The following is a 72,089-nucleotide window of genomic DNA, read 5'->3' on the forward strand; positions in this document are numbered from 1 at the left end:
TTGCTGAGAAGATGATGGAAAAGGCTTGCTATTGCTCAGCCTATTGCGTCCACCATTGTTAAAGCCTTGTTGAGGCTTTTGTTGATCCTTCCATGAGAAATTTGGATGATTTCTCCATGATGAATTATAGGTGTTTCCATAAGGTTCACCCATGTAATTGACCTCTGCCATTGCAGGATTCTCAGGATCATAAGCTTCTTCAGAAGCTGTCTCTTTAGTACTGTTGGATGCATTTTGCCATCCATTCAGACTTTGAGAGATCATGTTGACTTGCTGAGTCAACACTTTGTTCTGAGCCAATATGGCATTCAGAGCATCAATTTCAAGAACTCCCTTCCTCTGAGGCGTCCCATTATTCACGGAATTCCTCTCAGAAGTGTACATGAATTGGTTATTTGCAACCATGTCAATGAGTTCTTGAGCCTCTTCAGGTGTTTTCTTTAGGTGAATAGATCCACCTGCAGAATGATCCAATGACATTTTCAAAAATTCAGATAGACCATAATAGAATATATCTAATATGGTCCATTCTGAAAACATGTCAGATGGACACCTTTTGGTCAGCTGCTTGTATCTTTCCCAAGCTTCATAGAGAAATTCACCATCTTTTTGCTTGAAGGTCTGAACATCCACTTTAAGCTTGCTCAGCTTTTGAGGAGGAAAGAATTTATCCAAGAAGGCTATGACTAGCTTATCTCAGGAGTCCAGGCTATCCTTAGGTTGTGAATCCAACCATATTCTAGCTCCGTCTCTTACAGCAAAAGGGAAAAGCATGAGCCTGTAGACTTCAGGATCTACTCCATTCGTCTTAACAGTCTCACAAATCTGCAAGAACTCAGTTAAAAACTGGTAAGGATCTTCAGATGGAAGTCCATAAAACTTGCAGTTCTGTTGCATTAAAGCAACTAGTTGAGGTTTAAGCTCAAAATTATTGGCTCCAATGGCAGGAATGGAGATGCTTCTTCCATCAAATTTGGACGTTGGCTTTGTGAAGTCACCAAGCATTCTCCTTGCATTATTGTTGTTGGGTGCGGCTGCCATCTCCTTCTCTTGTTCTAATGTTTCTGAAAGGTTACCTTTAGATTGTTGTAATCTAGCTTCTCTTAGTTTCCTTTTCAGGGTCCTTTCAGGTTCAGGATCAATTTCAACAAGAGTACCTTTTTCCTTGCTCCTGCTCATATGAAAGAGAAGAAAACAAGAAAAGAAGAGGAATCCTCTATGTCACAGTATAGAGATTCATTTATGTTAGTAGAAAAAGAAAGGGGAGAAGAATGAAGAATAGTGGGTTCGGATATTTAGGTGAAGAGAAGTGTTAGTAAATAAATAATTAAATAGAATAAGAGAGAAGAGATAGAAAATTCGAAAATAATTTTTAAAAAGGGTTAGAAATTTTCAAAAATTAGAGATAAGAAATAAGATTAAATTTAAATTAAAACTAATTAATTAATTAAAAAGAATTTTGAAAAAGGGTGAGATATTTTCGAAAATTGAAGAGGGAAAAGTAGTTAGGTGGTTTTGAAAAAGATAAGAAACAAACAAAAAGTCAAATAGTTAGTTGAAAAAGATATTAAAATCAAATTTGAAAAGATAAGAAGATAAGAAGTTAGATAAGATATTTTAAAATCAAATTTTGAAAAAGATAAAATTTTTGAAAAAGATAAGATAAAAGATAAGAAGATATGTTTGAAAAAGATTTAATTTTTAAAATTACTTAACTAACAAGAAACTAAAAGATATGATTTTAGAACTTAAAGATTGAACCTTTCTTAACAAGAAAGTAACAAACTTTAAATTTTTGAATCAATCACATTAATTGTTAGTGAATTTTCGAAAATATGATATAAAGATAAGAAAAAGATTTTGAAAATATTTTGAAAAAGATTTTTGAAATTTTCAAAAAATAGAAAAAAATGAAAAGGATATAATTTTTGAAAAAGATTTTGAAAAGATAAGATTTGTAAAATTGAAAATTTGACTTGACTTGTAAGAAACAACTAATTTTGAAAATTTTTGACTAAGTCAACTCAAATTTTCGAAAATTATGAGAACAATAAGGAAAAGATATTTTTTTATTTTTGAATTTTTAATTATGAGAGAGAAAAACACAAACATGACCCAAAACTTAAAAATTTTGGATCAAAACACATGATGCATGCAAGAACACTATGAATGTCAAGATGAACACCAAGAACACTTTGAAGATCATGATGAACATCAAGAACATATTTTTTGAAAAATTTTTGATGCAAAGAAAACATGCAAGATACCAGACTTAGAAATCTTTAATGCATGGACTCTAACAAACGAAAAATGCACATGAAAAACAACAAACAACACAAAGCAAGAAATCATCAAGATCAAACAAGAGAATTTACCAAGAACATCTTGAAGATCATGAAGAACACTATGAATGCATGAAATTTTCGAAAAATACAAGAAAAATTTTTTAAAGCATGCAATTGACACCAAACTTAAAAGTTGACTCAAGACTCAAACAAGAAGCACAAAATATTTTTGATTTTTATAATTTTATGATTTTTTGGATTTTTATTAATTTTTTTCAAAAATAAAGTTTGGAAAAATGAAAAAGAAAAGAAAAATTTTGAAAAATATTTTTGAAAAGAAAATTACCTAATCTGAGTAACAAGATGAACCATCAGTTGTCCATACTCGAACAATCCCCGGCAACGGCGCCAAAAATTTGGTGGACGAAATTGTGACCCTTAAAGTTGGTCTCTTTGTATTTGTATGAAATCAAAAATACCCCAAAGAGATCATGGTGTGATGAATTGGGATCTTAATAATCCCTGGTGTGATCATAACTCCGTTCAACTTAACCAGCAAGTGTACTGGGTCATCCAAGTAATACCTTACGTGAGTAAGGGTCGATCCCACAGAGATTGTTGGTATGAAGCAAGCTATGGTCACCTTGTAAATCTTAGTTAGACAGATTAAATGGTTTATGATGAGTTTGAAAATTAATAATAAACAGAAAATAAAATATGATAGAAATACTTATGTAAATCAATAGTGGGAATTTCGGATAGGCGTATGGAGATGCTGTGCTCCTCTTGAATCTCTACTTTCTTATTACATTCATCCAATCCTTCTTACTCCTTTCCATGGCAAGCTATATGTAGGGCATCACCGTCTTCAATGGCTACTTTTCATCCTCTCGGGAAAATGGTCCTATGCGCTGTCACTGCATGGCTAATCATCTGTCGGTTCTCAATCAGGTTGGAATAGAATCCCTTGATTCTTTTGCGTCTGTCACTAACGCCCAGCCTTCAGGAGTTTGAAGCTCGTCACAGTCATTCAATACCAGAATCCTACTCAGAATACCACAGACAAGGTTAGACTTTCCGAATTCCCGGGATCCTACTCGGAATACCACAGACAAGGTTAGACTTTTCGGATCCCCATGAATGCCGCCATCTATCTAGCTTATACCACGAAGATTCTGTTGGGGAATCTAAGAGATATGTGCCCGGCCTAAAGTATAACGGAAGTGGTTGTCAGTCACACGCGTTCATAGGTGAGAATGATGATGAGTGTTCATAGATCATCACATTCATCAATTTGAAGTGCAACGTATATCTTGGAATAAGAATAAAAGAGAATTGAATAGAAAGTAATGGTAATTGTATTGAAACTTGAGGTACAGCAGAGCTCCACACCCTTAATCTATGGTGTGCAGAAACTCCACCGTTGAAAATACATAAGTGAAAGGTTCAGGCATGGCCGAATGGCCAGCCCCCTCAAAGGTGATCAATAGCCTCTTAAGATGAAGAATAAAACAAAACTGAGACCAAAGATGAAATGTGGTCAAAAGAGACGTCTAATACAATAGTTAAATGTCCTATATATACTAGACTAGCTACTAGGGTTTACATGAGTAAGTAATTGATGCATAAATCCACTTCCGGGGCCCACTTGGTGTATGCTTGGGCTGAGCTTGATCTATCCACGAGCTGAGGCTTTTCTTGGAGTTGAACGCCGAGTTATAGCATGTTTCTGGCGTTCAACTCCGGGTTATGACGTGTTTCTGGCGTTTAACTCCAGACAGCAGCATGTACTTAGCGTTGAGCGCCACTTTACGTCATCAATTTCCGAATAAAGTATGGACTATTATATATTGCTGGAAAGTTCTGGATGTCTACTTTCCAACGCCGTTGAGAGCGCGCCATTTGGAGTTTTGTAGCTCCAGAAAATCCATTTCGAGTGCAGTCCTTTTGTCAGCCTTTTTCAGAGTTTTTGCTCAAGTCCCTCAATTTCAGCCAGAAATTACCTGAAATCACAGAAAAACACACAAACTCATAGTAAAGTCCAGAAATGTGAATTTAACATAAAAACTAATGAAAACATCCCTAAAAATAGCTTGAACTTACTAAAAACTACCTAAAAACAATGCCAAAAAGCGTATAAATTATCCGCTCATCAATAACCCAACTTATTTATTAAAGTAATCAACTTCATCAATTTGTGAGTAGGACAAAGCCACCAACTTTACCGTGAACAGAATGAACCACCATCTCCATAACATTTAAAACATATTATTTTACAAGTTTTTTAGGAGAGTATACCAATTTAAATCCATTAATTTTATTCCCAATAAAGTCAAAGTAAAAAATATAGTTTTCAGAGTTCATACTGAAGTTACAGAAGATTACAAGTTTGCCGAAAATGCGTAATAGTTCAAAAATAGCATTTTTGAAAAATCAGCACAATCGTGTGTATGCGGGCTGACAAACCCCGTTTTGACGGTTTATCTTGTATTGATTTTAGGGGATTTTATAACCTTTTACCCATATTTATCCATTGAAATAGCATGGTTTTATAACTTCTCCTTTAATTGTGCTTAAGAGTGAAAACATGCTTTTTAGGTCATAAAGTAGCTAAATCTAATTCTCCTTGATTCCATTAGATGCCTTGATATGTTTGTTAAGTGATTTAAGGTTTAGGAGGCAAAGATTGGATCAAGGGAATGAAGAAAGAAGCATGAAAAGTTGGAGAACTCATGAAGAAATGAAAGAACCGGAAAGCTGTCAAGCCGACCTCTTCGCACTTAAACGACCATAACTTGAGCTACAGAGGTCCAAATGATGCGGTTCCAGTTGGGTTAGAAAGCTAACATCCGGGGCTTCGAAACGATATAAGATTTGTCATAGTTGTATCGCGCATAGGGGCGCGCACGCGCACGGTACGCGGACGCGCCGATGGTGGCACATGACCCACTTAATGCAACACGTGGCCAGCGATTTTAGAAGCCTTGTGGGCCCAATCCAACTCATTTCTGATGCTATTTAACCCAAGGAGTGAAGAGGGAAACACATGTTAATTACCATTAGTTTAGTTTAGTAGTTAGAAGTAGTTTCTAGAGAGAGAAGCTCTCACTTCTCTCTAGAATTAGGATTAGGATTAGGTTTAGTTCTTAGATTTAGATTTAGATTCATCTTCTTCTACTTCTATCTTCTCAATTCCTTGTTGTTACATTCATTCTTCTTCCATTCTTTTGGTGTAATCTCTTTTATGTTGTTCTTATATTTTGTTGTAGATCTAGTATTGTTCCTTCTACTTTCTTCCAATTCAATAAAAGGTAATTCATAATAAATGTGTTTCTTTTGATTGTTGTTGTTAATTTCTTTCAATAATTGTTGTTAGATTCTCTTCTTGTTGTCAATTTGTTTTGCTTTTCTTTTGTGCCTTCCAAGTGTTTGATGAAATGCTTGGTTGGATTTTAGTGTAGGTTTTGTTCCTCTTGGCCTAGGTAGAGTAATTAGTGACTCTTGAGTTATCTAATTCTTTTGTTGGTTGATAATTAGAAGTTGCTAATTGATTTGAATGCCTCTAAAGCTAGTCTTTCCTTTAGAAGTTGATTAGGACTTGAGGAACCAAATTGATTCATCCACTTGACTTTCCTCCATGGTTAGAGGTTAACTAAGTGGGAGCAATACACAATTCTCATCACAATTGAGATGGATAACTAGGATAGGATTTCTAGTTCTCATATCTTGCCAAGAGCTTTGTTAGTTGTTAGTTTATTTCCTTTGCCATTTATAATTCTTGTCTATAATCTCAAAAACCCCAAATTAACTCACAACCAATAACAAGACACTTTATTGTAAATCCTAGGGAGAACGACCCGAGGTTTAAATACTTCGGTTTATAGATTTTAGGGGTTTGTACTTGTGACAAACAAATTTTTGTATGAGAGGATTATTGTTGGTTTAGAGACTATACTTCGACGAGATTTCATTTGTAAAATTCTAAACCGTCAAAAATCCAATCGTCACGGGCTTCATGCGTACACACGGAACCTGTCTCGGTCCCTTGAGGGTGCGTGAACGGTGCGTACGCAGGCATCGTATGTGCGCACAAAAGTGCAACGATGCGTACCCAAAATAGGTGCGTATGCAGGGAACCTGGTTTGGCCACTAACTCTAAAAAATCTGCATAATTCAGTTTAACCACCAATTTTTAGACAGCTATCACTTTTTTATTATAAAAATCATTTTTCTTCTATTTTTTGACGTCCTCTAAAGTGGACCAAAATTACCAATTTACATAAATTTTCTGCAACACCCAAAACAACTCTTCTCAAAACCCTTTTCTTTTGCAACCAATACCCAATTCTCACGTTAACCATCATACAACTTTCATCCACTTAAAATCACACAATTTGGCACTTCCAAAATCTCAATCTCACTCACTCTTAATCTTATTACTCATGAAATTTTTTCAAACAAACATCAATATCCACCCCAAATTTCATTATATATACTCCTCATAAAAACTCAAATTATCATAATCATACCACAACTCATCAAATAATCATTCAACATTCAAATAATCATCCAATTTTACACATTCTTGCTAAACCATTAACATCAACAAGATCAATCCAACAATGTCTTAAGATTAACTAGTCTAAGTTTTCACATAACATTATATACTGATTATCCGAAACTAAAATCCGTACCTTAGTTAACAGTAGTTCCAACCTCTTGAACCTTCCTCTCCAACTAATCCAAGCCTCACTTAATCCAAGTTTTAATCAACACCAATCAAGATAAGCACTCAAACAACTCTATTCAATCTAATAATATCCAAATTTCACATGACTCATATTAGGTTTTCACACAAATTAGAGAAAGTGAAGGGGAAGAGTTCTCTCTCTACATGATCATGGGTCAAAATTTCGCTGAAAATTGAGTTTTAAGTTTTTTTAAAGTATCAAAATCACCAATTTCAATACCCACATACCCCCAAAATACAAAGCAAGAAATAGAGAAATGGGATTAAATTCTCGTAATTACTCACTGCAAAAATAATATAGAAATATAGATGGAGATCAGAGAAATGCGTGACCGCAAACGAGTCATCAATTAAAGCTTCAGTTCATGAGAAAAATAGATTAAAAGGTGATAATGAATAGTATTTAGGGTTTTCTCACTCCTCTTCTCTAAGTCTCGAGCCCTCTCTCAATTTGTGAAAATTGAATGAAATGATGGAGTCAAGTACTTTTGGGCCACTAAGGGAAGGACATTTTTTTTCGTCTATTGGTCCTACTTGAGACCAAAATTTTAAAAATATGTGTTCTGGTTTGTATTCTAAATATTTTTAGAGAAAATTTCGAATTGCCAATCAGGAACCTTTCCTTATGAACCCGCCGAAAACGACTGTGGAGGAGGCTGACCAGCTACAGATGAGTAAGAAAAAGCTTCGAAATGATGGGGGCACTTATATCGGAGAGACTTCCAGGATTCCCAGAGAAGAGGATTGGATGTATGATAAGACTACTTTTGTGGGAGCCAATGGAAGAAGGAGAACATATGCAGACCTGGTAATCCATGGCAGCACAGAGAACAATGAGGACTCTGAAGACTCGGATGAGAAAATGACCAACGAAGGGAAGTCTTCCGATGAAGAAGAATCGGGGATGATGGAAGAAATGTTGGAGTGGAGCCAAGCACAGAGAGAGGCTTACAGGAAGGCACGAAAGGAGGAGAGAGCAATCCCTTCCATCACTGTGAACCGTTTACAGAATGGCATTTTCAACATCCAGGTAAATAAAGCTGAGAAGAAAAGACTAGAAAGACCATGGAAACACACCTTGATTATCAAGCTGCTGGGAAGGAGTATTTCTTACGGGGTACTTAAGAGAAGGCTCGACACAATGTGGGCGAAATCTGGAGGGCTAGACTTGATTGATCTAGGAAACGATTTCTTTGTGGTCAGGCTATTCAATGAAGATGACTACTGGTATGTTCTGGAAGGAGGACCATGGATGCTTTTTGATCATTACCTTACTATTCGCCGATGGACGCCAGACTTTAATCCCTTCGGTGTGTCGATTAATAAGATAGCGGCATGGGTCCGTCTTTCTGACTTGCCCATTGAGTACTATAATAAGAGATTTCTGGGGACAGTCGGAGATCAGATAGGAAAAACCCTCAAGGTTGATATGAACACGGCCAATCAATCACGAGGAAAATTCGCAAGACTGTGTGTGGAAATTGATCTGAATAAGCCTCTAGATGCCAAGTATTTAGTGAATGGCCAAAACTATTTCATTAAATACGAGGGCTTACATATGGTTTGCTTCAAGTGTGGTAAATTTGGTCATGTTAATGAAGGTTGTATGCAAGCAGGGCCATCGACTTCAGCCCAAACGGTGAAGGAGAATGCACAGGTAGGAGCTCAGGCAGGACAGGAGGAATCAGGGAGGAAGGAGGTTGATAAGGGCAAAAATGTCATTAATGAGAATTCTAATTTTGGTGCATGGATGATAGTACAAAAGCAAAAAATGACAAGAAAATATGCTGTCAAAGAGAGTGGAGATAGTGGCCATAAGGATCGTGGGGAGAAGAATAATATGGAAAAGATGGCGAATACGACAAGATACGAGGTTCTGGCACAAGGCACAGATTATGAGCAGGCTAGAGGCGACAATGAGAAAGGTCCTCATCAGCAAGTGTCCTCATGCAACGTGATCCCAAACGGCGCACCAAAAGAATTTCTTAATAGGAGTCAAATGAGGAAAACTAAAGCGTCCACGGCAGGCACAGTTGTGGAGCCAATTCCTTTGGCCCAAGGTAATCCAACCCAGACACCTAAGAGAAAACCTAGTAACCACCAGGAGGGTAGCAACTCTGAGCCTGGTCCAGTCTCCCGGGCCAATCAACCAAAAGAAACCTTGGCCCACTTTTCCCCCATGCCTTCCTCAAACATACCCAACCCTTTTCAAACCCAACCCACTCTCTCAAATGAAACAGTGATAGAGGAGACCCCTATGGACCCAAACCTTAACCCAAAACCTCCGGACCCAACTGTTCCATGCTTCTCTGGATCATACTTAGATGAGGTTATGGTAGAAAGCACTTTGACTGTGATGGAATGGGGTAATAGAAATGCTTCTCCTGTAGGGGAGGATATGAACTTGGCCTAAACGAGCCTATATGTTCTCAAAGTACACCTTTGAACACTGAAGCCTTAAGCTTCCTTCTTTTCTTGCTATAGTGATGATTATTTTCTCGTGGAATGCTAGAGGGGCTGCCAGCCCAAATTTCACTAGAGTTTTGAAAGAGTATGTGTCTCAATACAAGCCGGACTTAATTGCAATACAGGAGACGAGGTGCAGTGGTACAGTTGCACAAAATGCTATTAAAAAAACATGTTTTAACTTCAATCTGGTGATTGATGCTCAGGGGTTTTCAGGAGGAATATGGCTCATGTGGAATAATCCCAATCTTTTAATTCAAGAGATAAGTAGAAATGAACAAGCTTTGCACATCTCAGTTTCATACAATCTGAAGAAATGGTTCCTTACTATCATCTATGCTAATCCAAATGAAGAAGGAAAAGGGAGTTGAGAAATTATATTGCTAATCTGGTCCCTACAATGAACTACCCTTGGATGCTCTGCAGGGACTTCAACGATATCAGTGACATAAGTGAAAAGAAAGGACGAGCACCTCCCAACTTAGCTCAGATAAGGCGTTTTAGGGATTGGATGGACTCATGCGGGTTAATGGATTTGGGTTTCCAAGGTACGCGCTTTACCTGGAGAGGTCCGATTTGGCAAGGCAAAGAAAGAGTCTTCAAGCGTTTGGATAGGGCCATATCCAATCTTGATTGGAGGATCTGTTTTTATGAGGCTTGTGTAGAGACTCTACCACGGATAAAATCCGATCACCATCCCATTTTGATTAAGTGTACAGGTAACAGTCATGTTCTGAAAAATAAGCCATTTTGGTTCGAATACATGTGGATGCAGCATAAAGAGTTTCAACCCTTTCTCAAGAATAACTGGAACAGAGATTTGGCCCTTGATGAATCTATAAAGGTGTTTGTGGAGAAAGTAAAGCAGTGGAACCACAACATTTTTGAAAATATCTTCAATCAGAAGAGGATTTTACTTAGCAGGTTGAAGGGGATTCAGAATTCCCCTAGATATGGGAGAAGCGAGTTCTTGGACAATCTAGAGGATGATCTTAACAAAGAGTTAGAGGTAATCTTGGATAGAGAACAAATGTTCTGGATACAAAAATCCAAAGAGACTTGGATGGTTGAAGGAGATCGTAATACAAAATATTATCACAACAAAGCCATTATTCGCCGAAGAAGAAATAAGATTTTCAAGCTAAGAGACTCTGGTGGTAGCTGGATAGATAACCTGGACAATCTCAAAGGTCATGTCTGTGCCTATTTCAAGCATCTGTTCTAGGAAACCAATCCCAATAGAGATTGTAATCTTCATACGCAGACTATCTATCCGGAGATGGAACCAGGTGACATGCTCAAAATGAAAAGAGTTGTAGAGGCAGATGAAATTGAACAAGCCATATTTGCCATGGGGTCTCTCAAGGCCCCTGGTGAAGATGGATTACCAGCGGGTTTTTATAAAGCTAATTGGGAGCTGGTAGGTAGCAGTTTGAAGAATTTTGTCATGAATTGCTGGTCCAACCCTATTAATATTAAGCAGGCCAATAACACTTTCCTTGCTTTGATCCCCAAGAATGATCAACCAGAATTCGTTACTCAGTTCAGGCCTATTTCCTTATGTAACGTTTCTTACAAAATGATTACTAAGGTAATTGCTAATAGGCTAAAATCTGTCCTTGATAAAAGAATTTCTCCCACTCAATCGAGTTTTATTCCAGGTAGAAGAATACAAGATAATATAGTGATTGCCCAAGAAATTATTCACAGTATGAGAAGATCCAATGCGAGAAAAGGGTCCATGGCTATAAAGATAGACCTAGAGAAGGCTTATGACCACCTTAGTTGGAATTTTGTTGAAAAATGCCTTATGGAATTCGGACTGCCTCCAGAAATGATTCACATTATTATGCAATGTATTCGGACAACTAGTTTCCAGGTTTTATGGAATGGGGAGCCTTCAGAGAAGTTTGCACCGTCCTATGGTATTAGGCAAGGGGACCCTTTGTCTCCCTATATTTTTGTTATTTGCATGGACAGATTAGCACATTTGATTGAGGATAAGGTTGTCGAGGGCGAATGGAGGCCTTTCAGGATTGGTAAGCATGGTCTGCCCATCTCACATTTGATGTTTGCAGATGACCTGATGCTCTTTGGAGAAGCTTCTTGCACCCAAATAGTGAATGGCCAAAAAAACGCAAGTTTTCTTCTCCAAGAAGGTTAACCCAGCTAGGAGACAGGAAATTGTTGATCTTGCTGGTTTCAAAGAGACGAGGGAAGTCGGTAGATATTTAGGGGCATACATCTTGGAAGGAAGAGGCACCAAACGAAGCTACAATCATATTATTGACAAGGTGAAGGGTCGTTTGCAGGGATGGAAAAGAGATAGCTTATCGATGGCAGGGAGAGTGGTTCTAGCGCAATCATCCATCACACCTATAGCCTTCTTTTCAATGCAACATAGCAAGATCCCAAAGTCTATCTGCAATCAGGTAGAGAAAGAATAGCGACGCTTTATTTGGGGTGACGATCAAAATAGGAGAAAGGCACACCTCATAAATTGGAATACTTTGTGTTTTCCCAAGGAGGTTGGTGGGTTAGGTTTGAGGAAATTAGATGTTATGAATACGGCTTTTCTAGCAAAGTTGTGTTGGGGAATGATAACAGAGTCCTCTTCATTGTGGACCAAAGTGTTATGGCATAAATACAATTCAGGAGATCAAACGCTCAACCCTTATGCCAAAGCAAATTGTTCGAGACTATGGAAAGCTCTTCAACAGATTTGGCCATTTATAGGTGAAAGTACCGTTCACAGAGTTGGAGATGGCAAACACACCAGATTTTGGAAGGAGGACTGGCTTAACATAAATGGATGTCTGATTGAGCATGCAAATACAAATGGCCCAAATTTTGAAGAAGAGGCGTGGGTTTCAAATTTAGTTACTCAGGATGGCAATTGGAATATGGAGGAGCTCAGAAAGTACTTGCCTGAAGAGTCCATCCTTCGAATCAATGCGATCCCTGCTCCAAAGGAAACTGACCCTCATGACAATATTGCTTGGAGACATTCGGAGGATGGCAAATTTTTGGTCAAGTCGGCTTATAAAGCTCTGGCTAATCTACCAACTTGTCAGAACAGTATGTGAAATCAGATTTGGCGCTGGAAAGGACCTCAAAGGATAAAAAATTTTATGTGGATAGCTGCTCATGGGAAACTGCCAACGAACTCAAGGAGGCAAAAGTGGCTTGGAAATTCCCCTAATTGCCATAATTGCGACAATCAGATCGAAGATATAATTCATGTTCTCAGAGACTGTATTGAAGCCAAGAAGGTGTGGAAGAGATTGGTCAAACCAGATGCCCTGCCTTTATTCTTCAATATCCAGGGGAAGGAATGGATTCAGCAGAATTTAAACTTCGATTGGGGTAGCTCGATTCAGGTGGAGTGGGTTAACATACACTTTCATGGTGGCTTGTTTCAAACTATGGAGTTGGAGGAACATGGAAATCTTCTAGGACCATTATAGAAGACCTCCAATGACACACTTGATTATTCAAGAAGATGCTTTGAAAATTCAAGAAATTTTTAGGCGAAATGGACCCAATCCTAAGCAGTATACTCTCATGAATATTAAGTGGGACAGACCCCCTGATGGTTGGGTAAAATTGAATACGGATGGAGTGGCAAAAAATAACCCAGGCAAGGCAGGATGTGGTGGAGTGATTAGAAATAGTGACGGCCATTGGATAATAGGATTTTCTAAAAATATTGGCTTCTGCACAGTTTTCATAGCTGAGCTCTAGGGAGTGTGTATTGGTTTGGAGACAGCAAGGACGCTGGATTTTTCAAGAGTATGGGTGGAATGCGATTCAAAAGCGGTGGTGGAGAGCATTTTGAGTCACAAGGAGAAGACGAGTTCGGGTTCAGCGCTATATCATAGAATAAGAATTCTTATCGATGGAGACTGGGAAATTAGATTCACACATATCTATCGAGAAGCGAACAGATGTGCAGATTGGCTTGCTACCCATAACCTGAAACAGAACCTGGAGATTAGATACTGGAACTCACCTCCACCCTTGCTTAGTTCCATAGTTGTTGATGATATTTTTGGGGCTTCTATGCCTCGTAATGTAACCGTTTAGTTTTTCCTTTGTCCTAGGTCTTTGGCTCCTCAATCTACCAAAAACAAAATATATATTTTTATGGTCATTTTTATATTTTTATTTTCTCATACGTAGTATTGAATAAACTTAAGCATATACAATTAGCTATAATGCCCGTACATGTTTTTTTTTTATATAATTAATTATATTTTTGTGCTCTAAATAATTTTGAACTCAAATTTTATCTGTAAATTTTTAAATTGTGAAATTTAAATTTTTAATCTAAACCAGACAATTTAAATCTCCTAACTCGATTTTAATTAAACAATTAATTTATTAATATTTTCCGGATCTTTCATTCCATAATTAAATTTTAACCCGATCCTATTAGTTATACATTAGTGAAATTTTAACTCAAATAAATACATCGCATTGGACAACTATAATTTTTAACCTTACATTTGTTGATAAATTTTAACCTAACTATTAACTATTTTATACAACGTCAATAAAATTTTTTAGTACAACTAATAGTATTATACATGATTTAGTTTTTGTTGAGTATTAATCTAAAAATATTATTTATTATTAGCATATTTTTAACTTAATTATTTTATTTTTTTCTTAGTTATACTAGGAATTAATAAAAATAAAAATAAATTTAAAAATAACATAACAAAAAAAATTATCGTAATACATAAATTGAGGTAATAATTCAAATTTTTTTAAAATTAATATAATTAAATATTAATATTAGAACTAAATTTTTAAAATAATATTTAAACTATTTTAGATCTTAGACACATATATATTAGAGTTATTCTCGTAACAATAATAATTGACATAATGTCATCAACTTGAATATTTAGAATTTGTACAAATTTAGAACATCCTCTTGTTAAATAAGCTAGTAATAAAAAATCACATATTATAAAATTATTTTTTATTACAAAAAGTTTAAAAAGTAGACAATTTAAATACAGTACCAATATTTGAAATTGCATCTTTAAGTCTAACACAATTCTTTAAAAATTGAATCTAAATTATGGAAACTCAATCTCATTATATGCTCTACTTTAAAGATTTTTTGGTAAATATAGAAAGCATTGGAGGGGGAGGGGGATGATTGCTCAATAAAAAATCGAGCTCCTCCTGAAAAAACTAATTTTACCCACTTTCTATTAGGTTGGTAATAATATATGAGTAAATTCAAGCATTGTTTAGTAAAATAGAGTTCAATATCCTTTTGTTAAACTCTTACATCCATATAATTAGAACTTGAATCAATAAATATAACTCGAAGTAGTATTTGATAGATGTGGTGCATTGTAATCAATTGCGGCAATTTATTATTTTTTATTAGTATAAATACCAAGGTTCTGAAAATCGAACCGCTCTAGTTACTGGTTTACTGGTTTAGAGGTTCAACCGGTTCAACTGTGGTTGAACCGAAAAAATTATTTTATAATAAAATAATAAATAAAATATAAATAAACACATGAAAATATAATTATAGTCTAATCTAAACTTTAAAATATCATTCAAATTAAAAGTACTACATAAACCAGAATGTTATAATCTCATTCAACTACAAATTCAAAAATAAAAAATAAAACAACCAATCAAATATAACATAGCAGCATCAAAATGATCCAAATTTGTCATCAATCATCAACCCTACCAAGTGGAATAAGGCTTTTTGTTGTATATCTTTCTTATTTTAGCTTAAGTATTTGATTAGGATTTGCTGAAACATATATTTTCTAGGTCCTCTCATTCACCCAAAAGAAGAAATTTTACCCTTAAATGTATCATCAACTCATCATCATGTTAGCAACCGTGGTTTCTAAAGAATGTACACCTGTGAATAACTAACAACCCATCTACAATAGAGCAGGATCATCATCACCGCCTTCTAAGATGTCCATGTTTAATCTTCATTTACATAATTAAACAACTATTTATATACCAAAAAATGTAATGAGAGAATCTTTCAAAGGTACCTCTCCTATAACTTTTTTTGGAACTTCCCCCTCTGAAGCTAGAGCTCGGTCAACACATAAATGGGAATGAGCCACATTTCCAACATAAGTGAAATCATACATGTTATTGCCATCACCAATAATGAACTGTTCAAGAGAGAATTAAAATTAAAGAATTAAAAGACTTTAAGAAATTTTCTGGTAATAAGTTACATGTGCATATTGCTCTGTCCAAATTCCTCTTTGTTTTTGGAAGCACAAAGATTTTCTATTATTTGTAACAAGCCAATTTCTTTCAATTCATGGATAATTTGAATCATCAAACTATGTCCCACTCAAGATTAATTGTCCAGATTAATTAGCTACTGAAGGAGAGTACAAAAATTTATTAGGACACTCACTACAAATGCAGTGCAAAGCATAGCCTTCAGCAGAAACTCACATTAAGAGTCAGGAAGTATGACTGAGTATGCCATAGCATCAGCTACAAGGCTCTACAAAGCAGTAAAGTCAAGCTAATTGCTAACTCTTCTCATTCTGCTCAGCCCAAAGGGGATAGGATATAAGAGCAGAGAACAGATCGAATAAACATTAAGCCTGCCTAAATCACGCAAAAACTACAAAAATGTATTCTGTAGCCCATACTCAAATTGCTACATGAACACAAAGAAGAATCAAACAGAAATTGCAGATCAAGCACGAATTCAAAATTCAATAAAAAATAACTCTAAATCCAGAAAATCAAGTACGCTTAGAGACAATTAAAAAGAAAGTAGAATTATAAATCAAGTACGCTTAGAAATTATGATAATACTAAAAAAATAGATTTAACAACCCAACTAAAGAATCAAGAACAACCCAACCAAAGAACAAATTAAAATCAACCATAGGGAGGACAATGGAAGAATAAAACTAAATCAGAATCAAACTAACAATAAAAATAAAAAAGTTCAGAATAAAAACAAATCAGAATCAAAATCAAACAGAGGCTCCATTACAGATTCAAATGCAAGGAAGGATGACGGCGCTGGAAACGGAGAGCTGGCGACGGAGGCAGGAACAGAGATGGCGCCGGCGACGGTGGAACAGATCTTCGCAACGGAGGCAAGAGGCGAGCCTGGCGACTATTCTTCCACTACTGAGTGTTTGAGACGTTAGCTGAGTGAGGGACCGAGTGAGCTTCGAAGCTCCAACCGGCGACTGCGTCAGGAGGTCTGGCGGCTGAACAAAAGGGAGGGACTGAGCTCGCCAGCGTTGAGAGGAACGGCTAGCTCGAAGGTGATGGGAGGGACAAGAGAGGGTGTAATGCTGCGCCGTTGGAGAGTTGGAGTTAGGGTTGGCAACTGGTAAGGGTCGGGGCTTACTTACTGAATGCTAAACGTCTAAACGGTGCGTTTTGAGCATTTTTGTACAAAGTAAAAAAACCGGCCGGATCTCGGTTCGGTTCGACTGACTGGTTACCGGCCGGTTTAGCAGTTCAATAACGGTTTTCATTTTTTTCGGTTTTAGTATATAACCGAATCGTAATTCTCACCGGTTCGCCGTTCGACCGGTTCGACCGGCCGGTTCGAACCGGTTTTCAGAACATTGATAAATACTAAGCAATAAGTTAAATAGAGTTCACTGTCTCTTCGTTAAACTCTTAATTAGAACCCAAATCGATAAATACAATTCGAGGCGGTATTTGATAGATGCGGTGCATTGTAATTTGTAAACGATTGCGGTAAAGAACAATTGCGATGTAACGTTAAACAAAAAGAATAAGTCGGAGTAAGAACAATCATCAAATTATCAAAAGAATAATAGAATGGCAACATAAAAAAAATCCATAAAAAATGTAACTTGTACCTTAAAAGGATCAATTTTGATAAAAATGAATAATACATTCTTATTTATGAAGTAGTCAAGAATGAATAACAAATTAAAAAATTAAACAAAATATTTTACCTCTTAAATCTAAACTCATGAACCACAAAAAAATACTATATATACCTTTTAGTAGTACGAAATTAATCATTGATATTAATATCAATTTGATACTAATAGGATATACACATGTATAATAGAGAATATTAACAAAGCTATTAATGTTAATATCACATTTATGGCTAATTATGTTTGATTGACAATTAGAATGATTAATAATTAATATAATTAGAATGATTAAAAATATTAATAATTGGCAATTAGTATAATTGTGTATTAAATATTGATTTTTATATAATTATATATGAGATAATTTTTTAAAATAAGTTGAGAAAAAAAAGTATACATCTTAGTAGTAGAATACGCTATGTCAATATTTTTGACGCTATAATGCTATCTGTAATAATATAATGATAATAGTAGATAAAATTGTTTCTGCTAACAAGGTTATGATCGAAGAAATAACTAATATTAACCTAATATTAAAAATGGTAGATTTATCAAAATTTTAAATTTTAAAATTAAATAAGATAAATATAATATATATGATGAAAGAGGGAGAGTTTATTAAAACATTTTTAAAAATATTTTATTTGTTGTTGTCGAATAATTTCCTTAAAACATTAATTAGAAATATGTATTATTAATTGACTAATATTGATAATTGAAATGCATGTCTCCTCTGGGCTCTTGGAGCAATCGTGATGCTTTACGAATTTTGCGGAAGAAAAAGATGTGTATATGGAAATGGAAGTGCAAGTTACGTATTTGGGGCACAAATTGGGCACCTCATTAATAACCCTTATTTTGATATTCTTAATAATTTATCAATAATATATATGGTCCACAATTTTTATGGGCACATCTCTTCCCAACCACTATTAATAATAGAAAGGAGCAGATATATAAGTGTTATAGGAAAATTTTTAAGAGTTACAAGAAAATTAATATTTCAGTAATTTTAGTTGTTATTCTTAAAATATATATAAAAATTAAGGATTAAAAGTATTGGAATATAAATATTCTTAGAATATTTGAAAATCTTTTAATTTTATATATACTCGGCTAAAACAGTTATATTTTTTCCCCTTGCTTTTATGTTTTTGGATTTATTAAAAAAAACTGATATATATTAATTAAAATACATTAATTTTGTAATTTCATTAAAAAGTAAAAAAACAAAGCTAATTAAAAAAAAAGAGTATGTTGCATATACAAAAACTTCCAACTCTTAACTATAAATTGCGTTCGAAATAATCAAATAATGCTTTCTTTCTCATTGTATTCTCTTTATATATATACTTAGCTTTTAAAAATATCTTTGGACAAACTTTTAATTATAATCTATTACGTCCATTCAATTTTTTTTATTTTTTATTTTTTTTTTATCAAAGATAGAAGACTCAAATCTACGACCTCTTAATTGAATATGAAGAGATTATGCCATTTGAGTTATAATTAATTGGGTATTACGTCCATTCAATTACTATGACAAATTATGGAAATAAAAATGACTGGACATAAGGATAGATTAAATTTCTACGCATATATAGTACTGCTCATCTACGTGCATTGTATATTAATAACCAATCAACTCTCTGTTATAACACTTTTCTTGTTGAGAAGGACAGGACAATAATAGATGGGATAACAAAAAAGGAGATAAAAAAACTGTTTTTTAATCCTAAAATGTATTGTGAAAGGACAATAAAAGGTATTAGGTTCTATAATTAAGTACTTATATTTTATAAAAAAATTAATTAAGTTATTGTTGCTAAAAAATTAAACAAAATAGAATATTTCTAGGCATATACTTGTAGGGGCTAAATTGAAAAAATAATTGTAAATAATAAGAACTTAACTGCAAATTAAATAATTATATTGTTATATATCAAAGTTAATTTATTTCTTTTATTCTCTTTTTAGATTAAAGAAATTAAAGCTCTAACTGTTTGTTCTTTGTGAATATAAAAATGTATAGTAGAATTCAATAATTATTTTAAATAAATAAAATTTTTGGAAACCAATATTTTATAATTATTTTATATGAATTTAAATATAAAATAATGATTAAGAGTTCTAAATTCTAATTCATTCTCTTAACTATTCTTATTATTTTTGAAAATATAAAAAGTATAATAAAAAATTAAAACGTAACCCTTTTTATTTTGAATTATCTAGGATTTTCATTTATTTTTTCAAATATATCAATGAAGTAAATAAAAATAAAAATATTTAAAAGATAATAAAAAATCAATATAAAACAGTCTAGAATTTTCTTATTTTGTATTTTTTAATTATTGCTTACTTTATTTTGTATTATTCTTTAACTATTATTAAAATAATTAAATAATATTACATGTAACAGGTGTGTAATTATAGATATTTTATATATAAAGTTATGGATGTTAATTTAAATAAATAGTTTTTGAATTATTATCTCTCTAGTATGATGGATAAAAATAATGTTTTCAATATAAAAATTTTTACAAGATTAAAATATTATCTTTTATTTAGTATAATTTCATTCAATAATACAAAAAAGATAGATGAATAACAAATATTTTTATGGTACAATCATAATTTTTTTTAGTTTGTTAGAATATAATTAAGGTCGGTTAAATTAATAAGTATCAATTATAATTATTTATTAGTATATCTGTATATTTATTATAGGATATTACGTCTTTATTATTTCGTTTCTCTTAGCATTTATATATAGCCTTGTATATTATATTATTGTGGCACTCACAAAAATAAGATACAACACTTTCTTCAGATTACTCTCATATTTCTAACATAGTATCAGAGCTTAGGTTATTTTTTTTCTGATGAAAAATAGTTCATAGCCTTTCACGTTTTCTTTTTTCGACGGACTCTTTGTCGCTGTTTTCGATCACATTTCCGACGTTTTCTTCTATCAGTGACTATACCATCCTCTTCGTCTCTTCGTTCTGAGTCCAACGAGTCAAACTACGTCGCTGAAAATGCTCTGACGCGCCGTCGCAAGTTCTTTGCTGCCATCATCTTTTCTTCCTTCCAGAATGCTCCAAAACCATTGATCTGCGTCCAAGATGAACGCTTCAGAACCGTCCACTCGCGGACCCGCGGCTTTCTTCGACCCGTGTTCAGCAGGATCGTCGAACGGGACAGATCATCGGGACTGGTCGTAAGGTCAGAATTTTGTTTGAACTTGAAAATCTTCATATTCCTTCTAGGTTAAATCTCCGTGCTATTTCTTCTCTATCTACATTTCACTTGTGGCATTGCTGTCTTACCCACAGTTCCTTAGAAACATTGCATCCTCTTATCTCTAAAGGTGTTTTAGGTCAAGTTAATCATGAGTCTCTTGATTGCATTTCTTACCAAATTGCAAATTAACTAGCATTATCTTTTCATCATAATCCATCTCTTGCTTGCTCTCCTTTTGATCTTATTCACTCTGATGTTTAGGACTCTGCTCCCATTACTTCTATGGGAGGGGTCCGATACTTTGTAGTATTTATTGATGATTATTCACATTTTACTTAGGTTTATTTGATGACTAATCATCATGAGATGCCTCAACTTTATATTAACTTTGCCACTATGATTAAAACTCAGTTTTCCAAGGTCATTAAAGTCTTCCAACGCGATAATGCTACGGAATATCATGACTCCAAACTTTTAAATTTTCTTGTTGAATAGGGTACTTTGTCTGAGTTTTCTTGTCCTAGTATCTCTCAACAAAATGAAAGAGTTGAACGCAAACACCATCATATTCTTGATTCTGTTCGTGCTATGCTTCTTCCTTCTTCGTGTCCTAAGCGTACTTGGGGTGAAGCTATTCTCACTGTTGTCCAAACTATTTATAGACTTCCTTCTTCTGTCCTTGGTAACACTACTCTTTTTGAGCGTCTTTATCATACCTCTCCAGATTATAGCTCTCTTCGTGTTTTTAGTTGTGTCTGTTTTGTCCTTCTTCATCTTCATAAGCATAATAAACTTGAACCTCAGACTCGCATGCGTTGTTTTCTTCAATTCCTTTACTTAGTCACCATTTTCACTAACTTCAATGTTGATCTTTTTTCTAGTGATGATAGTACAGGTTCTATCTCATGTCCACCTCTCAAGCCTCCTACTCTTCCATCTTCTCCATCTCCCAGTGATTCCAGCCCGGACGATGCTCTTGCTCTTGCTATCATGCCTCCTCCCTCCACCCGTTCTTCTAGGGTAAGAAATCCACCTCCTCTTCTTCTTGATTATCATTATTTTTCTACTATTCTTCATCACTATAAACCTAAGCCTTTCTGTGAAGCCTCCATAAATAAAAATTGACAGAAAGCAATGCAAGAAGAAATACAAACACTTGAAAAAGCACACATTTGGGACTTAGTTGATCCTTCTTTTGATTAAGAAGTTGTGAACAGTAGATGGGTATACAAGATTAAGACTTGCTCTGATGGTTCTATTGACTATTATAAGGCACGATTGGTTGCTCAAGAATGTACACAAGAGTAGTATGGTATTGATTATGAAGAGAGTTTTGCTCATGTTGCTTGTCTTACATTTGTTCGCGCTCTCTTTGCCATTGCTACTGTCAAATTTGTTCGTGAAGAATACATTTCTTAATGGGGATTTAAAAAAGAAAGTCTATATGAACTACCACAGGATATCCTTGTCCTCCTATCAAAGTCAGTCTCCTTCATAAGGCATTTTATGGTCTTAAGCAAGCTCCTCATGAATGGTTTGAAAAGTTTAACACCACTATATGCAATCTTGGTTTCACTTGCAACTCTCATGAGAATGTTCTCTTTATTCGTAAAAGTGAACGTGGGGTTGTCCTTCTGCTTTTGTATATCGATGATATGATCATTACTTGAGATGATGTTGATGGTATCTCTGATCTTAAAGCATCCTTTCACCATATTTTTTAGATGAAACGTCTTAGTTCTCTCAATTATTTTTTTGCCCTTGAAGTCATATCCTCAAATGATGGCATCTATCTCTCTCAAGCTAAGTATGCTTCTGATATTCTTGTTTGAGCCGAAATTACAGATAGTCGCACTGAGTTTACTCCTCTTGATCCTAATGTTCAGTTTACAACTATGGATGACACTGTTTTGGATAATCCTACTCTTTATCAACAGTTAGTCGGAGGTCTCGTCTATTTGACTGTCACACGACCAGACATCGCCTATCCAGTTCATGTTCTTAGCCAATTCTTATCAGTTTCTCGTACTACTCACTATGCTGCAGTTCTTCACATTCTTTGCTACATCCAAGGCACTCTGTTTCATGGTCTTCATTTTTTCATCCATTTATCCTTAACTCTTCATGCGTACTCAGATGCTGATTGAGCTGGTGATCACATTGATCGTCATTCTACTACTAGTTATTATTTGTTTCTTGGTGACTCTCTCATTTTCTGGTGAGCCAATAAGCAAACGTTTACTGCTCGATCAAGCACTGAAGCTGAATACCGTGCTCTCAATAATACCACTACCGATGTTGTCTCGATTTGTTGGCTTCTTGAAGACTTGGGTTCCCCTCAGTCGTTTCCAACTGATGTTTATTGTGACAACCGCAATGCTATTCAAATTGCTTATTATGATATTTTTCAAGAACGCACAAACACATTGATATTTAATGTCATTTTGTCCGGAAACGTCTCCTTATTGATGTTGTTCGTCTCGTAGATGTTGGAATTTTGGATCAGATTGATGATATTTTCACAAAGACTCATCATCCTATTCATTTTCGGACTCTAGTATCCAAATTCAATATGGTATCTTTAGCCTCCACTTGAGTTTGAGGGAGAATGTTAGAGTATAATTAAAGTCAGCTAAATCAATTAGCATCACTTATAATTATTTAGCATATCTGTATATTCATTATAAGATATTACATCTTTATTATTTTGATTCTCTTAGCATTTATATATAGCTTTGTATATTGTATTATTGTGACACTCACAAAAATAAGTTACAATAGTTTCTTCAAATTACTCTCCTGTTTTTAACATAGATGTAATTAATTTCTTATTATTTATAATTTTTTCAATTAAGTTCCTACAAAAATATATTTAGGAATATTCATTTTCTTTTGTTAGAAACAAGAGATTAAACTGGACAAATGATTTGTGTATTATTGAGTGTATTCAAGTTGTCTATTCAAGTTGTTTGAAATGATACAATATAAAAGGGTATTTATAGGGGCTAAGAGAATCGTAATAATAAAGACGTAATATTCTATAATAAATATTCAGATATACTAAATAATTTTAATTGATCCTAATTGATCTTAATTATACTCTAACATCCCCCCTCAAACTCAAGTGACAACTTGAGTTTGAAACATATTTAAAACAATGAAATAAAGAGAAAAACTGCATAAATTGATAAAATGGGTGTCGACGGAACTGACGGAAGGAAGCGCAGACGGAACTGCCGCTTGTCTGAAAGAAGCGCAGACGGGACTGCCGTCTGAAGGAAGCGCAGACGGAACTGCCACAAGAAAATATAGACGAAACGCAGACGAAACTGCCATTAGAAAACGCCGACAGAACTGCCATGAGAGAACGCAGACAGAACTGCCGAAAGAGAGCGAAAACTATATAATTTCTTCATGAGAATAGGTAAGCAGCGGATGAAAATGGTGTTTGATCATCAACTCGAAAAAAAATACAAGACAGAGAAAATAGGCTAGTCAGTGAGGTAAAAAAGCATCAAAGGAGTGACAAAAGAGAAAGAAGAATGACATAGGAAAAAAAAAAGCAAAAACTACGACAATTTCATCACAAGGAAAATAACCTATCCTGTTCAAGAAGGATACCATGGCTCTGATACCATTTTAAAAAGAGAGAGGAAACAATAAAAAAAAATATTTGTGAATATTCAAGTTGTGTAAAATATTTAACATATTTGAATATTTAATAAATATTCAGATATATTAAATAATTCTAATTGATCCTAATTGATCTTAATTATATTCTAACACTTTTAATGTTTTTGTAAAAATAATGAATTAATTAATTTCAGAATTTTATAAAATATCACACTTTAATTATAAATTTGTAAAGTATAAAAATTTAGTTATAAATTTAATAAAATTATAGAACAATAAGATTAATTAAGCTTTTAAAATATTAAAAGATAAAAGAGTTATTAATTAATTAATGGGTATAATTGCTAAAATCAAAATGGCCCTTAAAGAACGAGAAGTATAGCTGTAAACAACTAACAAACCCTAAACATAACAAAGTGGTAGCTATGTGCATGAATAAAGGCTCCAAGAGCCACAAAATCAAAAAGGGCTGCTGATATCTGAGTCAGTCTAAATTAAAGAACTGTCACTTCCTATTTCATTCCGACTAATAAATTGTTTAGTTGTTTTCACTTTATTTATTACTCGGGGATTATTATTATTCCCTTCTTCCATCATTCCAGGTCATCTTTCTAAAAATTGCTTGAGAAGAACATCAAAACTTGGTCCTGGATGAAAGACCTATTTTTTTTTTTCAAAAATAGTGAAATTTGAATTTGCTATTTTTAAGTGAGTACATTTGAGTTATAATTTATTAGTGAAATATCTATTTTTTTAAGAAAAAAAAGAGTATATTTTAACACTTGTCAAAATACGAATATCACAAACAAAAAAAAGTAAAATAAGCATATCAATAATATTTAGAAAATAATAAAAATTTTGCTTAACTAATTTAAAATTATTTTATTTAATATTTATTAATTATTACTAAAATTTAAATATAATAAATATATAATTACAAATATTATATATATAAAATTATAAATATATTATATTATATAAAATAATTTTAGATATTATCTCCATGTTATTATCATAAACATAATACTTAATACCTACATTTCCTTATTCACCACTTGTAATTCAAAAAGGACAGCTAAATATATCAGCCGCCATATTAACTTTCGCTTTCACTCCTAATAGAGGTGTCATTATTAGACTTTAATTATTATCTGTGCTGATAAAAACACATTATAAATTTATTAGTAAAAAAAATTAGTTAAAAATTATTATAATCTTTCAAAAATAAAAATAAAAATAAAAAGAAGTATTATTAATATAATTATATTAGATATATATATTAATATAAAATATATATTAAAAATAAATTAAATTATATATGTATCTTATTGAATATAATAACTGATTTAATAATTAATTTTTATGTATATATTATATTTTTGTATTATATATTATGTGTAGGTTAAAATTAAATATCAAATTAATCACTATATATCTATGTATAAATATATATTTTATATTTTATACTAATAATTAAGTTTAATAGATAGTTGATCTATAAATATATAACCGTCTGTAGCAACCCATATAAATAGTTCGTTGTACAAAGTATACATTACTATACAATGATAGAAAGTATATATATGGGTGAGAGTAGTGAGAAACAACAATCACATGTAGTGCTATGAATATGTGTTTCAAGATCTTGTGATAATAATAAGAAGCAATAATAAAATGGAAGAAATGAAATGTTCCATATCCAAAATTCTGAAAGAATTCCATGCAGGCTACTTCAGGATTGGCCTCTCCCTTTGCAGCCAAGCCTTGTTATGGAAGACCCTTATCAACCCAATCCAAGATGCACACGCTCTTAGACGCATATTTACCTATATACCCTTCACAGCCTTCACTCTTCTCTGGTCACTCGCCTTTCTCACACTCCTCACGCTCTCTCTTCTCTACGTCCTCCGATGTCTTTTCCACTTCCACATGGTTAAGGACGAGTTCCTAGACCATGTCGGAGTTAACTACCTCTTTGCTCCATGGATCTCATGGCTCCTTTTGCTCCAATCATCACCCTTCATTTCCTCCAAAACTATCTACTACCATGCACTCTGGTGGATTTTCTCCGTTCCGATTTTCGCCCTCGATGTCAAGATTTATGGACAGTGGTTTACTAAGGGGAAGAGATTCCTGTCGACTGTGGCGAACCCTGCGAGCCAACTGTCGGTGATAGGGAACTTGGTTGGCTCGCAGGCCGCGGCCAACATGGGATGGAAAGAGAGCGCAATTTGCATGTTCTCTCTTGGCATTGCACATTATTTGGTGCTATTTGTTACTCTTTACCAGAGATTGTCCGGGAACAATAGCCTCCCGGCGATGTTGCGGCCGGTTTTCTTCTTGTTCTTCGCCGCTCCGAGCATGGCTAGCGTGGCATGGAACTCTATTTGTGGCGGCTTTGGTAGCGCCTGCAAGATGTTGTTCTTCCTCTCCCTGTTTCTCTTCTTGTCTTTGGTAAATCATTTTTCTATTCAAACTTGTTATTTATTTAAAATATAAAAAATTAAAAAATAACATTAAATTAATTATATTCTGTGTCAACATTTTTTTACTGCGGTTAGATTTTGTTATAGTTATTAATAAGACGTATATTACAGTGGTAATGATGTTTTAAAAGTGTTTCTAAAATTAAAATAATATTTTTTTATTATTAATAGACTGTTATTTTTAATAATTAAAGAATATGATTTATTTTGCTAATGTTAGGAAGACAAAAGATAATCAGTTTTTTTTTTGGTGACTAAAAGATAATCAGTTTAAATTGTTAAAATTTATTTTATTTAATATTTATTTATTATAAAATGTATTAAATAAAATTAAAAGTAGTAAGTTTTAGTAATTTTTTACTAATATCTTTTTGTTATTAAACATTTCTGATTTTATTTATTCATTATTAGATGTTGTTGAATGTGATATTGAAGATACATACCTATTTTATTTGTGATATTGTTTTTAAATTATATATTGGTTTTTCAGAGATGATTTTTCCTTTTTTTTTTACTAGTCTTATTTTTTTCTGAACCAGCAGTCTCTTCCTTAGAGATAGAAAGACTGTTTCTTCTCCGATATCAACTTGGAGCAAGAGAATTGAAAAAAAAAAAAGAAAATAAAAATTTGAAGGCTTTTTATTGAAGTCCTAAGGAAAGCGACCATGAACAATTAAACATGTACTTTCAAAAAGAAAAAAGAAAAAAAAAATCAAAATAGAAAATGACGGTGCAAAGTTTCAAATTGTACACGTTCTGTGAACTTCTCATTCTGTGATTTGGTTTGCTGATCTTTTTGGAAGTATCCATGTTGAAGATCCACTTGAAAACTGGTCCCTGCGTAATTATATAAGTTGATTATAACCTGTATATTGTTGCCAAATTTTGGATAACTTGGACTATCCTTGTAATCTAGTTCTCACTCTGAAAAACACATGATATTAGGAATTTGCATTTTGTCCTATCCAAAACTTTTACCTACTTTTAATTATTTCCTTTGTGAAACTTTATTATTTTTTAGCTTTACTAACAAAGACTTTTATGCACTTAACCAAATTTTAGGAATAATAAGTTAGAGTTTAATTTTGATACATTAACATTAACAGTACAAAACTTTTTATTTCATCGTTTAATAATATTTGTTGCTTTTATGATCATTTATGCGATTAATGTAAAAAATAATTATTTTTGCCGACATAGTATTACATGTAAAACTACTTTAGTCTGAACATACATCAAAATTAAATTCTAATAAGTTTTCATGTTTTAAATTCAAAGAAACATTTCATTTGATATATGATTGAGTAAGTTTCTTTTGTAATTTTGTACAAACAGGTTTCAAGGCCTCTGCTATTCAAAAAATCGATGAAAAAATTCAGTGTGGCATGGTGGGCTTATTCATTCCCCCTCACAGCTCTGGCACTGGCTTCAGCAGAGTATGCACAACAAGTTAAAGGGGTTATGCCTCATGCTATTATGTTAGTCTTATCAACACTCTCAGCTTTGGTGTTACTATTCTTAGTACTTGTTTCTATCTTCTTCAACACTGCTGCAAAGTCCTCACCCTCAACAACTCAACATGATCATTCATCTGAAAGTTCTAATAATGTTGTAACCGTCAATAATCATGTTTAGTCTTACCAAGAGGAGATTTTTGTTAGTAAATAAATGTATATATACCGCCAAATATTTCATATATGTTAGTAAATAAAGAAGATGCTGTTTTATATGTGATTGTTATTGATTTGCACAAAACGCTGCATAATTTTATCTTTTTTTTTCTTAATTAGTAAATTACTAAAGTGGAGTATCCAACACCAAGATGGAATACTTAAGAGTTTATACTTTATAGTTGTTATTGTACTTTTTTTTTTTACATAAGTAAAAAAAAAAAATAGGAAACGCTGCTTTGTGTAGTATAATAAAACTGCTTGGTGTTTATTAATGATGAAAATGGTTTGATAAAAATATAAAATAAACAATTTAATATTTTGAAATAATTATATAAATTTTAATGATTATTAATTTTTAATAGACAAAATTACTCTAAATCCTAAATTATAATTCAGAATTATTTCTTTTTATAAGAAAAGACTTGTACTTCATAATATTTTTTTAATAGCTATTTCAATAAATATATATTTACGTGAAAATGATATTATGAACGGTTAGATAATTTAATCAATCATAATCAATCAAATATATTAAATCATCTAATGATTTGTAATATCATCCTCGTAAAAAGTGTATTAATCGAAAAAACTTTTTAACTTATGCTAGCATTGTGGTTTTGCTGAGCTGTAGAAAAAGTATAGCCAAAGTAGGAACCAAATAGAACAAAGGAGATTTTTAATTTGTTGTATGCATTTTGTGAGGAGGGTTGCCAATAACAAGCTGTGACCAACTCATTAGGCAAGTGAGGCCAATAACATGTTGATTTTAGATGGAAAAATTAGAAAATGATATGCAGACTATTTTGAATAAATATTGTTTGCTAAGAGCTAAATACTTGTACTTGAACTAGACTCTTGTGGAGTAGTCAATTAACATATATTTGATTTCAACGCCGCCAACCATCATTTTCAGTATAACATTGGTAGATTAAGCTCAGGCATATTTTGGTTGGAATGAGTTTTTTTTTTCTCTCCCTTTTGAGTATATACCCAATCATTTTAAATTTACGTTAAAATTAGTCACTAAAATTAATTAATAATATAAAAATAAAATATATATTAAAAATAAATTAAATTATACATATTTATATAAAAATACATAATAACTAATTTTTTATGTATACTTGATATTTTATATATATATATATATATATATTATCACGCTTGTCTTTATTATTATTATTATTATTATTTGGTCTACACGCTTCTCTTTATTTTTGTATCAATACAATCTAACATATTTTATGTTGTTATTTTTGGTAAACAATATATTTACGTTTTATTGTATCAATAAACACAAATACACAATCTCAATAAGACCGCTATAAATTTGGTCAATAATTATCACTTTTGATGACCCTGGGCCTATTGCTTTTCTTTTCTTTAGTCCCAAGAATGGCTTGCATAAAAGCCCACTTGGCCCATGATCTTATTTTGCAAGCCATAACTAAAAAGGAGGGATAGACCAAAAAAAAAAAAAAAACTAAAAGGAGGGATATATTATAAAGGAAAGTAAAATATAATAAAAGGCAACGGCCTCTCCCATATCCCATATAATACAGGATTTAATTTTGATATGCAATTACATCCGATCTTTTAGAAGATCATTCACGTAATTAATATAAAAGATAGTTATTATTACTAATGTCATAATTAAATATACGTATAAAACTATTTTATACTGATAATACATTAAAATTAAATTCTATAATATAATAAAACAAAATTAATGTAATACACCTAAGGATATATGTATTTGGTAATTAAAGAAGGGTCATCCACTAAAAGTTAAAGTTCAGATTATTTGTTTCTTTCAACTGGAAGAACTCATTTATTTTATTAGGTAATTTGAGGCGAATGTTATCAAGTGGACTCAATGAGACTTGATATTAAATTCGAAAGCTCTAATTCATCGTAAGCCCATATTATATGGTGTACCAAAATGTTTAATTGTTTGCTTTAAAACCATTCCATCCTTTTTTTTTGTTTCTCACGGTATCTCTCAACCTGGCAGGTCAATGACTAATTCGTCGCGATACTAAGCTCCATTTAAGGGTTTGCCGCTGAAAAACCATTCCATCCTTATTATTGGAAAGTTGGACCTGACGTCCTCTACCCAACAGAAAAAAATAAATAGAGACGATAGCAAAAAGATAATTACTTCAGACAGTTAGCTTTTGTTTCTTTTTTTGGGCATTGGTCCCAATGGTTCTTCTAAAAAAAAAATAGAGACAATAGCAGATAAGGATGGCAACACTACCCAAATTGGTGGGTATCCATCCCATCCCTATGTCCTCTTGTGTCGGGCAAATTTTTAATGGGATGAGTTTTTGAGCACGGCGGAGCGGGATCGAGTTTAACCTAAATTTTTTCCTCTGCGTCGAGGAGAGGCGCTGCCAACTGGCCTAGCGATGCTCCTGGCTGGCCTGGCGGGGAAGCAGAGGAACGAAGTCTTGCTCTGGTACAGTGCACCAGTGAAGGAGCTGGGAGAATGGTGGGACGAAAAACGCTGGCTGCCTTTGATGACGAACCGGAAGTGGAGAGTTTGGTTAATGAAGTAAGCGGCCGGTCTGTACATGGATATCAACACATGATAGGTCGGAAAAAGGTGAGCGATTCGGAAGAGATAGAAGAGGAAGATGAAGGTGTGGGTCAAGGCAATGTGAATGAACGGGATAATGAGGATGCTGGTTCTGAGACGGAAATTGATAACGCACCACCAGATTCTGATCAGAGGGGTTTGCAGGCAGGTCAGTTAGTAGAGAATAAGAAAACATTGAAATTAGCAGTGGAGTCAGGTGCAGTTTCTTATGATAATGATGAAGATATTATGGCGATTCTACAAAGTTAGAATGAAGCAATCACAACAAAAAGAAAGATGGCAAAACAAAAGGAGAAAGTTAGGAGGAGCAAGCCCAAACAACATCACAATGTGTGTAGAAATTATTTTAAATAATTTATAGTTGTTGGAATATAGAGGCCTAGGAGGGCATGGTAAGTGGAGTATGGTGAAAGAGTTTAAGAAAAAATATAGATTGAATATGCTAGGTTTGATTGAAACCAAGAGGGAGGCTGTGTCTAGGTTTGATGTAGCACGCTTGTGGGGTTGTGATACAGTGGATTGGAATTTTGTGGAATCTGTCGGTGCATCGGGTGGTTTATTGTTAATGTGGGATAATTTTTTATTTAAAAGATTGAATTGCTATAAAGGGGATGGCTGGCTGTGCGTTGAAGGTTTTCTGACAAAAAATAATTTCAAATGTACTTTCTGCTTGGTGTATGGTGCACATGTTCAGAGTGAGAAACTGGTGATGTGGGAGGAGTTAAGCTACACGGTGGGTCTATGTCAGGTTCCGTTTTACTTCATGGGAGACTTTAACGAGATACTACATTTGGAAGAAAGGAAAGGCGCTACTAGTCTACCAGCATCTACGGAGGATTTTAAGGAATGGGTACATGATTTACAGCTAGTCGATTTACCGTTAACCGACCGGAAGTTCACATGGTTTCGAGGTAGATCTTGTAGCCGCATTGATAGGATCCTGGTCAGTTTGGAGTGGCTTGAGGGTTTCCCAGATACTCATTTGAAACGAGGACCGCGAGGCCTATCAGATCATTGCCCATTGATTTTAGAAGATTCTAGAATCTGTGCGGGTCCAAAACCTTTTCGCAGTTTGGATTCCTAGTTTACACATGAAGAGTTTTTGAAGTTGGTAAAGGATGAGTGGAGAAAATTGGGAGAGGACATGTTTACAAACAAGTTGAAGGCGTTGACAGTATCGCTCAGGAGATGGCATAGGGATAATTTTGAGGACATGAATAACAGGATAAAGATGTTTGAGGAAGAGATTAAGAAGATTGATGATAAGGTTAGTGCTGGTAGTTATAACGGAACAATGGAGGCTAGACGTATGGCTCTGGTGACTTGCTGTGCGAAGTGGTATGTCAGAAAAAAGATGCATTAGAAGCAGATGTCCCGATCCAAGCATGCTAGATATATGGATAAGAACACTAGATACTTCCATAATCTAGCATCGGTAAGAAGGAGGAACAACAGAATCGATTCTCTAGTGTTGGATGGAAGATTGGTACGGAATCAGGACAGAATAAAGACTGCGATTATGGGTTTTTATAAAGAGCTGTCTAGGCAGGAGCATGCCCCTTTGATTGGGATCTGTGATGGGCTGGTTAAGTAGATTACTGAAGAAGAGGCAGCAGTGCTAGAGGAAATGCCATCGACGGAGGAAGTACGAGAGGCAGTGTGGGATTGTGAGTCTAGTAAAGCTCCAGGTAGTGATGGCTATAATATGAACTTCATAAAGAAATGTTGGGATGAGCTTGGTCAGGAGTTTACTGCAGCTGTGTTGGACTTTTTTCAGAATGCAAAGATACCAGCAGATGCTAATGTTACTTGGGTGGCGTTAGCTCCAAAATTTGTAGGGGCCAAGGAAATCAAAGACTTAAGACCGATTAGTATGGTTGGCTGTCTCTATAAGGTGATATCCAAATTGCTGGTAAGAAGAATGCGATCAGTGATGCCACATCTAGTGGGGAAGACTCAGTCTGGATTTGTAAAGGGTCGCAAAATACATGATGGTGCCCTCATTGCTTGTGAGACGGTCCACTGGCTTAAGCTGCGGAAGAAGGAAGCGGCAATTGTTAAATTGGATTTTTAGAAAGCCTATGACAGAGTGAGATGGAGCTTTGTGGATATAGTGCTACAGAAGATGGGCTTTGGTCTTAGATGGAGGACCTGGGTGAAGGAATGTGTGACTACAGCATCTATGTCAGTGTTGATCAACGGGTCACCAACCAAGCCGTTCAAGATGGAGAGGGGCCTTAAACAAAGCGATCCTCTCTTTCCTTTCCTGTTTGTTCTTGTTGTTGACATTCTGCACAGGATGGTGGGGAAGGGAGTTAGAAATGGCATAATTTCTCCACTGTTGGTGGGAAGGGACAATATAGAATTGTCGCATCTCCAATTTGCAGACGACATCATCTTATTTTGTCCACAAGAAACGGAGACGCTAGTGAATTACAAGAGGCTCCTACACTGTTTTTGAGTTAATGTCTGGCTTGCGTATCAACTTTGAAAAGTCGAGCCTAATTTCAGTCAATTGTGAGAAGGAATGGGTGAAGAATATGTGTGGTCTGTTGGGATGTGCCGATGTGGTTTTACCTGTCAGGTACTTATGAATTTCTCTTGGTGTTAATCCTCGGTTGGTGAAGACCTGGAAACCAATCATAGACAAGGTGGAAGACAAGCTGAGCTTATGAAAAGCGAGATCTCTCAACAAAGCGGGTAAGTTGGTCCTCATAAAATCTGTTCTCAATAGCCTGCCGGTTTACTACTTAAGCTTGTATAAGATGCCAAAGGAGGTTACAGAGAAGATCATTGGGTTTCAAAGAAGGTTCTTGTGGAGTAAAGAAGATGGGAATAACGGGATACTACTAGTGAAATGGGAGGTAGTTCAAGCTCCGAAAAAGCTAGGTGACTTGGGGGTAGGAGATGCTCTAATTAGGAATGCGTCGCTTCTGTTCAAGTGGTGGCTATTGGTAAAAGTACAACTATTGTTAACCAAGGAAAATAATTCGTGATAAAAATAAGATACACTTGGGGCACTTTTCTAAGGAGGATTGCCCACTTTGGAAGAAGGTTGTTTGCTCTTGTAATCAGTTGGACCCAATGGTAATGTTGTCAAACCAACCGTTGCCATCTAGAGGGGGGCCGTGGAAAGATATTTGCCAGCTTAATATTAAGGACCAACAGGTTCGAGATATGATTTTCAGGGGTCTGTCCATGGAGGTAGAAAATGGCAAAAACATCCGTTTTTGGGAGGATGTTTGGTTACAAGATGGCTCTTTGAAAGATTATTTTTCGAGACTCTTCTCTGTTTCAAATCAGCAAGGATCCGTAATAGGAGACTGTGGATTTTGGGATGGGCTAGAGTGAGTTTAGGACTTCCAATGGAGGAGAGAACTATTCCAATGGGAGCTAGAGTTGTTCAATCAACTTCACGACCGGTTACGGGTTGTAAGGTTATCGGTTAATAGAGAGGATTCAGTTGTATGGAAATTTGATAAAAATGGAGTTTTTTCTACTAATTCTTTTGTGCAGGTGCTACAGAAAGAGACTCTCTCAGCTGACATCACGAGCTACAACTTCACAAGCTCCATTTGGAGAGGCTTGGTTCTTCCAAGAGTTGAACTTTTTGCTTGATTTGTGCTAATAGGCAGGGTAAATACGAAGGAGAGGTTGAGTAGACTTGGTATTATTAATCATCATGATAATATTTGTGTATTGTGTAAAAAGGACATAGAATTTGTACATCATTTATTTTTTGCTTGTGAGTTCACGTGGCAGGTGTGGTGTGCATGGTTGACGTTTACTGATAGAGCTTGGGCCATTCCGGAAACCATCAAAGAGTTCTTTGAGAGTTGGACTAGAGTATCAGGTGGGAAGTCTGAGCAAAGGAAATGGCTGATAGGCTTCTGTGCGGTTATTTGGTACATCTGGTTGGAGCGGAATAGCAGAATTTTCCAGAGGGTAGAGACAAGTGTTGAAGGAGTGAAGATTCTGTCCTTCTTAAGTTACAAGAAATGGTGTGGAGTTAATCCGTTTGGTTGTTGATGGCAATGCCGAAGATGACAACGGATTACAACTTTCATTTATGTTTATGATTGTTTTTTTTTATTGTCCTGTGTTCCTTTTGCTCCACTTTATTGTGTTGAGCTACCTATGTTAAAAAAAATTATTTGTTGAATTTCATTAATTATAGGGACAGTTAGGAATGGAGCAGATAGGGGCGGAACAGGTTAGGGTTTAACTTTTTATTATTTGCGAGTAGAAGCGAAATTGATTCGATGCGAATTATTGTAGAGTAGATTCGATGCGAATTATTATAGAGAAGAACGGGATTGGGTAGGACAAAAACTAGCCCTTTCCTACCCCATTGCCACCCCTACTAGCGGAGGCTTTGGTTGAGTGATAATATACATTTCTTGTTAATAATATATGCTATTCGAATTCAAATTTTGGCAATGACTAAATAATGGATAGAATCCTTAAATGTAGTACATGGTATGTGCGAATTTGTTTGAAAATTTTTTTGATGTAATTGAGACTTTAGTCGAATAGTAAAATATGGTATCTTTTAATATGTTGTATCTAAATTTAAATTTTGACAATAATCAAATAGTAAATAAAATCCTTAAATGTGTGTCTGAATTGAAATTTACACGAATTTATGATGTATAAAATTTGAAACTATTCAATCCATCTATCAATTTTTTTATACTTCAAAAACAAATCTTTGATGAAAAATAAAATAGGTAGAGATTCTTACTAAAATATATAAAATTGCACATAACTTTTTTTTTAGGATAAAATATATATTTTTTTAAAAATTTGTTAAAAATTTTAAAAATATTTTAAATTTTATTTTATTTTAATTTTGTTCTAAAAATTTTCAATGTGTATCAAATATACTTTTAACGATTAATTTTTCAAAAATTTTATGATTAATTCAATAACAATTTTATAAAAATAACATTTAACATAAGTAAATTAGATATAATTGTCATGTATTATTATTAGATTAGTTCTAAATTTTTTAAAAATTTAACTACTAAAAATATATTTAATGTAAATGAATTTTTTTAAACAAAATTAAAATATAATCAAACTTAAAAATATTTCTAAAATTTTTGTCAAATTTTAGAAAAAAAAAATATAGTTTACCTATTTTTTTATCTGAAAGTTTACCATACCTATTCTTTTATAATAAAAAGAACAATTATTATCATTCATTAAACTTAGTACAAATGTATAATACACTACTATAACATTACCCGGTATAATTAAACAAACAACATCAACTACACGTCAAGCTTATGTCACTGGCACCACAATGGTTTAGCCGTTTAGGTTTATGATAACTTCCAATAGAAATATTACTTGGAATCATTTTGTCTCATACGCTTAAGCAACACATGCTCTTTTTTTATTAAATAAGGGTTAAGTATGATTTTGATTTCGAGATTGAAAATTTATTTTGTTTTTGGCCTTTTTTTTGTTATAAAATAGTCCCAAAAATTTTACTTAAATTTAAAATCGTCATTCGAATTAAAATATTCTTTTCTCTTCTTTCCCAAAATGAAGCACGAGCATAAGCACAAGCAAAAGCAGAAACACAAACACAAGCAAACAGAAGCACAAACACAAGCAAGCAGAAGCAACAACAAAAATAAATCAACAATGAATCAACAATGTAATCAAGCAAAAGCAGGAGTAGGAACAGAAACAAAACAAGAACAGAACAACAACAACAACAACAATGAATCAATTAATAATGTAATCAAGCAAAAGCAGGAGCAGGAACATGAGCAGAAACAAAAGCAAGAGCAGAACAACAACAACAATGAAACAATGTAATCAATCATAAGCAGAAACAACCATAAGCAACAATAATCTAAAATCAACAACAAAATAGAAGCAGAAGCAGAAGAAGAATGGAAGCAAAAATAGAAGTCAACGAGCCACCCGAAACCGCCATCACAACCATCATAGCGCCGATCCGCCATCACAGCATCGCAACCCTTTTCTTCTTCTCTCTTCGCACTACCTTAGCGCCACCGTCACAGCGCGACCTCTTTTCCTCGCTCGACTCACCACCGAAGTCTTCCCCTGTTCTTGCCTCGAACCAGAATCCACTGCCATCGAACACCTTCGCCGAGCTAAGAGGAGCAGTGGTGAGATCCAGTGCCGAACCACGACGAGCAGCAACAGCGGATTGGAGCAATGGCGGTGGCTCTTCCGATCCCTCTTTCCCCCTCTTCTTTCCTAAACCAACCCTTTCCCCCCTCCCCCCGCGAATTCCTTCCCCCTTTCTCCCTTATTCAATGTTTTTTTTAGTTAGAAGTATTTTTTGAATAAAAATAAAAAATTTGATAAAAATGACGATTTTAAAACAAATTGAAATCTTTAGGATTATTTTGTAACAAAAAAATGCTAGAAATAAAATAAATTTTTTGTCTCTATATTAGAGACCAAAATTATATTTAATCCTATTAAATAATGTATTGAACTTATTTCTATCTCATTTAGTAATAAAAACTATACAAATAATACATCAGTATATATTTGTGGACATGGTTTGACGATGAGACAAATGACCTTGTGGTGGAGGGAATTTTGGGATTACTATATAATATACTCCATTTATGTCAAATTCTTAATTTATTTAAAAATTTGATATATTCATAATTCAATATATTTAAATATAATTACTAAAATTTATTAATTTTTTCAATGGAAAGAAAAATGTTAAGTGGAGGGAGTAATAACGTTCTTACATAAATCAAATGTAATGAAAATTCAACTTCTTTCGATCTCTTTAACTGCATTTGGTTAGTAGAGAAAGACATAAAATACAAAAACCACGGTCCATTATTATACTTTTAAGTTGCAATTTGCAAAGACAATCTTTTAATTTAAAAATAAAATTATCTGCACCTTTAAAAGTAACGACTTATACCATTCTATTATCATTATTATTATAAAAAAAAAGTTTTCCTAATACCAAGTGTCATGCCAAAACTTTAAAATTTACAATGGCCTTTGTAGTGTATTTATTGAAAATATTATGAAAACTTAATATTGTTGTGTATTATTTATGTCTTTTTTTTTGTTTATTTTGTTTCTCTATGCCTATGTATGTCATATTAGTAGAGAACACTAGCCAAGTCCTATACACCTCTCTAATTGCGTGCCCTGAGTATTGTCGTGGTCTCAATTTGCTCAAAAAGTTTTTAAGTAAAGTCATCATATGTTAATGGAGATGTGAATGTGAACGTGAATGGAATGTTGATGGATTCCCTAGTTCCCTTCCAATTTCTAAGGTTATTGATTGACGTAGTCATCAATGCATCATTGGTTACTAATCTTCTAAAATTCAACAGTTATTTATTTGTTGTTTTTTTTTAACGAATTAATTTTTAAAATAGCGCTGAAATTTAATTTCTGATTTAATTTAGTCCTCAAACTTTCAATTGACTCTAATTGTACTATAAAATTTTGATCCGTACTTCAATTTGGCCTTTTCATCATTTTCCATCACCAAAAAGCTGACTTAGCAATTTTAATTGACACCTAGTACTGTCTAAACGACGTCGTTTAATTTTTGGCATCGAAAATATTGAGAAACGACGTCGTGTTATATGAGGAGGGGGTTAAACCAAAATCCAAACGTTAACCACTTCAAAAGTGACATTCAATTGATCTTTTTTCTTCTTCCTCTTCCTCTCGTATACGTCCAGTCAACGAAAAACCATTGTTGTCGTTGTAACTGAAGTTTAAAGCTTTTCTCATTTGTTTTGGCCCCATAGTAAAGACAAATTATCTGGGAATCACCATTTCTTTAAAAACAAATTAATAACAAAATTGTTATTCTCAACATGCAATGCTCTATTTTTTACAAAATGTTGGTTGAAATTTGTTTTTCGTTTTTTTTTTTACTCTACTTCATTGGTGAATCTTCGGGGACATTGATTAATTATGGTTGTTAATAACGGTAAGATTTTTGTATGCTAAGGTTTATTTTTTTTGTGTGTATGGAGACATTGATTAATGTTTAGACCGTGCTAAGTATCAGTTAAAATTATCAGGTTAGTTTTTTTAGTGACGTAAAACGATAGAATGACCAAATTAAAGTACGAGTCAAAATTTTAAAATACAATTAGTATCAATTAAAAATTTAGATACTAAATTAAGTCGGAGATCAAATTTTAGAAATTATTTTAAATATTAACTCAATCTCGCTTAACTGATAATATAATTTAGATAAAATGTGCCTCAAAATAAATATAGAATAAAGTTATCAATTGAAATTTTTTTATTTTAAAATTTATATTTAGTAAAATAAAATATTTAAAAATGTTTATTAGAAATAAGTATTTTTTTGTCTTTAAGATCTAAAGTAAAAATTAAATTCGTCTCGGACCTTTTTTTTATTAAAATCATCCTCAACCTTTACAAATACTTTAAAATTATCCTTTCCCATTAACAAAAAAATTCGTTGATGGAGGGAAAGATGATTTTAAAGTGTTTGTAAAGGTTGAGGATGATTTTAATAACAAAAAAAGGTCAAAGACAAATTTAATTTTCACCCTAAACCTTAGAAACGAAAAAAGTATTTATCCCTATCCATTAATAATAATCTTAACATATATTCCAATATATATCATTCGAATCCTATAATTATACTTGCAAATTGACCACAAGTGTATTTGGAGCTTACGTTGATTGATTCCATTTCTTTGTCAACATCCATCCGTTCCAGGAATACTCTCAATCAAAAAATTAAATTAAAATTGTATAATTAAATACAGCTTATTAAATTAGAAGTTCATGTAATAATAAGTATTATGGATTATGAATTAGCAGTTAGCACTTGCGATTGAGAAGGATCAACCACAATCATGCCTATATAGAAACATGTATCGGATGGTGAAAAAATAATAATAGTATTACACGAAAAGAATAATTATTGATAAATGAATTAGTTCACATTTTTTAACAATATCAATGGTCAAACATACTTTCATCTCATTCCATGCACTTTTTTCACGCTTTTGTATAGTATTGCAACCTTTCTATAAGTAGAAGCTAATTAATAACAGTATTGGAAAATTAATTAATTTTTTATTATGGCCAGTAGTATAGTAAAGATGCTTCGAAAATCGGACATCATATCATTACAACAGTGCAAGGGAATGAAGTTGAATACCTTGTTGACCAGATCAGAGTTCTCTTGAATTGAAGCTCTAGAAGATTCAAAATGTGAATTATGGTTGGATTGAGTCTGAAATTTTCATATAAGATGGTGGCGGTTGACCAAAACCCTGCCAAGTCCACTGCTTCTCACAACTTGTCTTGCTCTTTTATGGATCCATATGCACACATACACCTAACATTGTAGTTGTTGGATTTTCTATTTTACATTAAATGTTTGAAACGCCTGCAATTGTAAAAAATGTTACCTGTTTTTGTTTGTATGATTTTGTTGCCAAGAGATGGAAATCACTTAATCTATCAAAATAGGTTTAAAAAAGAGGGTAAGAAGAAAAAGACAAAGGAAATGGCAACAACAAAAGACAGAGAAACACATTGCTCTAAATGGTGGCCACCTTGGTTCCCTATGCTTCATTGTCCATAGACCATAGGAATCAACAACTAAAGCAAATAATAGAGAACAAATTTTGGGCACTTAGGAAAGGGATTAAAACCAAGGCAACCAACTGGGACCTGCCATTCCCCATTCAATTTCTTTTTCTTCTTCACCAAAGAGGTAAAAAAGTGTTCCATTTTTAAAGGGCTACCAACAAATGTTGTTTGGTCTATGGTTGAATAAGGCCAGAACATCATCTATCAAACTTTATGTCCAAAATCCCTGTTGGATTGTTTCTAAATTCATTTGTAGAGTTGATCAACTACGAATTGATTATAACGTAGAGTGATTTGTGGAGGATAATTTTTTTTAAATAAATATAAAAATAAGTTTTAAGAAAATTACTTCTCTTAGAATTTACTCTAAACATAATAATTTTTTATTTTATCTAAATAAAACTATTAATATATAAAAACTATTACCAAAAATTCAAATGATCTAAATTGATCCACTTTAATTTTTAGGACAATTTTTTTCATTTTTGTATCTACTTTTAAATGAAAGACAATAATAGACAAAAAATTTGAAAAGGTAGTCACGGATTTTTTTATGAAAATTTTTTTCTTTTTGTTGATAGATATTTGTTTGTTATTCCACTATTATCCCTTCTTATTTCTCTAATTTGAGCTTCTTTTATACAATATCGTTCATAGAAAGGTGTTCTCTTCTCTTTACCCTTTCAATTCTCTCTTTTTTTCTCAAGTATTCTTTTCTTTTTGCATAATTTTTTACTTGACTTAATAATTCCTTCTTTCTTGTTGTTTATCCTCTTTTCTATGAGATACTGTAAATTTACTCAATGGAAGTTTAATTCACTCTTTTAGTTATGTTATTTTGTTTATTCTTAATTTTGTTATTTTAGTACCATTTTTAACTTGTTGATTCATAGATCAATTCTTCTTGTAATTTTTTATATTTTTACGTACTCTCTTTTTCTGTTAAATTAGTTTATACGAGGCAAAAAATTTAGAATCATATGACTATTTTAATTATACATAATATTTTAATTTTGTCTATATATATATCTAAATATAATATAGAACATTACATTAGTCTTTTGTACATTATATCCAAACACAATATAAAAAAAAAATAATTTTTAGTGTTTTTATTCTATTATCTCTATTTCAGTTTCATATTCTATTATGTAGATAAAAACAAACACAAATTAAGTGTGAACATCGAAAAAAAATTTTCATTCATTCATAACAAATCTAACAGAATTTACATTTCTAACTACAACACTACCATCGCTACAAATGATATTATTATTGTTTACTACAAATTCTACCACTCACATTGCTTTCCACCAACTCCTTCAGATCCAAACCACCATTACTACGAGAAGCTGTCTCTGACCCAAAATTACCAAAAACCCCTTCACCCCATGAGTCACACTCATTCCCTCTAATTGTGATCCAGTTCCCATCATCATTCCATGATGCCCAACATGATTCCTCTGAACACAAACCCAACATTCTAACCCTGTCAGGTGGCAAATCCCCAAGGCTTGTTGTTCTTGTTGTGTGAGAACCTTCTTCCACACAGCTCCAAAACCCATGCTCAAGAATACTTGTTGGCGATGTTGAATTTGATTCCACCTTGGAATTGAGAAAAGGATGATTAAGAAGTTGAGTAGCGGTACACCTCTCTTCTGGATTCCACCTTAGACACTTCCCCAAGAAATCCTTACCTTCTTCAGATAGAAACCATGGAATCTCAGGAACTTCACTGGAATATGCAATGTGATAAAGAACACAAAATGGGTCCAACAAATTAGGCCACGCTGCTTCACCTTTAGCCATTTCAATTATGGTGCACCCAAGTGACCAAATATCACTAGCACACCCTTGATCCTCTCCCCGCACCGCTTCCGGCGCCATCAACATCGGAGTGCCGCTGATTCGCGGATCCACGACACTCTTGGCGCATCCGAAGTCACCAATTTTGGCGCCTTCGGTGCCAATTAAGATGTTGGAACATTTTATGTCACAATGTACCAACCCTTTAGAGTGTATATACTCTAGCCCCTGCACAATTTGCCTTGTGTATGTCTTAATTTTTGCCTCATCGAGCCGGCCGCCGTGCCGGTTAATTTCCGAGGAAAGGGTTCCGAATGGCATGTACTCCATGAAGAGATTGTAGTAGAGCTTGTTGTTCTCCATGGTTATGTCACTCCCTTTGAAATTAACCACATAAGGAGAGCATAGAGAAGATAAAATCCTCTGTTCTCTTTGTAAAGATTCTGAATTGCATAGCTCCGATGATTTCGCGGCAAATACACGGCAGCCATCACGGCGGGTGGCTATAGATACGGTGGCTGAGGATCCATGGCCTATAGTGTGTCCTCTACTCCACTCCATATTTGGCAAGAAATTTGGAATGAAGAATATAAGAAAAGGACTAAGAATATTATGGTGAATAATGCAGAGTCCTATAGTTTGTTATTTATATATACATGTGTGTAATTCCGATGTGAGACTTTGGTTTTTGAAAAAGGTTCTCTTTATTGGTTGGCTACTTAATTTGGTTGGCGCTAACTCTCTATCCATTTCTCTCTCTCTGGAGTTGACAATTCCTCAACTCAAGTCTGTCTAGAAAACGTGTCCAAATTTGGATGGTTCAGGTTTTTCCGTCGGCAATAGCTTTGTGCTTGACACGTGGCGAAAAAGGGTTGCTTATATTATGATTGAAGCTTAAGAGTGTGCTGAGTGCAAGATACAAATAGTTGAGATGCCATTCAAAGAGTATAGTATATCCTTTGTTTTGTATCATAGCTAACTAAAACTTGGGAAAATTATAATATGGGGGTCTTAGGGGGCAAGTTGATTTGGTGAGTTTAAGTGTTGAACCACCGAAATTGGTTGAACATTAGTATCAATTTTGTTCACGTTATTATGCTAGATCCTATAAAGGGGTTGAATTTTTTTAATTTGACTGTGCATATGTGTGAACACACAAACTTGACAAATTACAAGTCCTATAGGGTGATGAAATAGTAAAAGTCAACTTAGGTTTAGAAGTCAAAACTAGAAAGAGAAAAATTCATTATTTTGTTTTGCCTCCTTCTAAGTTCTTTTAATGCTTTTGAGAAGACTGGTATTTCATGGATCGGTCCACTGTTTTGATGGACTACTTTATCAATATCTTTGAGGGTTCATAACATTATTGGAAATATTGAATGGATTCCAAAAGTGTGGTATCGATTAATGGGGTATGGGGATGGAATATTTGGCATGAGAAATGGATATCTCTCCTAATTGAAACAAGAAAAGGGTGAAGGGTCATAGCCCCTTGTCGCAATGAAACGTGAAACTATTGGTTAATGTTTAAAATGATTCTTAAAAAAATTTCGTCTAGTTAATTTGGTGTCGGTTAGATATTGAAATATGTGCATGTCATATAAAACATGTAATGTGGTACTTAACAATAAACATTAGAAGTTATTAAATAACGACGACATCAGTAAAAAGTTAACGAAATTACCAAATTGACAAACTAGTTTTTTAAGGACTAAATAGAGTCCAAATTTACTCATACGACGTCGTAATGTTTTCAAAAAGAGTATAAGAACTAATAATTTTCGGCCAACAAAATAGCTAATAATTTTTAGTAAAGAGAAACATCTAAAATTAGAAATAATAAAAGCACTTAAAACTCAAATAAAAAAAATAGAATTTAGTATTTAAAATTTAAAATTTAAAATTTAGGGTTTAGTATTTAGAATTAAGAGTTTAATGTTTAGAGTTTAGAATCTATATATGGTTTCAAATTTAAGATTTAAGATTTAGGATTTATGATTTACAATTTAGTGTGACCGACAAAGTCAATGGAAAATTCGTTGGCGGCAGTTATAAAAAAATTCGTTAATGGGATAGTTAAAACGGAAAAGCTCTGCATACAAGCCATTAGGGCTTGTATGCTCTACAAGTACATTAAACAAATACGCGCTGCTCCACGTACGTTGATTACACGCGCTATATAACATCCCGCGTATATCTAACTACCAAATTTAAAATATTTATTTCCTTCTTCGTTTTCGATATTTTGAGATTTGGTTGTTCTTCTTCTCGCGCGTCTTCCCTCCTTCTTCTCCATCGTTCTTTTGCTGTCCTTTTCTCACTGGTATGTTCTTCGTTTACGTTACCTTTTTCTCTCTCTGCAACTCGACCTTCGTTTTCTATTTTGATTTGTTGTTTTCTGAAATCAAAGTTTGAACTCGTTTTGAAGATAATGGATCATTCAACCTCTGATTGTCAGCTGAATCCAAGCGAAGTGGATTATGAGTTTGAATTTAACGAATTTCCTGAGGTTTGATTTACATAAGATTAGTATGATTTTTCTTTCAGTAATTGGTATAGCATTGTGTAGTTGAAAAATTGCTGAACATTGACTGTGAAAGTAACACGTTAACATGAATCTGTCCATTCAATGTATTAGTTGTGACTAATTACCTGGAATTTATAGCAGACGCTCGGGTGTAGATCAATTCTTCTTTGGGTGTATTTTAGCTAGAAGTATGGGTGTATCTACACTTTACTGGTTTTTTGTTATTTTAATTGAGTTGTTGTTGTTCAGGTGTATTATATCAGACACGATTGGGTGTGTTTTTAGTTTTTGACATGGTGTATTCTGCAGCCTGAGTATTTACAGTTTATGGCTTTAAAGGTCATTCTGTAGTTTTATTGCGGCTCGGGTGTATCATATTAGACATAATTGGGTGTATTTGAATCATATCTATGGGTGTATTTACAGTCTGACACGGTGTATTGTGCAGCCTCTCTCGGTTGTTGATGACGAGCTTGTTCCGAAGGTCGGAATGACCTTTACCACCCTTGAAGATGCTGGAAAATTTTACAGGGACTACGCCAAGGCTGCAGGTTTCTCTACAAGAGTTCGGTGCACAAATAGGAAGGGAAACGAGATTAAGAATCAACTGATTACATGTAGCAGAGAGGGAAAATGGAAATCTAAAATATCTCCGACCGAGAAGACCAATCTGACAGCCGGTCTAAACTGTCCTGCAAGAATTTATATACACACATTGAAGGATGTCGGTGCTTGGATCATTTCAAAGGTTGTGCTGGATCATTCACACCCCTGTTGTCCAAGCAAAGCAGAGATGCTCAAACAGCACAGGGAACTAAGCATGTCCATTCGTCGTACGATAGAGAATAACGAGGAGGCCGGTATCAGACCAAGCAAAACCTACCAATCATTTGTTGCTGCTGCCGGGGGTCACCGCGAGTTAAACTTTATCGAAAAGGACGTGAGGAATTACATTACCAGGGAAGTGCGGAATGTTTCCGAACAAGAAGATGCAAAGGAATTCGGAAAATATTTCTTAAGAATGAAAGAGAAGAATCCGAATTTCTTTTTTGAGCTCGAACTCGAGGAGGATCAATCGATTAAGCTGGCTTTTTGGGCCGATGCAAGAAGCAGAGCCGCCTTTGAGTATTTCGGAGACGTCATTTCATTCGACACCACCTACAATACAAACAGGTAACAAACTGTCCCTGTTTATGATGCTAAATTAATTTATTTTTACGAATCCGCAGCAGAGGTGTATATTGGCTGTTTCATTGGGTGTATTCGAAGCATTTGTTAGGGTGTATTTAATGATTTTGCATTCTGGACCATGGTAATTTGTTTTAGGTATAATTTGGTCTGTGGTTCTTTTGTCGGGGTGAATCACCACGGTCAGTCAACACTTCTCGGATGCTCTTTGATGAAGAACAAAGAAATTGAATCATTCAAATGGTTATTTCAATGCTGGCTTCGTTGCATGGGAGGAAACGCTCCGAAAGGGTTTCTCACCGATCAGTGCGCATCAATGAAAAGGGCTTTAGAGGCCTGTATGCCAACAACAGTGCACCGCTGGTGTATTTGGCACATCATGAAGAAGATTCCAAGCAAATTAAACGGGTACAAGGGACATGCGGATATCGAACAAGAAATGAGCCATGTTGTTTGGAACTCTCATAGCAAAGACTCATTCGATAGGAATTGGAACGATTTTTTGCTAAATTTTGGTCTTGCGGACAACAAGTGGCTTTCAGGTAATGTGTTTTTAAAATCTGCAGCAGAGGTGTAAATTGTATGTTCTCTCGGGTGTATTTTACAGTCTGTGTTTGGGTGTATTATGCAGATCTGTACGAAGACCGTCACATATGGGTTCCTATCTATCTGGATCACCACTTCTGGGCAGGGATGAGAAGCACACAAAGGAGTGAGAGCATGCATTCATTTTTTAACAAGTACATCACCCGGAACAGCTCACTTATTCAGTTCGTCAAACAATACGATAATTGCCTCGGAAGCAGGGAGCAAGCAGAGAGAGAATCAGACGCTGCAGATTTTCATACGGTCATACCGTGTGCAACCAAATCCTCCATTGAAGCTCAGTTTCAAGATGCGTACACTCATGCAAAGTTTAGGGAAGTCCAAGCGCAATTCAGAGGAAAGGCGAATTGCATCACCAGATTAAAGAATTCCGCTCTAGGCTATTCAATATACGAAGTCGGAGAACAAGTTTCCAGCTCAATATTCAACAAGTTCGTAGTTACCTACGACTCAGTTGCAGCCGAGGTAAAATGCCAATGCTTATTATTCGAGTCGAGAGGGATACTGTGCCGTCACGCACTAAGCGTGTTAAGCTTCGAACAAGTAAGCCAAGTGTCTCCTAGATATATACTGGAACGATGGAGCAAGAAGGTAAAGAGGCGACACACACACATCAAGAGCAGCCACGACGAACCACTAATGGAGCCAAGAAGCAAGAGGTTCGACCAATTGGTTTTTCGTTCGCAAAATATTTGCGAATTTGCGTCCGAATCGGAGGAGCTGACTGCAATTCTACACCGTGCGTACGATAACGTCATGGCTGAGATGGAAGCATTAAAAGCCAAAAGGAAGGGGAGATCTTCTTTATCCCACGAAGACGCCAACTTGGAATCCGTTAACGAGCTTCAAAGCCCGCCAAGGATTCGAACAAGAGGACGTCCAAAAAACAGGCTAGGTTCAAAGCTGGAGAAACAGATTGCAAATGCCACAAAGAAGAAGAAGACGAAAGTTTTTAGCGAGGTACAAGGAAATGTTCTTTAAATTTGTGGCAATTGAGTTTATTTTTGTCGTTAATAGTTTAGCTAATGTGTGAGTGTTATATTCAGATAAACGTGTTTGATGCTGCATCAGCGGGGCATTCAAATTCCAACCAATATCAAGGACACGTTATGAATTATCAGCTCAGGGTACCAGCGGCAGGGGATAACTCTTTGGGTGTATAGTTTTATAGAATATGGGTGTAAAAGCCCTGTTTCTTTTGGGTGTATTTTTGTTAATTCACAATTTACATATAGACACATATATAGATACATATAGAACAAAAGCTGTAAAAATTCGCAGGTTATGGATGTATATTTCATTTGATGTTTTTCTTCATATTTTAGTACATGTAATTCATACATTTTGAGTACAGCGCAGACAGTTGGGTGTATAGTTTACGCAATCTTGGGTGTATTATTAGACTTGCGTTGGGTGTAACAGTTTATAATTTGCGTTCACCACCTGTAATACAGTTTTTAAATACATCACAGACAGTTTACTAGCACAGATAGTTTAACTATGGGAAAAAATATACATGGAATAGAAGTTGTTGATAATTGGCAAATATTTACATCATTTGTTTAAATTACAAACTACGCAGCAGTTGGATTACCCAGTTTCTATATCAGCAGAATTAATCTGACAAAACGGACTCAATAATACAGAGGATGGCTTCGACAGCCTTATAGCACTACTCTCTCTAATTGCCCGATCTCTCTGTTTATTCATCTCACTGAATAGTATCCGGGAAGCATACTCCACTCTATAGTAGTCCACCTCATCCTACAATTAAAAAGTATATTCTGTTTAAACAGCAATATTAATTCAGTAAAGTAATACAGAGTTATATAGTTCTAAAGACAGTTACCTGTGGCCAATTATCCCATTCATACTTCCCCTTTTTTATGTTTTCCGGCTCAATTAACTCAAGCCACTTCATAACGTAGATAGCGCAGTTATAGCTGAAAACGAAGAAAATAAATTACAAATCTCATTTAGGAAAGTTTAATGTTCAGAGTCACAAATTTATACCTTGTTTTTTGGCCTGATATTTTAACATATGATGCTTTAATTTCCTTTTCCTTCTCGCCTTTCTCCAGAGGTTTTCCGCCGGCATATGTTATCAATCTTGAAAATACATATCCCTTAAATACCAAAACAAATCAGTAATACACCCGAATGAATGCACAGGATACACCCAACTGAATATGAAATATACACCCAACACAACCTTCGAAATAGACCTATCTATTAAAGTAAAGAAGACAGAGGCAACTTACAGTGAATTTATTAATGTCCTTTCTCTCATCGCTTGGAGCTTTTTTGTGTAGCGGGTCAAGTATTTGACATTTCCGCTTTGTTGTATTTATTAGCCATAACCACCAATGTCCCGAGTGGCAAACAGGAGCAAAAATCTGAAGGATTGCCACATTTTAACAGTGTGTTATTTTATTTGGAATATAATTAAATAAATAAGCGTACTAACAAATTTAGCAAACGAAAACTTACATATGGATGCGAACTTAATTTTTTTCTATCTATGAAGTGAATGAAACTCGGGTAGGCTTCCACCCTGAATTCCTTTTCCGTTTTTGGGGATATGAATTCCCCCTTTGGGTGATCCGAAAGTGCCATGCTCTGCAACAATTGCGAAACAAGAAATGAAATACTGAAAATACACAACTTACAACCAATCGAACCCCAAAAAATACACCCAAATCAATGCAAAAAATACCCAAAGTTCGTAGAAGTAACACTTACCACAATATCGGGGGGGAGACAGTATATTTGTTCCTGAAACCTCTTTTCATTTTTCTGGTTTAGGATGAGGCAGATGGCAGATACAATCTAGAAATATATGCCGAAATCAATTTTACATTAATAAACATTGCAGTTTACTTTGGTGTAAAAACATTAATGTTAGTCTAATATTACCTGAGATTCTATATCACTTTTTGCCTGGAGGGATGCAAGGTGCGATCTGATCAAAATGTATTCTCCTTTGCCAATCAGATTGCAAATCTCCTCATACTCGTCAGTATTGCCATTTGCGTCTTCCTTCAGTCTCGTCCCCCAGATGTAGCACTTTTGTTTCATATCATCTGTAATTTGATTTATTCCTCCTGGAGTTTCAAACTTTGCAGAACTTTCTCCCCCAGTCTCCCTCTGAATTTGTGGACTTTCGTTTGTTCCCTTCGCCGCATTGCTTGCTAATTTTTGGACCAAAGTGTCTAATTGTTCTAGCATACTTGCAGTTTCTGGAGATTTTTCCCTTTCTGTCTCCTGCGTTGACGCCCCCTCCTGCCTTGAATCAGTCAGTCCAAGGCTGAATGATGGCATCCCTGAATCTGTTTTAGGAACATAGGTTGCTGTCCGTGCCATCATCAACAGGGCAACAGCGTCTTCTGCGGCTGGATGACTGTGTCATGATGTATAAGAATAAGAGTAAGAATAATAATATACGGATGATAAGCAAATATGGATTTTAGTCTGATGAACTTACATTTTAGTTGGAGCTGGGGGGAAGCGTGGGTGTGGTTTCTTGAAGTTTCTTGGGGGATTCAGGAGTACTGCACAGTAACACAAAATTAATCATGGCGTAAAGAAAAAATTGATCAGGAACAATATACACCCAAACTGTATGCAAATATACACCCAAACCCTAAACAAATATACACCCAATACTATTTCTTACTTTTCTGTAGTCCCTTCAATCCGTAGCATAGGGGTTGGTTCGAAATCTGTCTCAGGGGTTGTTTGGGATGCCGGCACAAAAACCTGGATCGGTACTCTAAACAAGAAGAAAAATGAAAGGTTAACAACGCCTTTGAAAATAATAAGGTTATAAGGTTGAAATATTCTTGGAAAACTCACATTGCAAGCGCTTCCGACGGTGTTTGTTCCCTCACAACCATCATATTCGAGTCAGTCGGACTCAACCTAAAATAACCCAAAAAAGGTAAAAAATACACCCGAACAATTCAAAAAGAAGACAGGCTCTGTTTTTTGAGAACTTACATAGTTGCAGTTTTTGCTTTTTTTTGCTGCCTTTTTTTTCTTGAATAAAATAATAAAGGGCTTTTTTTTTCTAAAAAAATATATACAGAATTAGAAGTAGAAGGTAATAGAAGAACAAAAGTAACGGTTATTTGAAAGAGAAATTACATGCTCTGCGATGGCTGGTTTACGCTACTCTGTTCTGTGCGTCCTTGAGATGAAGGATCATCACTTCCCAAGTTCACAGCCGGTAGTCTAAACAGATTTCATGTTATTCAGACAAAATAAGATACAGGTATAAAATACACCCAAATGAATGCACAAGATACAACCAACCGAATGGACAATATACACCCAACAAAACAAACGAAATATCCCTAGTAAACAACATACACCCAACTTGATCCATAAAATAAACCCAAATGTTTCCAGAAAATACATCCAAATCATGATAACAAGATTTTATTAAATAATAAAGGTTCTTACGTTTCAGAGGACACATAGCGACCTTCTGTCGATCGCAGGTCAGCTAGGTTCTCCCTGCGAAACAAGATACAATTATTAGCAAACAAAACAGACAAAAATCTCAAATACACAGCCCCGCAAGACATACCCCTCCGCAGCAGATTTATCAACGTTTCCCCTTAGCCATTCATCGATTTCGTCACTTGATATTTCATATCTCTCACTACATTCATAAAATAAGATGTTAACAAAAATAATTACGATGATAGACCGTAATATAGCTTACGAGGTACTGTACCCGTCAAAGTATTGATCTTCTTCAGGAGATGAATCCTCCACAACAACTTTTTTCTTTTATTGTTGTGTTCTGGGTGGAAAAAAAAGAATACCAATCAGAAATAAAAAATTAATTTTATCACAGAATATTAATGAAAGAAGTGCTTACTCTTTTGGTGTTGTTTTTGGTTTTTTCTTTTTCTTCTCCCTCTCCGCAGGTGATGATTCTTCACTCCTATAAGTTAATAATAGACACTTCAATTAATACACGAAATCTTTATAATGAAGCCAAAAGAAAGGAGTAATAATTTCAGGACATTACTCATCACTTGGTTCAGATTCAGATTCTAAATCAGAATCTGACTCCTCTTGCCTCTGCTTTCTTTTTCTGGAGTCCATTCTGGAAGGCAAAGATTCATCATTTAGAACATACTAAAAATACACCCAAATGAATTCACAAGATACACCCAACTGAATATTAAATATACACCCAACGCAGCAAACGAAACACACGCTGCTTAATAAACTACATACACCCAACGTGATCAAACAAAATACACCCAACTCGAAAAAGAAATTACACCCAAGTATGGTTCTTACTTTTTCCCTTTTTGCTGGGGTGTTTTCTTCCTGAATCCTCTGAGTCTTCTTGAGCCTCAGACTCAGAGGTAGAAGTGTCACTGTCAGTAGTTTCTGTCTCCGAAGACGAAGTTGGACTCGCCTTCCTTTTTTTGTTTTTTTGTTTTCTTGTTTTTTTTCTTTTTTTTTCTTTTTTTTTTCATTTTTTATCTTGTCTCTGCGATCTTCAAAATCCCCTGAAACATGAGATATTTTAGTTAGCAGCATTCAGGTAAATAAAATACACCCAACTTATTATGTTTACTTACCAAAATTTCCTGTCTTTCTGCAGACATTCTTTCCACCAACTGCTCCTTAGTCCAGTTGGCAATCCAGGGCTTTAGTGGTCTTTGAGTCCTGTTTTTGCCTTTGTTTTTTGAAAGATGAAAGTAGATTATCATGAGGGCGAAGAGGCAGCCATTAATTGATTTCTTCTTCTTCTCCTGGTAGTCTGTGATGCCCTTGACCATGAAGGTCAAAACATGCCCCCCCCCCAGTTTCTCTCTGATATGCCGTCCATCATAAAAATTGGGGCCAGGTGCACGGGCGATATTTTGTTTATCGTCGTTAGCAAAAGGAACGCCATCTGTATGTAGAGGATGAATATCCTCTTGAACATCAGGCGTTCCTCTTCGTTGCCAACGCCGATTTCCATCATTTCATCAGTAAGACTTTTGAGGGTCTTACCCTGGAATCTTCTATAAATTATTTTGTCATCATCAGAAAGTTTCTTATACTCAACTTTCTTAGGAAATAGATCTCCTACAAAAAGGAAGACAACAAAGTATCCAAGTCGGTTCAAAAACACCCAAGCATCAACTTATATAGACCCAAGCAACAACTTAATATACACCTATAATTTTAAGATATTTACCTGTTGCATTGATGCCAAGTGCATGACCTATTTTTCTTGGTGTTATTTGGAAAGAACCATATCCTATCTTCAGTTTGTTCTCCCCAAGTTTGAAGTTGTTTGCCAGCTCCCTTAAGAGTTGGTGATCCACCCTTAGTGGTGGGATGTGCATCAACCCACCGAATCCAAGATCCCTCACAATTGCCTTCTTCTCCTCAGTCATGTTTCTGAACTTATCACTCAGGAGATGTGTGGCACACTTAAGGTCTTTTGTTTGGTTTCTTGCTGCCATTTTCTCTGAAACGAACAATACACCCAAAGATAACAGTAAGATACACCCATATATATATGAGTCAGATACACCCATTAATAACAATAAGATACACCCATTGATAACAGTAAGATACACCCATATATATGATTCAGATACACCCAAAGATATCAGCAAGATACACCCATTGATAACAGTGAGATACACCCATTGATAACAGTGAGATACACCCATAGGTATTATTCAGATACATGCGTATAGATATTAGTCAGATCAGTCAACCATGCTTCAATATCAAGCCACATTACAAGGTTAAGCAGTATACACCCCCGAATCTACGGAATAAACCCCAAAAAATCAACAACAATAACAGGAGAACTTAGAATAACAACGTAGAACGACGTAGAACTTAGAAGAACGACGTAGAACTTAGAACATTGTAACAAAGAAGCAAGAATAATAGTAAACCCTAGAAGAACGACGTAGAAGAAAAGTAAAATATACAGGAATCTTAATGAACTTACGTTGAGTATTGTTGCTTTATTTTCTGTTCAGATTCTTCACGGAGAGTTTGATGGTGTTTTGATGGAGGTTTCGAAGAACGATTTGTATATTTTGAACTTTGATTTTCGCTCGAAAATGGGAGGGTTTCCTTGTTTTCGAAGTGCCTTGAGAAATGGAAGAAGTGGAAGAAGTGGAAAAGTCTGCCATACGTAACCGTTTGAGTGTTGGGCGCGTGACTTTGACGCGCCATGTTATCTCTTTTGGTGCGCGTGATTTCTCTTTGGGCTGGGCCAACTTGTATGCTTGTAGGCTTGTATCTGTAGCAGGCCCGTAGTTAAAAAACTCACTAGCAGTGGTAGCCGAAAAAATCGCTGGTAGTGGCCAGCGACAACAACGATGGCTGGTGGTGCATGTAGGTGGCTTGTGGTGGTAAGTGAAATAGTGGTGTTAGAAGGAAAAAGAAAAAAAAAGGTAAAGAGTAATTACAAAAAAATTGTAAATGAGTATTGAACTTTTTGGTTTGTTAGTTGATGTTGGTTGATTTTTTATTGGCTATCTGACCATTTGTCCGTGAGAGATTGTGCTTGAAAAAGAAGAGAAGAAAGAATAAGAGAGATTTAATAATTTTAGAGAGATTTATTAATCTTATTTTAGGACATAGTTAGGACTTATCCGTCCCTATTTTAAAAAATTATTTTTATTTAACATTCACACTTATTTTAACTCTTTTAAAATTTTTATTTTAATCTCTTTTTATTATGAAATCAATTTTTAGTCTTTCTCTAAAATTTATCCTGACTCAGTCTCTAATGATCACAGAGCGCAATATTTCATGGACAATGATTAAATAACTAGAATGAGTATAAGAGTATTCGCTCGTTTGATAAATTTTTATTGGTCCACTTAATATAAGGTGATGGTTTCAGTGGCTAAGAGAAGGGGGGTTGAATCTTAGCCCCTTTTTCTTGATTACACTTTCTGGTCTTTGAGGAGACTTTTCTGTTTTTGTCTCGTCCCTAGCCACGAGACTTTTTACTTTTGTCTCGTCACTTGGCACGAGACATTTTTTATTTTAGTTCATGTGCAGCATAAACAGAAATGAAGAAGTAGAAAGAGAGAAGATTACACCTAGATATATCCTGGTTCAGCTGCTAAGTGCAATGCAGCCTACATCCAGTCTCCATCACAACAATGATGGAATTTCACTATAATCATCCAGATTACAAATTGTAAAGTGCTAACCCAATTTACAAGGGGATTCCCACAGAATCATGAAACACAACATAGATGAACAAAGGAACTCTAAGACATCTATGACTTTTCTTTTAATTTTGCACTCTCTGCCTTTTTTCGCTCTCTGGCTTTTTTATACAAACCTCACTGTTTGCCTTTTTTCCATGAGACTTAAGACATGACAAAATTAAACAGAAAAATTACAAAACAGAATACATTGAAGGAGAAGAAAATCTGTAAGCTTAGGTAGCTATGAGACTTCTGTGCCTTGCACTCTCACTTTCTTTCCTTGAATCAAACTGTGACTGTTCACCCCTTTTATAGAGAAGTGAAGCCTTCACAGTTGAAACATAAAACCGAGCTTAGCTTCTTTTCCTTCAAAACAGATCCGGTTCGGCCACACAGAGAGAAGAGGTAACTCGTGCAAAATCCAATATGCAAGTACCTCTAGTTCTTCCTTGGTCATCACTCTTCATCAATCCGGGCGCTCCATCCTTGGATTGCTCTCCAAGATGGATTTCTGGCCCTTGATGCTTCATGATGATGATGACTTCATCTGCTCCAATCTCTGCCTCTTCCATCACTTTGCCACTCTAGCTACTTCCTGTGGTGGTTGAGTAGAATCAGAGACAAGCTATGCCTCCAAGAATCTCCTCCTTGCTGGCCGAATCTCCTTCTTTCTTTTTGAGTATGAAGGATCCGAGATTACCTTACCAAATCTTACCATTTTTTGGTGATAACCTCAGCCACAGCATACTTTTCTTTTGTTGTGTTTTCTTGCCATCATTAGCTTGATGGTCTTGATGCATGCAGCTTCTTCTTCCTTTTGGTTGCTGAGCATAGCTTCTATTGTTTCCTGGACAATAACCGGAGGAGAAGAAGGAAAGAGATGAAAGAGAATGTGAAGTTAAAGTAAAAGCAATTAATTAAAATGGAACAAATTGATGGATTGCTTTTACTTCCCTTGCTTTGAGTGGCGTGCTGCGTTGATCATAATAATTCCATCAAATCAAAGTCAAGTTCTCTCTCATGTTTCCAATGCTAGCATATTAAGTTTTGAAATCCATCCTTAACAAGAATGGAATCCGTTGGAAAGCATGAAGCCAATTTGCTTTCTCTTTAACTTGGTTTCGGACCAAGCTTGGAAACATTCATCAAAAATTAATGTTGGGCTTGATAGCAATAAAATTTAATCTGGCCCAATTAGTAACATTTGCTTTCCTGATGAATTTTTGGATCAAGCATTGGACAAATAGAAAAGCTTTCTTTGGGCTTATAGTAACAAGATTTATTCTGGCCCAACATCTCATTATAACCATTCAGCCATAATGTAGGAAACATTAAATAAGGCTGATTGCTAGTTTTGATTTTGGACTTGCTGCAATTCATTTATTTTCGGCCTAATAAAAACTGCATTACAAAATTATTAATTAACATATATAGATCAAAATTAGATTAATAATTTTGCTGTTAATAATGTTTGATCATCATCAATTTAATTTAGAGTTTTCCAAACTCATCACAAGGCAATTAATCATTAAATATGATAGTCTTTTTTTTAGTATGATCATACGTAGTATCAATAATTAACATTGCAAAATTTTTATTATTATATATTTTTTTAAAGATATTAAATTTTATTGATGCAAATAAAAGAATGATGTTTATTGGTGGAGACTACAAAAGAAGAAGTAGGGTAGTGTATTCAAGGTTACATTAATAAGAAATGTAAAAAGATGAAATATCCAATTGAGAAAGAAAGAACGAAGACTGTGTGAGTGAGAATTGTTACAGCCTTTCAAGTTCTTGGAGTAACTTGATCGAAGAAGAAAGGATCTCTGCTAGAGCTCCTCGATGACTTTCAAAGACCCAAGAATTGTGATTTATCCATATATTCCAGAGAAGAATTGCAAGATGGAGACTTAGATGGATTGAATTTGTCTCCGCCTTGATGATGAGCAGATATTTTATACGCTTTTTGGCATCATTTTCATATAGTTTTTAGCATGTTTTATTTGAATTTTATTATATTTTCATAGGTTTTAGTGTAAAATTTATATTTTTGGATTCTACTGTGAGTTTATGTGTTTTTATGCAATTTCAGGTATTTTTTGGCTGAAATTGAGGAGTTGGAACGAAAGTCTGATTCAGAGGCAGCGAAAGCACTACAGTTCTGTCAGGATCTGACCTCCTTACACTCGAAAGGGTTTTTCTTGAGCTATAGAAGTCCAAATGGAGTGTTCTTAACAGCTATGAAAAGCTAACATCCAGGGCTTTCAAGCAATGTATAATAGTTTATACTTTGCTTCAGAATTGAAGGCTCAAAATTGGCGTTCAACGCCAGCCATCTACCTTATTCTGGCGTCCAGCGCCCACAAAGGAGTGACCAGCGTCCAACGCCCAAAAAGGTGCCCGTAGCCAGCGTTCAACGCCCTAGAGCCCTACTAGCTAGCACGTGGAGACCACTTAAGCTCAGCCCAAACACTCACCAAGTGGGTTTCGGAAGTAAATTTTCGCACTACAAGCCTAAGCATATCTTATTTTTGTAATTCCTAGTTATTAGATTAGTATTTAAAAGATAATATCACCCTGATTTTAGAATCTTCAACCAATCTTTGCCCACTTTTACTTTTCATTATATTTTCTATCAGTATGAGTCTTTAAACCTCCTAGGTTAAGAAGAGGAGCTCTGCTGAGTTTTATAGATTAATAAAAGTATTACTATTCTATCTCAATTCGTGTTTGATTCTCTATTCTAAGATGTATCTTCGTTCTTCAACCTTATGGATGAGTTGAACCGGCACAAGGTTATCTCTATTCTACATGGGTTTAGCGAGCGTCTTTCATCGAATATCAATGAACCACTAGCTTGATTATACATCTCTTAGACGGCTAATCCACGACTTCGTTGGGGACTTCTCAAGACACTAGTTCAGTCGAGGTATGGGAAGATTAGGGTCTTTGTGGTAAAGGCTAGAACCAAAGGCGCAACATTCTCTGATCCGGAAGATTCGACATTTTCTGTGACGTTTTGAGTAGGATCATCAAGGGGAATGGACTGCAAGAGCTTCACCCTCAATCAGACTGGATGCGCACTAACCTTGGTGTTCAGACTGGAGGAAGATCGGCGACCTCTCAAGAAAGGCATTAATCACATATAACCTGCCATAGAAGAAATCATTCACAGTTGGCATAGACAGTGAGACGAAATTAATCCAGAAGAACAAAGCATCTCCGAAATCTTAATCATCTTCTTATCATTGCATTCACCATCAACTGAGTAATGTTATTTTTATTTTACTTTTATGCACTTTAAACAAACAAACAACTTTTCTATATGTCTGACTAAGATCTACAAGATAACCACAGCTTGATTCAAGCCAACAATACTCGTGGGATCGACCCTGACTCACTCATGTATTACTTGAACGACCCAGTGCACTTGCTGGTTCAGTTGTGCGAAGTGTAATTTCACGCACCACTTGACTTCATTAATAATTCCCAACCACCATTCATAGAACGTGTTGCTACCTCCAACAGCTCTTGGCAGGTATGATAATAGTGGTTTTGATTCAAGATTTCTTCTATCATTTTGCATCTAATCAAATAGACAGTGTACCACTGTTGTTTCATCTTCTTCTTGGCGATTTGAGAAGATTTCCGGTGTGGAAGGGAACCGCGGATAGAGAATGTAGAGTACAGGGAGCTGCTCATGGAGACACTTCCATAAAAAAATTTAATTTTGTGTGGAATTCTAAGCTTCCACCCAAAGTTCCGTTTAACGCATGAGTGGGGGCAAAACTCAATGGGTTCATAGAGAAAATTATATGCAACTAGGTAACCTGAGGCTGTAGTATAAGACTTATTCTTATTCAGTGCCCATTGAGTTTGATCCTCCTCTTCTTCAATTTTAATTGAAAAAGTTATATTGCTAATTTTTTTAGGGAAAAGGCTTTGAACTAGTTGCTGATTCCACTGCTTTTCTTCATTTAACAGGTCTTTTACCCAAATAATTGTTGTAGCTACTGCGTGGAGGGTCGAACTTCGGGGAATGGTGAAAGGGTATGGGGGAGGTAGCCAGGGACCGTCAAAAACTCTGATGGAGGAGCCCAAACTGACTTGCTAATTCAGGCCTTTTTCAACAACATTTATACCCTCTAAAAGACTTCGCCAGCCCCATGAAGGTAATGTTCCTGTTTATGCTCTCATTGCATCATAATATCTGAAATACTTCCCTTTGAGAATTCTTGCTAGTAAGGACTTAGGTTGAATGATAATTCTCCAAAACTATTTTTCTAGTAGAGCTAGGTTCTGAGCTTTTAGGTATCTGATTCCTAAACCACCTTTCTTCTTTGGCCGAATCATTGTATTCCAGCTTATCCAAACCATTTTTCTCTCTAAACCCTTTTTTTCACTAAAATTGTAACAGCATGCTATGAATTTTCTATTCTCTTATAAAACGGTAACACAAAGAAAGTACTGTTAAACGGGTGATTTTCTTGTAATATGTGTTACTTTTTTTTTTTAGGGGTTGGTCGGCTTTTAAGTTGGGTGCACAAAATAAAAAATATATATACTAACTTATTTTTTTAAAAAAAGGCATCCATTTGGCCGGAAGTCAACAAGCTTAATTCGCAATTTTTTTAGTTAATTGAGCTAAGTCGCTTAAACTTGCATTTTTACGAGTTTGATTTTAGAGTCAAATACACACGACTTTGGAACTTTAATTATTCTCTCGTTTAAAATAGCTTTAGATTAGTGACAAAATTGTGACAAATTATATTATCGTGCTTGACAAATTTGCTTCAAATTTTTCGTAAATTTTCTAGGATTTATATAGAAGTTAACAATTAGTAGCAACATGAAATAAGAACAAAATAAGGACTAACATTTGTCCTCACAAATTAGTAGCAACATAAAATAAGTGAGGAAAGTCTATCAGTGGTTAAGCAGTCACCAATTCTTCACTAAATAAGCTTTTGATTAGTGACTCAATTGCGACCAGTTACTTCTAACATTTTCTCGGTTAGCTTTGGATTTGTTATAACTCTGCGACAGATTTCCAACGAGATTAGCGAGTAATTTGCTACAAAATAGGTAGGATATAACTTTTGCATTGCGACAAGATTGCAGTTGCCAATTTGCTCGCTATATTAAACTTGCGACAACTTAGCGACAAATGCATTTCGCCCGCTAATCAGCGACTTGAAATCAGCGAAAGAAGTATGTCAGTTGTTAAACGGTCGCAAATTTCTCGCTACTTAGGTCCTAGTCACCCAATATCCATATTTTTACTTTAGCGATTAAATAGCAAGGAACACTTCCCTAGCTGAATGATTTATCCGTTGTGACGAGTTAGCAACGACTGTTTTCTGTCGCTACCCTAATTTTGAATTTTACAATATTATGCAACAAATTTGCGAGAAACTAGTTGTTCGCTAAAAATAAAAACTTTGGTGACAAATTAGCTAGGAAATTGTCAATCGCAAAATTCATTTCAAGTTTTTGTGACAGATTAGCTAGTAACATTGTTCCTCACTAATTAGCCTTTTCCCACAAAGTTTATTTAGCGACGAACTAGTGTGTGAATTGTTTCTCGCTAATTGTATATCAAACACTTGCGATGGAATAGTGACAATAATATCTCTCGCTACTTTACTTTATTCGATTGAAACCCTAAGTGACTGATTTGCTAGAACATTATCACTCGCTAATTATTTTGTGACAAATTAGTGAGAAAATTTTTCTCGCTCTTATTTTAGCTTCAGAACTCAATTTGCGAGAAACAAACTTACTCATAAATCTCTCGCTAATTAGTCGTTATTCTCAAGTTTGGATATTTTGTGACCGTTTGTTAAGTTTGTCATTAGTGCATCGCTAATTTCTCGCTAGTTAGTGATGAATTAGTGACAAAAAAATGTTCTCGCAAAAATCTGTCGCTAATCTATTAAATTCTTGTAGTGTTTGAAGCATGACAAAGTATACATTGGGATTGCCTCACCAACTGCTTTAAGTAAAACATGTCGTTCACCTGATGAAAGAGGTATCCTTTTCCACCCCATCATCTTCTATCGAAATTTTTTCTTGATTAAACTAAATGTCGCCTTCTTCGATCTATTCACAATGGAGGGTAGACCAACATACTTGTCCGACACACCAACATGGCCAATATTTAGAGTCTTTGCCAGTTGAGTTCGTAGTTATTGTGGAGTATTATTATTAAAGAAAACAGCGAATTTGTTGAGGTTAACCCATTGTCCACTAAAGCTCTCGTAGTGCTCCAACAACTCTAGAAATCTATCGCAACTATTACTAGATGACTTATAGAATAGGAGAATAATCCGCAAATAGAAGGTGGTTTACTCTTGGGCATCGTCTATTCAGCTGGATACCTTGAATTGCATTGCTTTGTTCTGCTTTGTGTAGCAAGAAGGGAAGACCTTTTGCACAAAATAAGAAAAGATACGGGGATAGAAGATCACCTTGTCGGATACCTCTATTTGATTTAAAGAAACCATAACGTTGACCTTCCACAACAACAGAATAAGAAACATCAGTTACCAATTCACGAATCCAATTAATCACAATATCATCAAAATCTAATTTGTCCAATATAAACCACAAAAAGTGTCATTCAACTCTATCATAAACTTTGCTCATATCTAGTTTGATATCTATTTCGTATTCTAGCCCCTGCTTCCTGGATTTTAGGTAATGCATATACTCATGAGCTATCAGAATGTTATCAGATATTATACGACCTTTGATAAATACATTCTGATTTAAACTAACAAGCTTATTTATTAAATCTTAAAATTTGTGCACCATCACCTTAGATATAATTTTATAAATAACCGTTGAAAGGCTAATAGGTCTTACCTGAGCCATATTGACTGCATCTGATATTTTTGGAATGAGGCAAATTGTGTGTGTGATGAGCGGATAATTTGTACGCTTTTTGGCATTGTTTTTAGTATGTTTTTAGTATGATCTAGTTAGTTTTTAGTATATTTTTATTAGTTTTTAGTTAAAATTCACTTTTCTGGACTTTACTATGAGTTTGTGTGTTTTTCTGTGATTTCAGGTATTTTCTGGCTGAAATTGAGGGATCTGAGCAAAAATCTGATCCAGAGACTCAAAAGGACTGCAGATGCTGTTGGATTCTGACCTCCCTGCACTCGAAGTGGATTTTCTGGAGCTACAGAAGCCCAATTGGCGCTCTCTCAACGGCATTGGAAAGTAGACATCCTGGGCTTTCCAGCAATATATGATAGTCCATACTTTGTCCAAGATTTGATGGCCCAAATCGGCGTTCAAAATCACCTCAAGAAATCCCAGCGTTAAACGCTGGAACTGGCACCCAAATGGGAGTTAAACGCCCAAACTGGCATAAAAGCTGGCGTTTAACTCCAAGAAGAGTCTCTACACGAAATTGCTTCATTGCTCAGCCCAAGCACACACCAAGTGGGCCCGGAAGTGGATTTTTATGTCATTTATTCATCTCTGTACACCCTAGGCTACTAGTTTTCTATAAGTAGGACCTTTTGCTATTGTATAGGGACATCTAGGAATCTTTGGACATCGAGTTCTTAGATCAGATCTTGGTTCTTCTGGTTCCCTCTCTGGGGCCGAAACCAATGATCACTATTGTTCTTATGTATTTTCAACGGTGGAGTTTCTACACACCATAGATTAAGGTGTGGAGCTCTGCTGTACCTCGAGTATTAATGCAATTACTATTGTTCTTCTATTCAATTCCGCTTGTTCTTTGTCCAAGATATCACTTGTTCTTCAACTTGATGAATGTGATGATCCGTGACACTCATCATCATTCTCACTCATGAACAAGGTGACTGACAACCACTCTTGTTCTACAAGCAATCAAAGCTCTAGTGAATATCTCTTGGATTCCTGATAACACGATGCATGGTTGATCGCCTGACAACCGAGTGCTCGCCTGACAAACGAGCCAACCATTCCGTGAGATCAGAGTCTTTGTGGTATAGGCGAGAACTGATGGCGGCATTCAAGAGAATCCGGAAGGTCTAACCTTGTCTGTGGTATTCTGAGTAGGATTCAATGATTGAATGACTGTGACGTGCTTCAAACTCCTGAAGGCGGGGCGTTAGTGACAGACGCAAAAGAATCACTGGATTCTATTCCGGCCTGATTGAGAACCGACAGATGGATAGCCGTGCCGTGACAGGGTGCATTGAACATTTCCAATGAGAGGATGGGAGGTAGCCATTGACAACGGTGAAACCCTTGCATAAGCTTGCCATGGAAAGGAGTAAGAAGGATTGGATGAAGACTGTAGGAAAGCAGAGAGACGGAAGGGAAGGCATCTTCATTCGCTTGTCTGAAGCTCTCACCAATGATATACATAAGTATCTCTATCTTTATCTTTATGCTTTATTCGTTTATCATCATACCCATTTGAGTCTGCCTGACTGAGATTTACAAGGTGACCATAGCTTGCTTCATACCAACAATCTCCGTGGGATCGACCCTTACTCGCGTAAGGTTTATTACTTGGACGATCCAGTGCACTTGCTGGTTAGTTGTGCGAAGTTGTGTAATGCCATGGAATTGAGCTACCAAGTTTTTGGAGTTCATGACCGGGGATTATGAGAGTTGTGAAAAGTATTGTTCACAATTTCGCGCACCAAGTTTTTGGCGCCGTTGCCGGGGATTGTTTTGTGTATGGACAACTGACGGTTCATCTTGTTGCTTAGATTAGGTATTTTTTTTCAGAGTTCTTAAGAATGAATTCTAGTGTTTCAAGGTGATGTTATTATCATCACCAAAGCTGATTGATTATCATCAATTTAGCTCTTGAATGTAATGTCCTGCTGAAGCTTGGCTAGCCATGTCTAATTCCTTTAGACTGAAGCTTTAGACTAACATTGCATGATTCCTGGAATTCTCATTAAGAATTTTGATACCTTTATTTTCTTTTCCATATAATTTTCGAAAAAGCACAAAAAATTTTCAAAATCATAAAAACCAAAAATATTTTATGTTTCTTGTTTGAGTCTAGTGTCTCATCTTAAGTTTGGTGTCAATTGCATGCATTCATTCATGTGTCTTAAGGATCTTCAAGTAATTCTTGATTATTTCTTACTCTGATCTTTGAATTCTCTGGACTTGAGTGTTTTGTGTGTCTCATATGCATTCTCATTAGTGTCAGTGGTATACAAACTGCTAAGTTTGGTGTCTTGCATGCATTATTATTTGATTTTAGTTGCATTTTGATTATTCCTTATTATTAAAAATCCAAAAATATTTTTAATTTGTGTCTTTTCAAGTCAATAAAACAGAGAATTGAAGATTCAGAACATACTGCAGAGGAATCACACAGAAAAAGCTGGGCATTCAAAAATGCCCAGTGAAGAAGACAGACTGGCGTTTAAACGCCAGCCAGGGTGCCTGGCTGGGCGTTTAACGCCCAAAAGGGTAGTAGTTTGGGCGTTAAACGCCAGAATGTGCACCATTCTGGGCGTTTAACGCCAGGATGGCACAAGGGGGAGGATTTTGTTTTCAAAATCAATTTTTTTTCAAGTTTTCAAAGTTTTTCAAAATCAAATCTTTTTCAAATCAAATCTTTTCAATCAAATGTTTTCAAAATCAATTTCTTTCCTTTTTCAAAGATACTTGCTAACAATTAATGATTTGATTGAACATTTCAAGTATGTTGCCTTTTCTGTTGAGAAAGGTTTAATGTTTGAATCATATCTTTTCTTGTTAGGCAAGTCATTAATTTTTAAAAATCAAATCTTTTTAAAATTGTTTTCAAATCATATCTTTTTTTTAAAATTGTTTTCAAATCATATTTTCTCAATCACATCTTTTTAAAACCAATCATATCTTCTTAAACTCATCTTTTTCAAAATAGTTTTTAATCAAATCTTTTTGACTTCTAATTTCAAAATCTTTTTCAAAAATCACTTGATTTCTTTCCCACTCTTATTTTCGAAAATCAATTAGTGTTTTTCAAAAATGTTTTCAAAAATCTTTACTTAATTTTCGAAAATCACTTCCCTTCTTCTCACATCCTTCTATTTATGGACTAACACTATCCCTTAATGCAAAATTCGAACTCCATCTTCCTTGATAAGTTCGAATTTTCTACTTCTGTCTTCTACTTTTCTTTTCCTTTGACACTTCAAGGAATCTCTATACTGTGACATAGAGGATTCCACATATTCTTGTTCTTTTCTCTTTCTTATGAGCAGGAGCAAAGACAAAAGCATTCTTGTTAAGGCTGACCCTGAACCTGAAAGGACCTTGAAGAGAAAGCTAAGAGAAGCCAAAGCACAACTCTCTTTAGAAGACCTGACCGAATTCTTCAAGGAAGAAGAACACATGGCAGCCGAAAACAACAACAATGCCAACAATGCAAGGAAGGTGCTGGGTGACTTTACTGCACCTACTCCCGACTTCTATGGGAGAAGCATCTCTATCCCTGCCATTGGAGCAAACAACTTTGAGCTTAAGCCTCAATTAGTTTCTCTAATGCAACAGAATTGCAAGTTTCATGGACTTCCATTGGAAGATCCTCATCAGTTTTTAGCTGAATTCTTGCAAATCTGTGACACTGTCAAGACTAATGGGGTAGACCCTGAGGTCTACAGACTTATGCTATTCCCTTTTGCTGTAAGAGACAGAGCTAGGACATGGTTGGACTCACAACCTAAAGAAAGCCTGGACTCATGGGAAAAGCTAGTCAATGCCTTTTTGGCAAAGTTCTTTCCACCTCAAAAATTGAGTAAGCTTAGAGTGGAAGTCCAAACCTTCAGACAGAAGGATGGAGAATCCCTCTATGAAGCTTGGGAAAGATACAAACAATTGATCAGAAAATGTCCTTCTGACATGCTTTCTGAATGGAGCATCATAGGTATTTTCTATGATGGTCTCTCTGAACTATCCAAGATGTCTTTGGATAGCTCTGCTGGAGGATCTCTTCATTTGAAGAAGACGCCTACAGAAGCTCAAGAGCTGATTGAAATGGTTGCAAATAACCAATTCATGTACACTTCTGAAAGGAATCCTGTGAACAATGGGACAAATCAGAAGAAAGGAGTTCTTGAGATTGATGCTCAGAATGCCATTTTGGCTCAGAACAAGATATTGACTCAACAAGTCAATTTGATTTCTCAAAGTCTGTCTGGAATGCAAAGTGCACCTGGCAGTACTAAGGATGCTTCATCTGAGGAAGAAGCCTATGATCCTGAGAACCCTTCAATGGAAGAGGTGAATTACCTAGGAGAACCCTATGGAAACACCTATAACTCTTCACGGAGAAATCACCCAAATTTCTCATGGAAGAATCAAGAGAGACCTCAACAAGGTTTTAACAACAATAATGGTGGAAGAAATAGGTTTAGCAATGGCAGGCCTTTTCCATCATCTTCTCAGCAACAGACAGAGAATTCTAAGCAGAACCCCTCTGACTTAGCAACCATGGTCTCTAATCTAATCAAAACCACTCAAAGTTTCATGACTGAAACAAGGTCCTCCATTAGGAATTTGGAGGCACAAGTGGGACAGCTGAGCAAGAAAGTTACTGAACTCCCTCCTAGTACTCTCCCAAGTAATACAGAAGAAAATCCAAAAGGAGAGTGTAAAGCCATAACCATGGCCGAATATGGAGAGGAAAGAGAAGAGGTGGACGCCACTGAGAAAGACCTCAATGGGCGTGCACCAACCTCCTCTGAGTTCCCCAATGAGGAACCATGGGAATCTGAGGCTCAAAATGAGACCATAGAGATTCCATTGGACTTACTTCTGCCTTTCATAAGCTCTGATGAGTATTCTTCCTCTGAAGAGGATGAGTATGTCACTGAAGAGCAAGTTGCTAAATACCTTGGAGCAATCATGAAGCTAAATGACAAGTTATTTGGAAATGAGACTTGGGAAGATGAACCTCCCTTGCTCACCAAAGAACTGGATGACTTGTCTAGGCAGAAATTACCTCAAAAGAGACAAGATCCTGGGAAGTTTTTCATACCTTGTACCATAGGCACCATGACCTTCAAGAAGGCCCTGTGTGACTTAGGGTCAAGTGTGAACCTCATGCCTCTCTCTGTAATGGAGAAGCTAGGGATCTTTGAGGTACAAGCTGCAAGAATCTCATTAGAGATGGCAGACAACTCAAGGAAACAAGCTCATGGACTTGTAGAGAATGTTTTGGTAAAAGTTGAAGACCATTACATCCCTACTGATTTCATAGTCCTAGAGACTGGGAAGTGCATGGATGAATCCATCATCCTTGGCAGACCCTTCCTAGCCACAGCAAAGGCTGTGATTGATGTTGATGGAGGTGAACTGATCATTCAAGTGAATGAAAAATCCTTGGTGTTTAAGGCTCAATGATATCCCTCTGTCACCATGGAGAAGAAGCATGAAGAGCTTCTCTCAAATCAGAGACAAACAGAGCCCCCACAGTCAAACTCTAAGTTTGGTGTTGGGAGGCCACAACCAAACTCTAAGTTTGGTGTTGAACCCCCACATTCAAACTCTAAGTTTGGTGTTGGGAGGTTCCCACATTGCTCTGAGTATCTGTGAGGCTCCATGAGAGCCCTCTGTCAAGCTACTGACATTAAAGAAGCGCTTGTTGGGAGGCAACCCAATGATTATATTTTATCTATTTCCCTTTGTTATTTTATGTTTTTTGTAGGTTGATGATCATAAGAAGTCACAAAATCCATTGAAAAAGCAAAAACAAAATGAAAAACAGGAAGAAAAACAGCACACCCTGGAGGAAGAACTCACTGGCGTTTAAACGCCAGTGAGGCTAGCAGTTGGGCGTTTAACGCCCAGTCTGGCACCATTCTGGGCGTTTAACGCCAGAAAGGGGCACCAGACTGGCGTTAAACGCCAGAAAAGGGCAAGAACCTGGCGTTAAACGCCAGGAATGGGCACCAGCCCTGCGTTTAACGCCAGAAATGACTCAAAACGTGATTTTGAGCAACATTTGGTGCAGGGATGACTTTTCCTTGACACCACAGGATCTGTGGACCCCACAGGACCCCCACCAACCCCACCACCACCCTCTCTCTTCTTCTCCCATTCACCAATCACCTCAATACCTCTTCCCCAAAAAACCCTTCACCTATCAAATCCCATCTTTCTCTTCACCACTCACATCCATCCTTCACAAAACCCCACCAACCTCACCCTTCAAATTCAAACCACTTTCCCTCCCAAACCCACCCATAATGGCCGAACTCCATCTCCCCTCTCCTATAAATACCCTTCTTCACTCCTTCATTTTCACACAACCTAAACACCACTTCTCCCCTTCTTTGGCCGAATACAAAGCCATCCCCTTCTCCCTCATTTCTTCTTCTTCTACTCTCTTCTTTCTTCTTTTGCTCGAGGACGAGCAAACCTTTTAAGTTTGGTGTGGTAAAAGCGTTGCTTTTTCGTTTTTCATAACCATTTATGGCATCCAAGGCCGGAGAAACCTCTAGAAATAGGAAAGGGAAGGCAAAAGCTTCCACCTCCGAGTCATGGGAGATGGATAGATTCATCTCAAGGGTGCATCAAGACCACTTCTATGAAGTTGTGGCCTTGAAGAAGGTGATCCCCGAGGTCCCCTTTTCACTCAAAAAGGGTGAATATCCGGAGATCCGCCATGAGATCCGAAGAAGAGGTTGGGAAGTGCTTACCAACCCCATTCAACAAGTCGGAATCTTGATGGTTTAAGAGTTCTATGCCAATATTGGATTTTAGTCCGGAAAGTGTAAGGTTGGCATTCAATTTGCCCATGATGCAAGGAGATGAACATCCTTACACTAGAAGGGTCAACTTTGACCAAAGGTTGGACCAAGTCCTCACAGTCATATGTGAAGAGGGCGCACAATGGAAGAGAGATTCAAGAGGCAAGCCGGTTCAATTGAGAAGGCATGACCTCAAACCCGTGGCTAGAGGATGGTTGGAGTTCATTCAACGCTCAATCATTCCCACTAGCAACCGGTCCGAAGTTACCATAGACCGGGCCATCATGATTCATAGCATCATGATTGGAGAAGAAGTGGAAGTTCATGAGGTTATAGCCCAAGAACTCTATAAGGTGGCGGACAAGTCCTCTACCTTAGCAAGGTTAGCCTTTCCTCATCTCATTTGTCACCTCTGTTATTCAGTGGGAGTTGACATAGAGGGAGATACCCCCATTGATGAGGACAAGCCCATCACTAAGAAAAGGATGGAGCACACAAGAGACCCCACTCATCATGAGATCCCTGAGATGCCCCAAGGGATGCACTTTCCTCCACAAAACTATTGGGAGCAACTGAACACCTCCCTAGGAGAATTGAGTTCCAACATGGGACAACTAAGGGTGGAGCATCAAGAATACTCCATCATCCTCCATGAAATTAGAGAAGATCAAAGAATCATGAGGGAGGAGCAACAAAGACAAGGAAGAGATATTGAGGAGCTCAAGCACTCCATAGGATCTTCAAGAGGAAGAAAGAGCCGCCATCACTAAGGTGGACCCGTTCTTTGATTTCCTTGTTCTTTATTCTTCTGTTTTTCGAAATTTATGCTTATGTTTATCCATGTTTGTGTCTTGTGATCATTAGTGTCTTAGTGTCTATGCCTTAAAGTTATGAATGTCCTATGAATCCATCACCTTTCTTAAATAAAAAAGTGCTTAATTGAAAAAGATAAGAATTGCATGAATTCTGAATTTTATAATAGTTTAATTATTTTGATGTGGTGGCATTACTTTTGTCTTCTGAATGTATGCTTAAACAGTGCATATGTCTTTTGAATTTGTGGTTCATGAATGTTGGCTCTTGAAAGAATGATGAAAAAGGAGACATGTTACTGAGGATCTGAAAAATCATAAAAATGATTCTTGAAGCAAGAAAAAGCAGTGAATACAAAAAAAAAGAGAAAGAAAGCAAGCGAAAAAAAAACCGAAAAAAAAGGAAAGAGAAAAAGAAAGAAAAAAAAAGAATAAAGTTGTGATCCAAGGCAAAAAGAGTGTGCTTAAGAACCCTGGACACCTCTAATTGGGGACTCTAGCAAAGCTGAGTCACAATCTGAAAAGGTTCACCCAATTATGTGTCTGTGGCATGTATGTATCTGGTGGTAATACTGGAAGACAGAGTGCTTTGGGCCACGGCCAAGACTCAATAAGTAGCTGTGTTCAAGAATCATCATACTTAACTAGGAGAATCAATAACACTATCTGGATTCTGAGTTCCTAAAGAAGCCAATCATTCTGAGTTACAAAGGATAGAGTGAGATGCCAAAACTGTTCAGAGGCAAAAAGCTAAAAGCCCCGCTCATCTAATTAATACTGATCTTCATAGATGTTTTTGGAATTCATTGCATATTCTCTTCTTTTTATCTTATTTGATTTTCAGTTGCTTGAGGACAAGCAACAATTTAAGTTTGGTGTTGTGATGAGCGGATAATTTGTACGCTTTTTGGCATTGTTTTTAGTATGTTTTTAGTATGATCTAGTTAGTTTTTAGTATATTTTTATTAGTTTTTAGTTAAAATTCACTTTTCTGGACTTTACTATGAGTTTGTGTGTTTTTCTGTGATTTCAGGTATTTTCTGGCTGAAATTGAGGGATCTGAGCAAAAATCTGATCCAGAGACTCAAAAGGACTGCAGATGCTGTTGGATTCTGACCTCCCTGCACTCGAAGTGGATTTTCTGGAGCTACAGAAGCCCAATTGGCGCTCTCTCAACGGCATTGGAAAGTAGACATCCTGGGCTTTTCAGCAATATATGATAGTCTATACTTTGTCCAAGATTTGATGGCCCAAACCGGCGTTCAAAGTCACCTCAAGAAATCCCAGCGTTAAACGCTGGAACTGGCACCCAAATGGGAGTTAAACGCCCAAACTGGCATAAAAGCTGGCGTTTAACTCCAAGAAGAGTCTCTACACGAAATTGCTTCATTGCTCAGCCCAAGCACACACCAAGTGGGCCCGGAAGTGGATTTTTATGTCATTTATTCATCTCTGTACACCCTAGGCTACTAGTTTTCTATAAGTAGGACCTTTTGCTATTGTATAGGGACATCTAGGAATCTTTGGACATCTAGTTCTTAGATCAGATCTTGGTTCTTCTGGTTCCCTCTCTGGGGCCGAAACCAATGATCACTATTGTTCTTATGTATTTTCAACGGTGGAGTTTCTACACACCATAGATTAAGGTGTGGAGCTCTGCTGTACCTCGAGTATTAATGCAATTACTATTGTTCTTCTATTCAATTCCGCTTGTTCTTTGTCCAAGATATCACTTGTTCTTCAACTTGATGAATGTGATGATCCGTGACACTCATCATCATTCTCACTCATGAACAAGGTGACTGACAACCACTCTTGTTCTACAAGCAATCAAAGCTCTAGTGAATATCTCTTGGATTCCTGATAACACGATGCATGGTTGATCGCCTGACAACCGAGTGCTCGCCTGACAAACGAGCCAACCATTCCATGAGATCAGAGTCTTTGTGGTATAGGCGAGAACTGATGGCGGCATTCAAGAGAATCCGGAAGGTCTAACCTTGTCTGTGGTATTCTGAGTAGGATTCAATGATTGAATGACTGTGACGTGCTTCAAACTCCTGAAGGCGGGGCGTTAGTGACAGACGCAAAAGAATCACTGGATTCTATTCTGGCCTGATTGAGAACCGACAGATGGATAGCCGTGCCGTGACAGGGTGCGTTGAACATTTTCAATGAGAGGATGGGAGGTAGCCATTGACAACGGTGAAACCCTTGCATAAGCTTGCCATAGAAAGGAGTAAGAAGGATTGGATGAAGACTGTAGGAAAGCAGAGAGACGGAAGGGAAGGCATCTTCATTCGCTTGTCTGAAGCTCTCACCAATGATATACATAAGTATCTCTATCTTTATCTTTATGCTTTATTCGTTTATCATCATACCCATTTGAGTCTGCCTGACTGAGATTTACAAGGTGACCATAGCTTGCTTCATACCAACAATCTCCGTGGGATCGACCCTTACTCGCGTAAGGTTTATTACTTGGACGACCCAGTGCACTTGCTGGTTAGTTGTGCGAAGTTGTGTAATGCCATGGAATTGAGCTACCAAGTTTTTGGAGTTCAT

At 35.5% G+C, this 72,089-nt stretch overlaps 5 protein-coding genes, 1 long non-coding RNA gene and 1 other non-coding gene across 7 annotated transcripts; 2 read left to right on the plus strand and 5 right to left on the minus strand.

Annotated features, from left to right (window-relative positions):
- Nucleotides 1–9,521: 9,521 nt before the first annotated feature.
- On the plus strand, nucleotides 9,522–10,726 carry LOC130965520 (uncharacterized). The gene is made up of 2 exons (XM_057890278.1): nucleotides 9,522–9,820; nucleotides 9,928–10,726. The coding sequence occupies exons 1-2, from the start codon at nucleotides 9,522–9,524 to the stop codon at nucleotides 10,724–10,726; spliced, it is 1,098 nt and encodes a 365-aa protein (XP_057746261.1).
- Nucleotides 10,727–25,829: 15,103 nt separating this feature from the next.
- LOC130968169 (S-type anion channel SLAH1-like) lies at nucleotides 25,830–28,494 on the plus strand. Its single transcript, XM_057893286.1, has 2 exons — nucleotides 25,830–26,735; nucleotides 28,103–28,494. The coding sequence occupies exons 1-2, from the start codon at nucleotides 25,956–25,958 to the stop codon at nucleotides 28,400–28,402; spliced, it is 1,080 nt and encodes a 359-aa protein (XP_057749269.1). The 5' UTR covers nucleotides 25,830–25,955; the 3' UTR covers nucleotides 28,403–28,494.
- Nucleotides 28,495–41,848: 13,354 nt separating this feature from the next.
- On the minus strand, nucleotides 41,849–43,147 carry LOC130968157 (mitogen-activated protein kinase kinase kinase 18-like). The gene has a single exon (XM_057893264.1). It carries the CDS (start codon nucleotides 43,028–43,030, stop codon nucleotides 41,936–41,938), a length of 1,095 nt encoding a protein of 364 aa, XP_057749247.1. The 5' UTR covers nucleotides 43,031–43,147; the 3' UTR covers nucleotides 41,849–41,935.
- Nucleotides 43,148–48,380: 5,233 nt separating this feature from the next.
- LOC130965522 (uncharacterized) lies at nucleotides 48,381–50,153 on the minus strand. The gene is made up of 7 exons (XM_057890280.1): nucleotides 49,707–50,153; nucleotides 49,533–49,619; nucleotides 49,281–49,409; nucleotides 49,052–49,186; nucleotides 48,804–48,916; nucleotides 48,640–48,733; nucleotides 48,381–48,554 (listed from the first exon to the last, which is right to left on the minus strand). Exons 1-7 carry the CDS (start codon nucleotides 50,151–50,153, stop codon nucleotides 48,381–48,383), a joined length of 1,179 nt encoding a protein of 392 aa, XP_057746263.1.
- A 492-nt stretch (nucleotides 50,154–50,645) lies between these two features.
- Nucleotides 50,646–51,556, minus strand: LOC130967833 (uncharacterized). Its single transcript, XR_009081434.1, has 4 exons — nucleotides 51,532–51,556; nucleotides 51,382–51,456; nucleotides 51,255–51,308; nucleotides 50,646–50,711 (listed from the first exon to the last, which is right to left on the minus strand). It is a non-coding gene; the product is annotated as an uncharacterized LOC130967833 (long non-coding RNA).
- A 118-nt stretch (nucleotides 51,557–51,674) lies between these two features.
- Nucleotides 51,675–53,905, minus strand: LOC130965523 (uncharacterized). The gene is made up of 6 exons (XM_057890281.1): nucleotides 53,776–53,905; nucleotides 53,002–53,277; nucleotides 52,614–52,889; nucleotides 52,397–52,494; nucleotides 51,832–51,941; nucleotides 51,675–51,744 (listed from the first exon to the last, which is right to left on the minus strand). Exons 2-6 carry the CDS (start codon nucleotides 53,270–53,272, stop codon nucleotides 51,675–51,677), a joined length of 825 nt encoding a protein of 274 aa, XP_057746264.1. The 5' UTR covers nucleotides 53,273–53,277; nucleotides 53,776–53,905.
- An 11,853-nt stretch (nucleotides 53,906–65,758) lies between these two features.
- Nucleotides 65,759–65,866, minus strand: LOC130972583 (small nucleolar RNA R71). The gene has a single exon (XR_009083743.1). It is a non-coding gene; the product is annotated as a small nucleolar RNA R71 (small nucleolar RNA).
- Between the last annotated feature and the right edge of the window lie 6,223 nt (nucleotides 65,867–72,089).

Source organism: Arachis stenosperma, chromosome 3, assembly GCF_014773155.1.
Source record: "Arachis stenosperma cultivar V10309 chromosome 3, arast.V10309.gnm1.PFL2, whole genome shotgun sequence".
NCBI lineage: Eukaryota > Viridiplantae > Streptophyta > Magnoliopsida > Fabales > Fabaceae > Arachis > Arachis stenosperma.

Excerpts from the sequence above, each read along its gene's own strand:
- LOC130965520 (XM_057890278.1), top strand. The coding sequence starts at position 9,522 with ATGATTATTTTCTCGTGGAATGCTAGAGGGGCTGCCAGCCCAAATTTC. Across the intron at positions 9,821-9,927 it reads TCATACAATCTGAAGAAATG|GGACTTCAACGATATCAGTG; the intron begins GTTCCTTACTAT and ends GATGCTCTGCAG.
- LOC130968169 (XM_057893286.1), top strand. The coding sequence starts at position 25,956 with ATGGAAGAAATGAAATGTTCCATATCCAAAATTCTGAAAGAATTCCAT. Across the intron at positions 26,736-28,102 it reads TGTTTCTCTTCTTGTCTTTG|GTTTCAAGGCCTCTGCTATT; the intron begins GTAAATCATTTT and ends TTGTACAAACAG.
- LOC130968157 (XM_057893264.1), bottom strand. The coding sequence starts at position 43,030 with ATGGAGTGGAGTAGAGGACACACTATAGGCCATGGATCCTCAGCCACC.
- LOC130965522 (XM_057890280.1), bottom strand. The coding sequence starts at position 50,153 with ATGGCACGGACAGCAACCTATGTTCCTAAAACAGATTCAGGGATGCCA. Across the intron at positions 48,734-48,803 it reads ATATCAGGCCAAAAAACAAG|CTATAACTGCGCTATCTACG; the intron begins GTATAAATTTGT and ends CTTCGTTTTCAG. Across the intron at positions 48,555-48,639 it reads AATGGGATAATTGGCCACAG|GATGAGGTGGACTACTATAG; the intron begins GTAACTGTCTTT and ends TTTTAATTGTAG.
- LOC130965523 (XM_057890281.1), bottom strand. The coding sequence starts at position 53,272 with ATGGCAGCAAGAAACCAAACAAAAGACCTTAAGTGTGCCACACATCTC. Across the intron at positions 52,890-53,001 it reads ACTTGGCATCAATGCAACAG|GAGATCTATTTCCTAAGAAA; the intron begins GTAAATATCTTA and ends TCCTTTTTGTAG. Across the intron at positions 51,942-52,396 it reads CAGAAAGACAGGAAATTTTG|TATGTTCTAAATGATGAATC; the intron begins GTAAGTAAACAT and ends GTGTATTTTTAG.